Source organism: Eptesicus fuscus, chromosome 11 (assembly GCF_027574615.1).
Source record: "Eptesicus fuscus isolate TK198812 chromosome 11, DD_ASM_mEF_20220401, whole genome shotgun sequence".
NCBI lineage: Eukaryota > Metazoa > Chordata > Mammalia > Chiroptera > Vespertilionidae > Eptesicus > Eptesicus fuscus.
In genome coordinates, this window is record NC_072483.1 from 79,515,323 (window position 1) to 79,576,270 (window position 60,948).

The 60,948-nt window shown below is 40.7% G+C and overlaps 1 protein-coding gene and 1 pseudogene across 1 annotated transcript; one reads left to right on the plus strand and one right to left on the minus strand.

Annotated features, from left to right (window-relative positions):
• Positions 1 to 17,318: 17,318 nt before the first annotated feature.
• On the minus strand, positions 17,319 to 60,702 carry PTH2R (parathyroid hormone 2 receptor). Its single transcript, XM_008145221.3, has 13 exons — positions 60,576 to 60,702; positions 50,116 to 50,218; positions 40,542 to 40,652; positions 40,308 to 40,429; positions 38,197 to 38,294; positions 36,275 to 36,464; positions 34,626 to 34,779; positions 31,094 to 31,154; positions 29,838 to 29,904; positions 26,160 to 26,254; positions 20,313 to 20,451; positions 18,936 to 18,977; positions 17,319 to 17,727 (listed from the first exon to the last, which is right to left on the minus strand). The coding sequence occupies exons 1-13, from the start codon at positions 60,648 to 60,650 to the stop codon at positions 17,332 to 17,334; spliced, it is 1,653 nt and encodes a 550-aa protein (XP_008143443.2). The 5' UTR covers positions 60,651 to 60,702; the 3' UTR covers positions 17,319 to 17,331.
• LOC114232861 (U6 spliceosomal RNA) lies at positions 25,765 to 25,864 on the plus strand (annotated as a pseudogene).
• Positions 60,703 to 60,948: the final 246 nt, after the last annotated feature.

Sequence of the window (60,948 nt, forward strand, 5' to 3'; positions counted from 1 at the left end):
TATTCTCTCTTTGTCTTTTGCTCTTGGCATTTTAATTATGATGTGTCTTGGTGTGGTCTTCTTTGGGTTCCTCTTGTTTGAGACTCTATGTGCTTCCTGGACTTGTAAGTCTATTTCTTTCACCAAGTAGGGGAAGTTTTCTGTCATTATTTCTTCAAATAGGTTTTCAGTATCTTGCTCTTTCTCTTCTTCTGACACCCCCATAATTCAGATGTTGGTACACTTGAAGTTGTCCCAGAGGCTTCTTACACTATCTTCATATCTTTTGGATTCTTTTTTCTTTTTGCTTTTCCAGTTGGGTGTTTTTTGCTTCTTCGTATTTCAAATCTTTGACTTGATTCTTGCAATCCTCTAGTCTGCTGTTGGATCTCTGGATATTATTTTTTATTTCAGTCAGTATATGCTTAATTTCTAGTTGGTCCTTTTTCATATCCTCAAGGGTCTCACTAAATTTATCGGCCTTTTCAGGAAAATTCTTTAAAAACCTTATAACCATGGTTTTGAACTCTATATCCAGTAGTTTGCTTTTCCTCATTTGTGACCTGTTTGTCTCCGCATTTTGGCTGCTTCCCTGAGTTGATAGAGTTGCTTTGTGTGCTAGGTGTCCTATAGGGCCCAGTGGCTCAGTCTTCCCAATTATCTGAGGTGGACACTCTTGGTGCACCCCTTTGTGGGCTGTGTGCACAGTCTTGTTGTAGTTCAGCCTTGATTGTTGTTGGTATCACTGGGAAGAATTGACCTCCAGGTCAATTGGCTGTGAGGATCAGTTGTGTCTACGATGGGAGAACTTCTGTGCTGGAGACACCCTTATGGGCCAGGACTTGCTTCAGTGCAGCTTTGGTGCTCACTGAGTCTGCCACCTGAATATGTCCCTTATGTATCTGAGGAGTTGTAATCTGGATGGTCTCACTCTGACCACTGGGTACACTGGCTCTTGAATCTCCAAGGAGGTGCTAATTTAGCTCTGCCTGAGGCTATGGAGAGATCTGCAAGGAGGTACAAATTTAGCTCTGCAGGAGCTATGGAGAGATCTTCTTTGTTTGGGGTTTGGAGGTGCTCAGTTGAGGCCCAGCTGTGAAGCAATGCAAGCTGCTGTGGAGCCTTGGAAGTTCTGGGGCTCTCTGACCCAGCTGCAGTTTGTTAGGTAATTTTAGGTTGCAAAGGGCCAGGCCATTCATATGCAAAAGCCTCTGTGCACAGCTGGGGTGGGGTTGTAAATTGGGTGGGGTGGGGTCTCAGTGAATCAACAGGGCAGAACAAACAGCAATGGCTGACCTTCATCCTTGCCCTAAGAAGCCCTCAGGTCTCAGTGTCCCACGGTAACCGCTGCAAGCACCTCTGAGAAAAAGCCGCCCTCGTGTTCTGGCCCGATGCCAGACAGTCCAGTTTCCCCCCATATGAGACTGGGTCCCCAGAGTCTTGCCCAGAACTGGAGTTCAGAGCAGTCTGGAGCTTGTGTCTCCCTCCCAATTGAAAAAAGACAACCATGTCCTCAGTTGCCAGCCCTTTCTGCGTGCGCGCCTCCATACCTCCGCACTTTACTTCTGCACCTCCTCTGAGTCTCAGTGTGCTTTTCTCTTCCCTTCTAGTTGTAGAATTTCCATTCAGCCAGCCTTCCTGTGGTTCTGGATGATGTTCGTTTTGTCTTTTAGTTGTAGCTTTGAAGTGGTTGTGTGAAGCAGCAAATTTAGGTGTTTACCTATGCCGCCATCTTGGTTTCTCTCCCACACAGTTTTAATGAATGACCTTGACCAACACCCTTTATAAACAGCTAATAATATTTACTAGTAGAAATGGCTTTTAAACATGGCAATCCTGGATTTTTTCATTTAAATAAACGTAAAATTTATGAATTCATGGAGCATGTCTGGTTGAAAAATGTGTAAGTTGTATAAGCTGTGTGATTAATGAAGTAAGAAATAGATGCCCTGGCTGGTTTGGCTCAGTGGATAGAGTGTCCGCCCGTGGACTGAAGCATCCTGGGTTAGGTTCTGGTCAAGGGCACATGCCCGGGTTGTGGCCTGGATCCCCAGTAGGGGGCGTGCAGGAGGCAGCCGATCAATGATTTTCTCTCATCATTGATGTTTCTATCTCTCTCTCCCTCTCCCTTCCTCTCTGAAATCAATAAAAAATATATATATTTACATTGATCATTCTAGGGTTTGATGTCAAGTAAGCAAAAGTTTCATATAAATTTACTTTGAGAATTCAACATATTACAGTAACACCAAAAGGAATTTAAGAAATATAAAATAATTAAATATATTCATTCAGATTCTCTTAAAGTTGACATGAAAAGGGCTATACTTCTCCTGTCTCTTTGGGGGATGCGTCCAATTAAAGCTTTATCTTTCCAATTTTACATGATTTTCATTTCACATATCATGAAAATAATTAGTAACAAAAACCAAGGGGAAATATTCTACAAAGACACTTTTGCTAGAGGGTTGTCATAAGTTGTGTTTGATCAACACAGAATAAGGAAGTAAATACAGGGTGTTTTTTTTAATTTCTGTAGTTGAAGAGCATATAATTAATGTCAGCATTTGATTGCAATTTTATCGAATGCAAGTAACATCTGAAAGAGTGAGGTGCTTTATCAGCAAGAGAGGTCAATGGCAGCAATGGGAGCAAGATTTTGATTTTAAGATCTGTGAGAGAAATGAAAACATAGGGTATCTCCTAATAACGAAATGTCAACATGATCCAGTTGTGTGTTTTTTTACATTTTAATTACTGATAACTTATTTTGTGAAAATCAATAGTGTCTTAATCCTTTAAAGTATATTTTTCTTTAGAGAAAGACTAAGGGTCATGCAAAAATATCCCTAAATTGGTAATCAAGGGACCTAGGGATTTTATTCTTGTTCTCAGCTGCAAACAAGTGGTGTATTCTTGTCTTATTAGAGGTGATTCCAGGAAACATGTCAATGGGTGTGGGAACATGTGACAGAGAAGGTAGTGAAGTCAATAGAGGGTGAGCTATTAGCAGGTTATCACTTTGGCCCACTGAGCTCGATCCTTCTAGGAGACCGTACAACACACCTTTGAGCTATTCTACCAGAAGGGTGAAGGAGCTGGGTATATATTCATGAGCTCCTGTCTGTCTTTGGTTAAGTGCTGCTCCCTGGGTTAATTTACTTCCAGCAGCCAGAGAAAGTACGGGAGCAAGCAACTGCAGGTGCTGCCAGTTGGAAGCCATAGGTTGGGTGCACAGAGGAACGCTGACTCCAGAGCAGGTGCAGAGAGCCAGCAGCCTCCGCCGCAAGTTGTGCACCATTGTGGTCTCGGTTGGTATTTATTTTTTTAATATATTTTTTATTAATTTCAGAAAGGAAGGGAGAGGGCGAGAAACATCAATGATGAGAGAGAAGCACTGGTTGGCTGCCTCTTGCACGCCCTCCACTGGGGATCAAGCATGCAACCTGGGCATGTGCCCTGATAGGGAATCGAATTGTGACCTCCTGGTTCACAGGTCGATGCTTAACCACTGAGCAATGCCAGTCAGGCTCTGTTGATATTTAGAAATCATATTCTAAAACCTCAGACCTTTCAGTGTCATGAAGGCTACCTTAAAATATATGCTTGAGACAATGAACCCAGAATTCATACTGACTCAGATTTCTATTTTAAGACAAAAAAAAATACATTTTCCTTCCGCTTTAATTGGTAGAAGGCATATTCTAAAGAATCAATTCTCGCGTTTTTTTTGGTCCTCGGACACATTTACACTCTTAAAAATCAAGAACCCAAAAGAGCTTTTGTTTGTGTCAGTTATATCTATCAGTATTTACCATATGAAAAATTAATACTGTGGCATTTAAACATATGTATTTCTAAAGTCATTGTAAAATATAGTCTGTATTATATGTAAAATGCATAATAGTAAACATTTTTATGAAAAATGACTATCATTTCCAAAACAGTTAGAATAGCATTGTCTTACATTTTTGTGACATATAATTAAAGTCTGGTTTAACAGAACACAGTCCGATTTTCATAGCTACTTTTCATCCAATTTGCTGTGATATGTTGTTTTGGGTTGAAGTATATGAAGAAAACTCAGCCTCACCCAGACACTCAGCTGGAAAAAGATGCTCCTGGGCACTGAGGAAAGGTCTCAGGCCAGTGGTCCTCGGGACACACTTTGAGAATAGCCGCTCTAAAACGGATCAGCTGAAATGGAGGCATTGCCCTAGTTTTACAAAATAAAAGAATGTGTTTCATACCTGTAGTTCTGAATAACCATTTAAAATCCTTGCTTAGGTCTAGCCGGTTTGGCTCAGTGAATAGAGCGTCAGTCTGCGGACTGAAGGTTCCCGGGTTCAATTCCGGTCAAGGGCACATGCCCGGGTTGTGGGCTTGATCCCCAGTAGGGGGCATGCAGGAGGCAGCCGATCAATGATTCTCTCTCATCATTGATGTTTCTATCTCTCTCTCCTTCTCCCTTCCTCTCTGAAATCAATAAAAAATATATTTAATAAATAAAAAAATAAAATCCTTGCTTATAGGGCAAATTGTGTTGATTGAAAACTAGAAGGCCCTGTATTTGCCCGCATTGCAGTGTTAGTTGAGAGCAATTTTTGCATAATTCCTGGCCTTATATGCTTCTAGGTTCAATAACTTTCACAAGAATGGAAAGCAATGTTGATGCATGTGCATGGAGAGAAACTAAAGAGGAGGAAAGTGCATAGAAACAAAACAACCCATGGAAAAGGACAATATAATCTATAAATTGAGTTATTGGACAATTTTACTTGTCAGAGAATGTGCACTTAGGAGCATGATAAAATACTGCAGTAGTTTTATGCTAACATACATAGATATTTCCAGCCATCATAATATCACAATTTGCTCTTTGCAATGTAATTTCTGCTGAGTGATATAATGAACAGCATCATCCCTAAAGAGTCCTTCAGCTGATTCATAGTAAGAAAAAAATAAAAATATTGACATTTGCTCAGAAAAACAAACATTAAAAGCCCACACCCCTATGTCCTGATTTTATGAGATTGTCCATTTCCCTTACATTTTAAAATCAGTTTCTTCCTTGATTTGACATTTAGAATATCAAGTTCGTTTTTAAATGTGGGGTTTTTTAAAGATGTAGAATATACTTAGTCTTCCTTCATTTTTATAAAATATGAGTGAGGAGAGCAGTACCAAAATACAAATGAATTGATTTATAATGCAGGACACATATAATTACACACATGGACCATAGTCTTATTACTCCACCTAAAATATACTAAGCTTTTATTTACCAAGGACCAAATAAAATGCTGATTGGGGTTTTATTCAAACTGACAACAAAAATCAGGGAAACCAAGCGTATCTTAACCCTCCTGGACCCAGCATTAAACCTGACTACTTTGCTTCGAAATGGAATCTAGAAAATGTTGTCAGAGGTATTATCAGTGAATTTTTAAAAGGAGATCATTTTCTACATATTGGTTTCAAAAGAATAAATTCATTGCTTCAACAGAAAATGTATCAATTATATGTACTAATATTGCTTTCATGCTTTTTAAATTGCCATTTATTCTTTTATGAAGAAATGTTCTGATTAAATTTGTAATTAATATTGATTTAAGGAATTCAACTATTTCTGACAAAGTGTATAATTATTAACTCATCTATGGAGCACTGAGGTAATCTAAAAACTAGGTAGCCCTAGCCAGTGTGGCTCAGAGTGTTGGCCTGCGGATCAAAGGGTCCCGGGTTCAATTCCGGTCAAGGGCTCCTCCCAGGCCTGGGCCCAGGTAGGGGCTCATGCAGGAGGCAACCATTCGATGTGTTTCTTCTCTCACATCGCTGTTTCTCTCTGTCTTTCCCTCTCTCTTCTATTCTCTCTAAAAACCAATGAAAAAAATCCTCAGGTGAGGATTAACAAACAAATGAACAAACAAATAAAAACTAGATAAATGATGATATGGGAGCAAACCAAACATTGACAACCTGTGCAATGACCCCACTGCGTGGCAGGGCCCACAGGCCCTCAGTTGTCACCCAGGATGCACCAGATTGAGCTGCATGGGGACTCTGCTCTTAGCTCCTGCAGGACCCCTTTATTCTACCCTGCAGCTCCCCACCACAGTAACGGGAAGTGAAATTCGGGGCAGGAAGTGAGAATAGTCTCCCAGGAGTCATGATGTAACATGATAAGAAAGGGTAATGGAAAACATACCCTGCTAAATTTGGCAATTTTCTCAGATTGTTTTCCAAATGGGAAGATTAAGTATTATCTAGCTAGAATATGTTTAGTCATGAAGATTTCAGGTGGAAAGCTTGAATATTTGCCCACCTGTTTTAAAATAGAATACCTTGCAACCTACATATGGAGAGTAAAGTAATGCTCCTTGACATTTCCAAACTTATTGGGCCAGGGCTGAATCAGAACAAGCCCTCTAGTTCCCAGCCTGCGTAGCTTCCACTTAATGATGTTAGTTCCCTCATTTACTGTGAAACAAGAAATTAGCAATTACAACTAATCAATTATCAATGTGAACATTATTAATAATCTGTGGATAATGAATTTTAAATCCTGATTAGTTACATTCTAGGCATCAATTTCATCATGTGAGTAAGAATCCAATAAGGACTGATTAAAGCAAGATGATAAAAATATTGTTTTCCTCTCCATTTGGGTAAGCTGTCTGATTTAGGGACTTTCTGCAAATGGGCACTCATTAGTCAAATCTCTTATATTTAAATATAATTCATATTATATTCCTCATTCATGCTCAGGCCCTCCATTTCACCAAGGTTTCATCACTTTCTTGTGTGAAAGACAACGTGAAAAGAAGTAACTGACCAGTTCTCATTATTTCCTCATCATTCAGAAATGTCTTCATTAAATCCCATTACTCTTATTCAGGGTTAATGACTCCATTTCACATAGAGCCCTAATGTCGTTGTGTGTGAACATGCACATATATTCCAGTTTTCTGCTTTAATATCCTTTCTATATTTTAACAGCATTTCTCAGCATGCCAATAATTTAATGTTATGTATATTATCTGAGGAGAACATATCATTTCCCAATACAGTGTCATTGAAACATGTTTCAGGAGCTGCAGATTCTTAAGTTTATGCAAAAACTTTAAAAATAGTAAGTTACTGTGTAAATATTCTCACTGAGTGTGACAGCTCTTTAATGAATTTGGATGTATTTTTGTATTAATTAAGTTTTCTTTAGTTTTTGATTTTTAACAAAAAACTCTACATATTTACTTTATCTACCTGACAATGAATTTGATAAGTTACATACAACTTTATCTATACCCATAATTCTGCCACCAACTTCATCCAAATACAGACACACACACACACACACACACACACACACACACACACACACACACAAAAGGGAAATGGTTTATGTCTGCTTCTTTTGTATCTAAGTTTAGTTCGTACTAATGTAGGGTCATGGCTTCTTTCCATTACCATAATGATTACGTGCCCTTGTATATTACTCATAAATAAGTGCATGGGCTTTGAATATGAGATATCACTACATATGGAGAGTAAAGTAATGCTCCTTGACATTTCCAAAAGCTCTTATTCACCCAGGTTCCCAAATGATACTGAAATCACCATTTGGTTTTAATACATGATATACCTACTCCAATATGAATTATGCATCATATGTATATACATTGCATATCCAGGTTTATCCTCAAATTCTAAGTGCATTAGTACAAAGCTCAATTCTTCATTTTAATGTAGCTCAGAACACCTTCTAACTTACCACTAATCAATCACTGTAAGTGACAGTACATTAGAAGAAAAAAAGAAACCAAGCCTTATCTCAGCGTGCCTGCTACCCCTGAGTGAAGGCTGTGGGAGAGATTACTACAGGCAAACCATGTTGTAATATATTTTCTTGAGTTGCAATTCCATGCCTCACTACATTCAATTCCTCCCTTCAACTAGTTTTCATTTGGATGTTTAAAAGAGATATTTGATCAGTTACATAGTCATTTTTGCTATTTTCTTTTCAAGAAAATGTGCTTTTAAACAGGTTACCATGGCTACACATGGGTCACTATTCAGGTTGTTTTTAACTTGCTATAAACCAAATAACAATGGAACTAAAATGTACAAAGTGGATATATCCTTACACCTTAGAACTTTTAGATGATGACTGTTTCTCTACAAAATGGGTGTAACTGCTTGTTGCTCATTTAACTATTCCTATTCTCCAATGTCTACCCTAGGTCCTACTTTCAGAATGTTCTTCCCAGCTACTAGAAACCTAACATGTCTCTCCCTGGACCTGCTTTGGAATTTCTCCAAGTGTGAGCTACTGAATCATCTTCATAAAAAAGCAGCTGTAATTTATTTCTCTTTAAATTTCAGTGTGATCAGTAAGTATACATGGAACCACTTTTTACTCTTTTTAAATGTAATGAGACTTATTTCATGGAACATTATATGGCCTCTCTTTCTCAATGTTCCATACCCATTTAGAAAGAATGTTTATTCTTTTGTTGTTTAAAAGTTATAGTTAATATAGAGTTATACCAACATTTGTATGGTTAGCCACAGAATATCGTAATGTTTGTCATTGAGGTACACATTATTAACACAGTTGACGGGAGTTTTGAGGACCTAACATGAAATGCTTTTTAATCTTATGGTACACACATCATTAATAATCCATGTGGCTTTTCATCTGGAAATGGTTAAGGAACCAGGAGTGACAGAATTTGTGAAGAGCAGTATAGTCATACTTAATTTGTAGCCAAATCCACCACAGCTGCTAAAAATTATTCAGTTCTTAATTAAATTTTATTTTAAAAGGAAAAGTTTTTTTCTATCATCCAGGGAAAAGCTAAGGCCATATGCTTAGAAATTGGGCGTACCCTTTATTTTGGGTATCAATAGGAGAAATACTTTGTCAGTAACAACTGACTTAAGTCAATATAATACAAATCGAATCAGAACATTTATTTATAAAAGAATCAATGATAATTTTAAAGGTATGAATGTAATGTTATTAATACATATAACTGATACATTTTATGTTGAAGCAATGAATCTGTTCTTTTGGTATATTGGACAACCCTCCAACCAACTGAGACACACTGGCCAGGACTTGACACACATTTTTTTTAAATATCGAAATTATTTTTATTGCCAGACAGGCACAAAACAGAAAGGGAAGATGGTGGTGTAGGTAAATGCCTGTACTCGCCACCTCCCACAACCACATCAAAATTACAACTAAAATACAGAACAACCATCATCCAGAATTGCTAGAAAGCTGGCTGAATGGAAGTCCTACAACTAGAAAAGTAAAGAAGAAAGCACACTGAGACTGGTAGAAGGGGCGGAGGAGCAGAATGAGCTGGTCCAGCACCCACGTGGGCCGCTTTTTTAATTGGGAGGGAGATCATCTCTGCGGAGGCCAACTGGAGGAGCAAGGGGTCCCAGCCCCAAACCAGACCCCCAGCCCAGGGTCCCAGAGCTGGGTAAAGGAGTCCCTACAGGCTATAAAAACCAGTGTGGATTGGGATTCAGTGACACAGAGCTGTTCCTCTTAAAAGGCCAGCACCACAAACTGAACTTACAAGGTCCTGCTTCCTCTGAGCTCCAGCACTGGGGCAAGGCTCTGGGGAACACAGACACATACAAGAAGGAACTGGATTGTCTGGCATCAGGGCAGGAACTCAGGGACAGCTTTCTCCCAGATGGAGGTGCTCACAGGGATCACTGTTCCTATGCTGGGACCTCCCAGGTCATAGGGATGACTGGCAGCTATTTCTGTTTGTTCTGCCCCAGTTATTCCCTAGGACCCTGCCTCATCCAATTTACAACCCCACCCAAGCTGTGTGCAGCAGCTTTTGCATATAAATGGCCTGTCCTTGATCAAATAAGCTGCGGCTGGGTCAGAGAGCCCCAAGCCTATCATGTACAGCAGCTCTCCCACTGTAGTAGCAACTGGTCCCCACAGACAATTGGCCTGGAGGTCAATCCTCCCAGTGCCACCAACAGCAATCAAGTCTCAATTACAACAAGACTGTGCTCACAGCCCACAAAAGGGTGCACCTAGAGTGCCCAGCTCAGGTGACTAGGGAGGCTGAGCCACTGGGCCCTACAGGACACCCACCTCACAAGGCCACTCGACCAACTCAAGGAGACTTAGCAGCTCTACCCAATACATAGAAACAAACACAGGGAAGCAGCCAAAATGCTGAGACAAGGAAACATGAAAGAAATGGAAGAAAGAAAACTACTGGATACAGAGTTCAAAACCACAGTTATGAGGTTACTCAAGAATCTCCTAGAAACCTCCAAGGGACTTAGTGAGACTTTCAATGATCTTAGTGAGAATGCCAAAAAAAAAATGAAAAAGGATTAGTCAGAAATTAAGCATACACTGACTGAATAATATACAAGGAGTCAACAGTAAAGGATTCTGAGAATCAAATCAACGATTTGAAATATGAGGAAGCATAAAACACCCAACCAGAAGAGCAAAAAGAAAAAAGAACCCAAAAATATGAAGAGAGTGTAAGGAGCCTCTGGGACAACTTCAAGCATTACAGGGGTTCCAGAAGAAGAGAGAGAGCAAGATATTGAAAACCTGTTTGAAGAAATAATGACAGAAAACTTCCCCTACCTGGTGAAAGAAATAGACTTACAAGTCCAGGAAGCACAGAGAGTCTCAAACAAGAGGAACCCAAGGAGGACCACACCAAGACACATCATAATTAAAATGCCAAGGGTAAAGGCAAAGAGAGAAACTTAAAGGCAGCAAGAGAAAAGTAGTAGTTACCTACAAGGGAATGCCCATACGACTGTCAGCTGATTTCTCAACAGAAACTTTGCAGGCCAGAAGGCAGTGGCAAGAAATATTAAAAGTGATGAATAGCAAGGACCTACAACCAAGATTACTCTACCCAGCAAAGCTACCATTTAGAACTGAAGGTCAGATAAAGAGCTTCACAGACAAAAAAAAAAAAAAAAAAGCTAAAGGAGTTCATCATCACCAAACCAATATTATGTGAAATGTTGGAGGATATTCTTTAAGAAGAAGAAAAAGAAAAAGATAAAAAATATGAACAACAAAACGGCAACAAATACATACCTATCAACAATTGAATCTAAAAATCGAAATAAAGGAATAAGAAATCTAATGAACAGAATAAACTGGTGAATAAAACAGAATCAGAGGCATGGAAATGGAACAGACTGACGATTCTAAGAGGTAACAGGGGTCTGGGGGGGTGGGAAGAGATTAAACAAAGATCTTATATGCATATATGCATCACCTATGGACACAGATAATAGAGTGTCGAAGGGAGGGGGTGGGGCGGGATCTGGGTGGAAGGGGGCAATGGGGAAAAAAAGGGACATCTGTAATAATCTCAACAATAAAGTTTAAAAAGTAATAATAACAATAAATAATAAAAGAAATATTTCCATTTAAGACGATAAGGATGGGCCTCGAGAATATTATGCTAAGCAAAGTAAGTCAGTCACAAAAAAGCTAAGAACCATATGATTTCTCTCATATGTAGGATATAAAACTGAAACTCATAGCCACAGGCAACAGTATGGTGGTTACCAGAGGGAAGGGGTTGGGGCTAGCAAAGGGTAAAGGGGGCCAAATATATGGTGACCAAAGATTATTTGACTTTGGGTGGTGGGCATATAACCCAATATATGATTATGTATCATAGAAATGTACACTTGGAACCTATATGATCTTATTAACCTATATCACCCCAATAAATTTAATTTAAAAATAAAAAATTTTTAAATATTACACAAACACACAGCTTCATGTACTAAATTTGTTTTCCTATTTAGCCATTTAGCTCATTAAGCAAATGAGCCACATAAGCTCCCCAAATGAAATGTGGTTTTGAAAGAGATTAGGGATCTAAGTAGGAGCTGAATTAAAACACTAAGAGCACTAAATTAAGAGACAGGACAGATAAGAATGTTTACCATTTTGCCTGGTTCTGTACCATTTATAGATACTTCCATTGCTCTGAGTGGTTTTTGTAATAGTGGATAAGTGGAAACATACATAAAAGCTATCTTCAAATGCCATAAAGATGAGTAATCTAAAAATAAAGTTGTTCGAAGTCATTTTTGCTACAATATGTGGGCAAATTTTCAATGAGAGGCAGCTTAAGAACAGGATTTAGATCTTTATATCTCTAATTAGATATTTGGGGTAGTATTAAAAAGAAGAGTTTAGATTCAAAAGTTATTTTTTATTGTGACAGTCATGAAATACTGAGAGATCAAAAATACTTTAATCCAAAATTATAATCATATTATTATACTTTACATTCCCATAACTACTGCTAATTCTACTATCAAAATAGTTGATCCCTTGTTGGGGTGTTTATGGGAGGCAACCGATCCATGTTTGTCAGTCAAATTGATATCTCTCTCTCTCTCTCTCTCCCTCTCTCTCTCTCTCTCAAAATCAATAAAAACATATCCTTGGGTGAGGATTAAAAAAAATTGTGGAAACTAATTCTTTTTTTTTTTCTCATTGACTTAGCAAACTATTAGGTAATCAGAAATTAGATGATTTGTCCCAGATCAAAGTGGCTAAGCCAGGATTTGAACCCCGTTCAATTTGACTCCAAGGCCCCTGATTATGGCCCTTTTTACTTTGTCATAGTGTGCTATAAAGATTTTTTATATGATAAGATACTGAAAATACTGAGCTCAATTCCTAAAACAAAGTGGGTGTACATCAGTTAATTACCTATGTTATTCCTAAACAACCCACAAGGAGGCCACCTTTTCAGCCTAGAATGTCCCAGAATGAGCAGGTACGAGCTTTCCTGAGCAACTGATCACGTGTGTATCTTAGGAAGAGGGTCTGAGAATGGAGGACATAGGCAGAGCAGACTTAATGAGAGAAAAAGATTAAAATCCAACTCATAAAACAAGATATTTAATAACACTTTAGAAAACATGAAAATGCCCTTCACAGATTTTGAATAAACTCAACCATGTAAATATTAGCATTTTTAAAAGGAAACAACTTCAGGTAAGAGTATGAATTATAGTTCAATGGCAAGCTAGACAACACTCCTTCCTGTAAATGCAGCATATAAAATACCATAAACACTGGCACAAGAATTGATCTCCATGCAGCAATCAGACAAAAACAATTACATAGACTAATCAACCGTTACAATTCTTTCCATATAGGTAATCAATATAAATCTGATAGATTTCTATGGATGTCATAACAAATTAGCACAAACTCAGTGGCTTAAAAAACACTAATGTATTATTGTACATTTCTGTGTGTTAGAAGTCCAACAAGGGTCTCAGTCCATAGGGCTGTATTCCTTTCTTGGAGCTCTAGGAATGTCTTTTCCTAGCTTTGGGAGCCTGCCTACATTCCTTGGCTTGTGGCCCTTTCCTCTACCTTCAAAGCCAGCAACAGTGGCAGCCCTGATACACATCATTCTGAATTCCTCTTCTGCCTCCCTCTTCTCCTTCTCAGGACCTTTGTTACTACTACACTGGGCCCACCCAGATAACCCAGAATAATCTCCCTGATTAGTCATCTTCAATTCCAGTTAAACTCTCCTCTTTGCCAATTACCTAATATAGTCACAGGTTCTAAGGGAGTGAGGTGGGGTGTGTTATTCTTCCTACCATAATCTCTAAGGGAGATTACCTCTGAGTTATATAACATTAACCTCTGGGTGTAAATAATACACTGCAACTCATACATACCTTATTCATTTTCTTCCAACGATTCAAAAATAGAGGAGGTGTTTGAGGGTTTTTTTGACAACTTTAGAACCTGCAAAGCAAAGGTGTTCCATGTTATTGAACAAGAGCAGAAAGAGACAACGCTATGACAGTAAGAGCTATGGGACCTGTTTACACTAGGTGGTGAAAATTGATTACCACTGATGTCAGGCTTTCTGTCGCTTCCAGGAAAAATAGGTATCAAGATGGAATACCCATGTCAACAAGCCACATAAGGCTGTCTTCACACACCCCTGGAACCTAGCATACCATTTCATCCTTTTGCATCTGAAAATTGCTGTATTTCCAAAGGGAGAAAAAAAAAATATCTGTTGTATTAGCAATAAGTACCTCAGAGTGATGACTTAGAAAGTGAAGCTTGGAATAGTGTGGGTGGGATCTGAAAGCACAGACATTGTGGAATGACTTTTTCTCTGAATAGGCTCATCTACACAGCATATTTGTTATTATATCAAACTTAAGTCAAATTCTACTACATATAAAAATACTTGGGTGCTTAACTTATTAGAAAAAAATTATATGGGATGTCACACACCCCAAGAATATTTTAAAGAAAAATTTGTTCAAGTTCTATGTAAGTGCGTTGTCTAGATCAGGGGATGGAGCCAGGAAGGTAACAGAAATAATTGGATGTGGCTAGGAAGGCGCTGAGCATACTAGAGCCCGTTGGTCCCATATGAAGAGGCCAGGCACCAGCCACCACTGATGGTTGTCACATAAGGTCCTCTGATATTTCCATAATTAAGAAAATAACATTTTTATGTGGAATCATTTAAATTTCCCATGTTGGCAACTAAATAATATACTGCAACCCAAAGACAGACCAATGAAACACAGTAAAGGACCAAACTTAGCTTATCAGCCAACAGTTTGCACCTTCAGATCTACATCAGCCAATCCTTGAGAACCGCCTGATATTTTACTTGACAAATCAATAGACTAGTGTAACTTATTACCCTAAACTGTCTAATTGGATGCAAACATTATCAAAGCCTAGAAGGACAAAAAAAAAATGTGTATACACGATGAGATCAAGAGTCCTAGCAACTGAGGGGTTCTTTGTTTCTTGAGGGAACAGATTGTGTCTTATTTTTTGTTGTGGCCCCAGCACGTAGCATAATGTCTGTCACATAGTGGGCTCGAAGTAAATGTTTGTTGAATTAATGAATGACTAAACTTTAAGGGAAATCTTGGTAACTCTGAGGGGCTTATTTGTACTTGTTAATGTAGAGAGGTAGTGGTCTAGTCTTAGAATTTGGTGTTGGCTTAGAAAGTAAAAACCCTTTGCCCTGGCCAGTGTAGCTCAGTTGGTTGGGCATCGTCCCATACACCGAAAGATTGCTGGTTCGATTCTCGGTCAGGGCACATGCCCAGGTTGTGGGCTCGATTCCCAGTGGGGGGCATGTAGAGGGCATGCAGGAGGTAGCCAATCAATGTTCTACTCTCATATCAATGATTCTCTCTCTCTCTTAAAAAAATCAATAAAATTATTAAAGAAAAAAGTAAAAACCCTTCATATTTTCCATATTATCCAATATACACATACTTATTCTAACGATTATTATACATGCCAACAATTTTTATGTTGCAATTACCAATGAGGCCTTTTATAATATAATGGGGCAAAAGGAATTTAACTGAAAACAATACTGTAACAACAACCCAAACCAAATATTTGTGTGTAATAATTCTCATGTTACAAAGTCCTTTCAATATGTGATTTCTCTTATCATCAGATCATCTCTCTAAGGCAGACGGATATAATTCCACTTTAAAGAACTTGAACTACAAGGGAAGTTAACTGATTTTACAAAGCCTTGCACAAAATTAGCAATGGGGCTGCACTTCATCCCTGGCTCAGACCAGGATGGCTCTCTCCTAACAGGGAAGCAACGTGGAAGTGTGACAATACAGAAGTGAATCGAATTAATTAAATAGGCACAATGGCACCTTCGTAAACAGGAAGGGTAGAGAAGGCCAACACTGGGACGGAGGAGGAAGGAAAGTAAGAGCATGGAGAGTGTAATGTTTGTCAAGAGGGTGGGCACACAAGTACCAGTTTACTCATCATGACACCATTAGCATGCTGGTTGAATCAGTCAGCAAAGTGAGACAGATCAGCTGGACCTGTGTCATTTCACTGGAGAATGCGTTGCTCTGTGAAATTTTCATTCCCCATGTGTGTCTGTCTCCCTCACGAGAGTGAAAACTTCATGAGGGTCAGAGACTAAAACATTTTGCAAGAAGAGCTCCTGAAGCACCCTCTACGCAGAATTCATTCAAGTTTCTTGGGTGGTTAATGGGTGACATTATATTGGTGACAGTATGACAGGGCTAAGAACAAAGGGCTTGAAGTCGGTGTTCTGAAACCATGCTGCCAGTGACTAGCTGTGTGACTCTGGGCAAGCTATGCCGCTTCCGTGAGTCCCAGTATCACTTGTGAAAAAGGGTGACGGTGATAAGGCTTACTCCCTAAGTTTGTCGTGAGGACTAAATAAGTTAATGCTTGTTAATACCCCTCAGGACGCTGGGCACCTGACATGCACTCAGTAAATGTTTTGCTGCTGCAACATACTGAAATGTCAACTTCAGCCGAGTCCTGGAGCCACATGCCTGTGTCCACAGAGGCAGAGAAGGGGCATTTATTTGCTTGGTTTCCCAAAACAAACTGAGACTCTGAGAGAAAACTTTAGAAAGTGACCCACCATGTATTTTTACAACAAACTTTTAATTTATCCCACATGCCATTTAGAATATAGGAATAGAACAAAGAGGAAAAAAGCATAGGAGCAGTGTGACTCGCGATCAACAGAAATGATTACAAACAAAAGTAGTTTTCAGACACAAGCTCACCGACAGAAAACCTTGTGGCAGGTCAAGGTTTACAAAGGAGTGAAGACCTGAGAAGTGGCTGGTCACAGAGGGGGGCATTCAAAAGGAGGACTATGTGCAATATTCTTTTCTTTTAAGTAATTTCCTTTCTTCCCAGAAAGTTTAACTGTCATCAGCGTATAATCTTATCAAAGTGCAGCTAACTTACTTTCCAGTGCGTACTTGTTCTTAGATTGTTAATCTTTCAACATACATTTTCAGATCCTAATTGCTCCTAACACAGAGACAAAAAGAAGGCAGTGATAGAAATACATCCAGGGGAGAAAGAGAAAAAGAGAGTGTTAATTTCCTAAACGGAAATGACACATACTAAATGATCTCTATCATTCTTAGAGTGGTATTTGTAAGAGAAAACTAAAGGCAAGCAATTAAAACGTTTTCTACCCAAAAGTAGCAGATAGAGGAACAATCACAGAGCAAGTATCACACATCAATTTAGAAGAGAATCTGATGTCAAAACAAGGTCATAAACCACATCAATGACACTTCTCCTTTTTGTGTCTTTAGTATGTATAGGAGCCAATTCATGGCGCCTGACCATTTTTGTCAAGTGACACTCTAAGCCTGAATTTTCAGCTCTGAGGCTCAAGCAGAGGGATGATGGCCAAGCTCTTGGAGCATCAGCTCTTGGGCAACCAGATGGACCAGCTCTTTCAAGCCATAGATGTTGATTCAGAGAACATCCTCTATTTCTCCTTTGATTCCTTCAGGGGCTGGGGTACCTTCCACTGGCCTGGAAGACACCTCCATTGGAGTTTCTTCTCCCAGCCTCCCATTACCTTCCTTGGTCTCCTCATGGATCAAGTGTTGCTGGCAGTCCTGCTCTGAGTTACTCCGGACATAGCCGGGTAAAGTCACGTGGCTGTCGGGCTGTTGGCCGGCCGTCTTGGTCGCTTTGCCGGAGAGGAGGACCATGCGAGTGCTGGCCGCCATCTGTGAGTGGCTGCTGGTGCTGGGCGTCATGGTGGTGAGCACGGAGCCGTACCTGTGGCCGCCGCATGGGGGCGTCCTTTTCCAGTCGATGGAGAGATTCCACCGACTCCACATCTTCTTCACCTCAGACTGAACCTAAACCACAAGAACCATATTGTGCATCAGAGAGCATCAGGGAGACCCTGCAGCTTGCTTAGACGAATGTTTGCCCTGATTTCAATGACAGTAATAATCATCCATTAATTAAGGGGCCACTGTGTGCCAGGGATTGGCATATATATTCCCTCCGGGTCTCAAAAAACCTTGAAGGCAGGTGTTACTCCTGGAGATGAGCCAACTGAGGCTTACAGAGAGGTAAAAGGACTTGTCCAAGTTTAGTATTTTTTTTAGTATATTTTTATTGATTTCAGAGAGGAAGGGAGAGGGAGAGAGAGAGAGAAACATCCATGATGAGAGAGAATCATTGATTGGCTGCCTCCTGCACACCCCCTCCTGGGAAGTGAGCCTGCAACCTGGGCATGTGCCCTTGACTGGAATTGAACCCAGAACCCTTCAGTCTACAGGCTAACGCTCTATCCATTGAGCCAAACCAGCTAGGGCCAAGGTTAGTACTTTAATGGAGACTGAAATATAACCGATAGAAATATCTGACTTGTGGGAGAGAAAAAGAGGGGGTTGGAGAAGAAAGAGAGATAAATAGTAGCAGCTGTGGCTGAGGAATGGCATGAAACGGACTCAACATGAAACATGCCCTCCACCCATCACCTTACGGAGGCAGGCGGACTGAAGGAGGAAAAGGAAAGAGGGTTGCACACTGAAATGCAGGCCCTGCTAATGCATTCTAAATAGGGTGGGGCTCGTTTCTGATCCTTCAGCTGGAGAGTCAATGCCATTGCTAGCACCCCTTTCCAGGGGAAGTTTATTGGGAATTCCCAGGGAGAATGGAAACCTGGGGGGCCGATGTCCCCTAAAAGAACAGCTCAACTCCTGGACGAACGGAAACTGTCCCACCACCACCTTGTGACATTAAAAAAATGTCAAAATGTTCTAATCGGTTTGTCCCAAGAATACATATTTGAGTTTCTGATAGACCTTGAAATTGATTAATAAGTTTAAGCATTAATTGGAATACAAAGCTCGCCGTCCTTCCAGGTCTCAATATGCATTCCAGGGAGTTGGTTTTTGATATCAGGGTTTATAACTGAATTGACCTTAGTTTACTGAAGTGAATTCTTGCTTTCTCAAAATAATTTATGATTAAAACACCTCTCCTCTCTTGGCCCACTTTGTCCTGTAACTCCCGGGGATCCTGAAGTGCTTGACTCGGCTCCCTCCTCACCTACCTCTCCATTGCAATAGCAGTAGATGATTGACACGAAGAAACCCTGGAGAACAAAACGCACGTTAGGTGCTGAGCGTTCGTGAAGATCACAGCACTAGTGCCATCAAATGATTCCTTCAGAAAATTCTATACATTATTCCCTCCTGATGCTTCCAAATCCTTACATTTACATTAAATTTGTCTGAGATCTTCCCTTGGGGTCAGCTGAACCAAGCAAGTAACTGAAGAGAACATGCAAAGATACACAAAGAACTGATTTCTGTTACATTAGTTTCATTTATGTCGCCACTCAAGATGCCCGGATATCCCTGGTTGGCAGGAGATATTTATACACTGTGAATGCTGGGAACTGCAAACAAAGGGTATGATATGGTAAAAAGACAAACTCTTTTTTCGTTCCTTCAAAAATATTCATGGAGCTTATACAATGCGAAGTGCTCGGCGTGCCAAGGATAAACAGTTTAATCAAAACAGACAAGGTCCCTGTTCTCCGAGGCCTTGCATTCTAGAAGGAAATGCAGAGGGGCGAAACATAAACAAATAGCCACACGAGAAAAATGGAAGGTGATAAGGGCTGTGCATGCATAATAAGTGGTGCTGACAGAGGAGAATGAAGCTGAATCAGACAAGGAGCTCCTATCTGAGGAGGTGACATTGAAGCTGCCTGGAGTGACAAGAAGAAGCCAGGCCTCATGAATAGTAAGGGGAAGAACATTCCAGGCAAGTGCGAACCCCTGGGGCAGGAATGGGCTGGAGGAACCCTGCCCCCGTAGGGCTGTGCACCCCAGGCAATGGCATTTGGATTTTATTCTGGGTGCAACAGGAAGCCTCTGGATACTCCCGCCAGATAAGCGACATGATCAATTTATTTTTAAAGTTCTTCAGACTACGGAGACACGACGGAAGGCGGCAGGCGGTGGCAGCCGGTGCACATGCAGGAAGAAGGGTCAGGGGGCGTCTGCAGTAATCCATGTGACGGATGAGGCTATTATTTTCAAACAAGACAGAGAAAATGTGCGGAAGCCACCTCTTTCTCTTTTTTTGTCTTTTTTCCCCTCTTCCCTCTTTCTCCTTCTTGTGCTTTCATTCCTTGTCCCTACACATGCGGAGGTCCCTGTTCTGTAGGTGGTGCACAGTTTACAGCCACACCCTTTCTACACTGGCCACCAGGCCTGTGTGTGAGGAACAGCTCCTCCTCTGGCCCCAGGGTAACCTGGCCTCCGCAGGATGGAAAAGCACAGGCGCCAGAGAATAGCGCCCTCTCATGGCCCTCGGGAGACAGGGGCCAGAAAGCCAGAGGGGCAGAGAAAGAGGTTGCGAGGGGTGCGGGGATGGGGGAGCAAAATATTAAGAACCAAGTTGCTGGAAGGCCCTCTACCTGAAAGGAGTTGAAGAAGAGCTCACAGTGCATCCGGATCTCCCACCCGAGCCCCGAGAAGGAGTGGGGCAGGCACACGAACACGATGTAGTGCACCCCGAAGACCAGCACCAGAACCAGCGTGGATTTGGCGAGTTTCCTGAAAGAGAGTGCGAAGCCTTTGGGTTATTCAATTTAGAGTGCCTTTCCGTGGAGGCGGCTCGCTGGGAAAATGTCAAGCTTAGAGAGCTCGCAGGGGTTGACTTTTCCCATCTCGTTGGAGCCCACGGCTTCTGCTAGCTTTCCCCCTCGCTCCTCACCCTGTCACTTTTATACTAAACTAGCGTTCCCGTTGCAGGAAGAATCCTGCAATAGGGTTTCCTGCTGTACTCTACCCTGCCCCGCCTGCTCTCCTCCCTTCTCCCCTGCCCCGCCTTCTCTGCCAGCCTGCCTGCTCTCCTTCCTTCTCCCCCCGGCCCCGCCTCTGCTCCTCCCTTCTCCTCCCCCCAGCTTGCTTGCTTCTCCACAGCTTTGCTCCCGTCTGCAGCTCTTGGCTTCTTTCTACGCTATCTTGATATGCAAATTAACCACCATCTTGGTTGGGGTAATTTGTATACTCGTCCTGATTGGTTGGTGGGCATGGCTTGGCTGGTGGGCGTGACTTGGGTGTAGCAAAGGTGCGGTCAATTTGCATATTTGTCTATTATTAGGTAGGATCAGATAGTTTGTTCTCAACCCCCATGATTATTATCCCCCAAGTCTCTCTAATCTCATTCTTCTTGCTTAAAGGACACTATCTTCAGAAACCAGTTGAAATGTCTTCCCCACGTCCTCGTATCTCGTACCTGAGTCACCTACAGTCCACTTACTCAGGAAATTCTGCCCTAAGTCCATTTTATGCAAGGCGGCATTCCTCATAAGATGATGGGTTTCTCTGACCTAACTAATCCTTTCAACGTTCAGAGGCTCCTTGGGATGTGCTTGTCCCCCTGAATCCTGACTAGCGAGTACCCTCTTTCCATCGCTGCATATACCCGCAGGAGACACCGAATACCTTCATGGCATTCTAATGTGGTCTAATCAGATAAAGGGGACCTGCAGAACCTTGGGAGTCCGGTCTAAAATCAATCTGAAAGGAAAACTGTGCTTCCTCCTTTCACACGGATGGGTAAATCCCCCTGGAAACTATTTTCCAACCACGCTCACTTTGTTCCTCCTGTGTATGCCTAAGAGCCAAAAGCTAGGTTCAAACAAAAAATAAAGAGGAGCTGTGAAACCATCACAAATGAAAAAGTTTAGGAACAGTTTGGTTCTTGCAGAGGAAGAAAACGTCCAAGACTAAATTTAGTGGCGATCCTGCTAGCTCAGCCATCTGGGTTTTCTCTCTTTTCTATGACCAGGCTCATCTACATCTCTCTAGAGATAAAAGCCAATTTGTAGAAAAACGATAGGCTTGAAATTCATTTTCTACTGCTATGGAACAAATTACCATAAATTTAGTAGCTTAATCCATTTCTTCTCTCTCAGTTTCTCTGCCACAGGCCAGGCACAATGGAGTTGGGTCCTCTGCTCAGGGTGTGATGAAGCTGGAGGTAAGGTGTTGGCCAGGACTGCATTCCCACCTGGACCTCAGGGTTCTCTCCCAAGTTCATTCAGATTTCGAGCAGAGCTCAGTTCCTTGCAGCTGGAGGAATGCTGGTGGAGTTACTTGGTTCCTACAGACTTCCTTCAGGCTGTCCTCAGGTGCTAGCCATGGGTCCTCACAACATGTCAGACCGAGAGAATCTCTCTCCAGGATGCCAGGATGGAGTCTTATATAAAGTGTCCTAATCACAGGACCCATCACCTTTGCCATACAATGTAATCTAATCAAGGGAGAAACCATCCAATCACAGGTCTTGCCCACACTCAAGGAAGAGCATGGGAGAGGGGATTGTACAGGGCATGTAAACCAGGGGAGGCAGGAGTCTTGAGGGCTATCTAAGAAATCTCCTTACCATAGCAGTTCAAATAATTCCTACCCAGAGAAATGCAAATTGTGTCCAATGGAATGCCACTAACGATAGCCCTACGGATGTGCACAAGTTTTGCTAATTTGCATCCATTTGTAAATTCATTTTGGCATTCATTATTCTCTTTAAAACATATGTGCTATCTTACCATTTCTTCATTAATAAGTTAAATAAAATCTTTGAAATGTATTCACTTATATTTGTATAAGAGTTATGATTACATCCTCTGAGTTAGAGCAGTGGTGTATCCCAGGCCAGTGCATGCATGGGTCATCCATCTGCCTATCCTATATAATAAAAGCATAGTATGCAAATTGTCCCCTCAACCAGGAGTTCGACCAGGAAGTGGGGCCATCCAAGGAAATGGAGGGAGGCCCTGGCCAGTGGTGGCAGCAGCAGTAGGTGACTGGGGGGAGAGAGGGAGGCACCGGCAGTGGCAGGCAACTGGGGGAAGGGAGGGAGGCCCCAGCAGTGGCAAGTCGCCGGGGAAAGGGAGGGAGTACCCAGACGGCAGCCACTAGGGACCCTACCAGTGCACGAATTTTGTGCACTGGCCTCTAGTTCACTTATAAAGATGGACTTTTCCACACATCAAATCACTCAGCAGTCCTGGGCACTGATTTGTTTCAGGGTCCATCTGGTCACCGATTTACACTGTACATCTTTGCAGCCCAGCTCTCTGAAAAGGCACAGCTGTCTAATGAGGTGACTCACAGATGAAAAACTGAAAGTGGCCTCTGGCTTGCCAGAAACATGGTGGTGACTCTGGGTCCAAAGGGCAAGGCAAAAAAGTGTAATGGTTTGTTGGATTCGGTGTCCTATGTAGAAAACAAATACCCAATTCTTACAATATCTCTTCCAAGTTGATCCTTCCCCAGGTGAAAAATCTCTACTTGTCTTTTAACACATTGTGGACCAGTAGTTTTATTGCTAGCTTTACCCAGTGGCTAGATAAGTTTCTATTGAACGAGTACAAAAAACTACATAAATGTTAAAGGCACGCTTTAAAATTAAATACCCATTGCATTTTGAAGTTATTTATTACATGTTCTTACAAGCTAATATCTTTCTAAAGTATGATACTTTGTAAAACAGTGTAATAACAGAAAACACGAGAATTCTCATAATCTGTCCTCAATGTGTTAAGAGTGAACTTAACTATTTCTTCCTTTTTGAACCCTTCTTGGCCTTGAATTAATCTTTCTTTCTTTTCTACACATATAACTCTCTCTCTCTCTCTCTCTCTCTCTCTCTCTCTCTCTCTCTCTCTCTCCTCTATCTCTCTCTCTCTCCCTCTATCTCTCTCTCTAAATCTCCCTCTCCCTCTCTCCTGATAAAAGCCGTATGAGAGCCCTATCTGGTTTGCTCAGTGGATAGTGTCAGCCTGTGGACCGAAGGTTGCATACCTTGGTTGCAGGCTCCTCCCAGGCCCGGGACCTGGTCAGGATGCAACCAATAGATGTGTTTCTCTCACATTGATGTTTCTCTCTGTCTTTCCCTCTCTCTTCCACTCTCTCTAAAAGATCAACGGAAAAATATCCTCAGGTGAGGATTAACAAAACAAAAAAAGAAAAAATATATATGAGAGAGCATTTATGATCCCTTGTTCAAGTGAAGAAAGAGGCTCAGAAAAGGAACGTATTCACCCAAAGTTACACAGTTAGTAGTAGATTCAGCCTTAAAATCTGTCCCTTTTTTCTATCATGCTACGTAATAAATACTGGTTGAATGTATTCCAAAAATAACAAATATTAAATATGATTTTTGTGTAATATTGCATGGAAAGTCAAATTAGCCAAAACATTCAACTATTCCTTTCCACTGAATCTTGCATTTTTCTTATCTCTCCTGTTCTTCCAATCCTGGCAATCTTTACTTACTTTGCAAAAGAATTGAGTTATAATTTAAAAAAGAAAAATTGTATTAGCTCTGTTGTTAAATCTGATTGATTTTCTTCACATCAATCTTGTTTTAAAATAAGTTATAGTAAATTGCTGTTATGCAAGATGTCATATTCAGGAAAAACTGAGTAAAGGGTATATGAGATCTCTCTGCATTATTTTTATAACTGCATGTAATTCCACAATTATCTCAAAGTAAAAAAGTTTTTTAAAGGTGATTGTATTAACATATTAACTCCTTTCAATTTCAAGCCACTATAGCCACAAAGTGATATCATTTACTTTTCAGAAGTCTTTCCTTGTGTGTGCAAGCTCACCTGGAGACTCACAGCTCTGAAATATATTTAAAAATGTTTAAAGCTGTTTTAGACACCATGATTTTTCACTGCTTTATTTTAACATGAATATTTGAATGTATGTTTGACAAAAGTAATAACCAAAAGAGATATAAGTTTAAAGGCACAAAAATGAATGGGTAAAAAACGTAAAGACTCAATTAAGCCTCCTGGGAGGAATATCATTGGGACAGACACAGGTTACATTTTCTTCAGTGTCTCTGTTTAAAAGTGAGAAGCTATTTAAACCTGATAGTCTAAGGCCTCAGAAACTGAATTCCCAAATCCATGCCAAGTAGGTCCCCACATTTTTCTCTCCAAAAAAGAAAGTCATTTCCCACTACATTTTTTTCTGTAGCTCAACTTTGAACATTATTAAAAATAAATATGTTTCGTCTATGAGTAACATGTATTTTGGCTGAAAAATACTTCCCTGACAACTGTTAGTCTAGACCATGTTCTAATTAATGACTTCAAACTTAAGAAACTTCGCACCAGATTACTTTAAATCAATTCTGCATTCTTAATAGTAGATGATTTCAGTCCTTGATACATTATTCTCTTCAATTATTCTGAGAAATAATCTCCATGAATAAACTCAAAATATTGTTTGCCTTATTTTTAAGATAATCCACCCTTTGTCCTCTCCAGAATTGCTCAAATCTCTTAGGCAGCTTTTCACTAAAAATACAAGTTCACATCATTCAGAACTACAGAAATAAGTTGCTTTTATTCAGAACTAGAGAAATAAGCAGCTTCCCAACACCATTGCACTGTTTCGATTTCTGAAGAAGAATGAAAGGCTACTTATAGTTTCCATTGTTCTATCATTGGGAGAAATGGACACACCCTTAAACAGAGTTTGATAATGATCATAAACACTCAATTTGCCCATTTCTTCATGAAAGATGGAATAATGGACATGCTCAAACAGTCCATATGAAAGTTAAAAATTTATATTTGGTAGGTGCAAATTTGATGGAAAGACTAAAAACACTACAGCAATCTTCTTTCTTTTTCTTTTTTTCAGTTAGACACAGTATTTTAAGAATGAAATAAGAGCCAGGTCTCTGAGCATGAGCTACCTGTGACTCTGGGCATAGCGCCATCTCCTTAATAAATCCTTACTTTTTTGGCTGCAAAAACAAAACAAAAGAATGCAAATAAAATTGTCGGCCAAGATCATCAACAAGAGATTTTCGGGGGGGGGGGGGGGGGAGGTGCTGTGCTCGCTTCGGCAGCACATATACTAAAATTGGAACAAAACAGAAAAGATTAGCATGGCCCCTGCGCAAGGAAAAAGAAAAAAAGAAACAAATATATTTGTGGGGGGAGGAGTAGGAAGGGGTGGGTCACTTAATTTATAGGAAAATCCCAATATGCCAATAATAAAATATATATATATATATATATATATATATATATATATACTCTGAATTAAACATATTGGGCAAGTTTTAGGTTATTTATTTATTTTTTTCTGAAAAACCACAAATTGAACCAAACAAAAATACACATTCATAAATTTATCTTTAGAGACATTTCAGATCAATTGTTATCTTTTCTTTATACTAAATTGTAACCAAAATATTTCTTCTGATGGATGCATCCCAGAATTACCTGTATTGCTTTCCTGTGTCATGCCCAACTGCATTGGTCTCCCGAATTTTGGTAGCCAGAACTCTAACCGTATTCAGAAACAGAATAAAATTCAGCTGAAAGAGAAGGTAAGATTACAAAGAATTATTACGTTTGTCTTCAAGCTGTTTATAAAATTTACATAAATTGAACTTCTTTGTGTTCAAAGTCTGAAAATTACAATGGATGAAAGGATGGAGCCAATGAGCACGGGATGAAGGAAACAATTCAGAGTTACTCTTTCTCTTTTCCTTAACTGATGAATTCAAGATCTCATATTTCTGCAAGTCCCAAAACCTTTCTCCACCCCTTATTATTGGCATTTTTTGAGGCCATCTCCTAAGTACTCATGAGCATGTCTGATCAGTTTCTGCGATTTCATTTTTATTCCATTGTTTCAGTCTCTCTTAGCTGACACCAGTGTAAATGCAGGGCCTCACGTCTCAGGGGGCAGTGCCCTGCTGGGCCAGGATTCACCACATCTGTCAATTTCACCGTTACCGCTTCTAGACCATGCTCCTCCTGCTCTTCCTGGAAGGCCCAGGACCAAAACACAGCTTCGTGTTCTGTTGTCAATTAGCAAAGATTCCTCTCATGTTTTGATGTTATATAAAAGAATTTTAAAATCATCCTCAAATCAACATCAAGATGTTGCAGGTGAATAACAGTTGTATTTGAGAGATTTATTTTCAGAACAAAAAAAAATGTTTTCTAATGACTAATTCTCATTAACATAATTTTAACATAATGTGAGCAAAACACAGAAAACAACAGTGCTGTAAGTTTAGATTCTAGGATTCCAAAATCAAGTGGTTCCTTCCATATTTATACTAACGTCTGTGATTATCTCTAAAATTCAATTATTAGGACTTATTCCAATTAGAACCTATAAATATTCATCCTTTACAAACTCCTTGATTCTTAAATTCATTTTGCTTCATATATTGCTCAGAAATTCTGACCACATTTTATCAGATTTTACTCTCAGGTATACAAGAATCCAATTAATTAACATGCTATTATAATTTCCAAAGCCAGAATTAAGTGAGGGATCCAACTTACATTTAAAATCCCTGGCATATCTGGAGGCTATATATTTACATAAAACCATGCTATAAGTATGTAACACTGAAAAACAAACCATTGATCCTAAAGTTAACATATAAAAACACTATAAATATTGCTATAAAGACTGAAAGATAATTTTCCATAAATTCAATAAACAATATTTATTTATTTGTTTATTTATTGACATTGAATCTATTGGGCAAGAAACAATCTTGACATGTTTTGGAATGCAAGTGAAAAGAACACGATCAATAATATATATTATAGCCCGGTTTGGCTCAGTGGATAGAGTGTCAGCCTGCAGACCAAAGGGTCCCGGGTTCGATTCCAGTCAAGGGCACATACCTTGGTTGCAGGCTCCTCCCCGGCCCAGGCCCTGGTCTGGGCGTACAGGAGGCAACCAATTGATGTGTTTCTTTCACACTGATGTTTCTCTCTGTCTTTCCCTCTCTCTTCCACTCTCTCTAAAAGATCAATGGAAAAATATACTTGGGTGAGGATTTTTTAAAATTACATACTGTATATATATATTATAGTCTTTGTTTTGTCACACTAGCCAGGTGACCAGTATCTGTGTGGACTTCAGTTCCCTTCTCCAGGAAAATGAAAAGGTTGCATGAAATGGACTCAGAAGTTCTGTAATTATACTTGCTTTCTGCAGTTTTTTCCCGCCTTCCCTCTTACATTCCCCAGGATATCTAACTTGCATGCCTGTTTTATTTTTTCGACAAGTATTTACTGAGTGACCACTGTTGTCAGGAAACTTGCTAGGCACTAGGAATACAGTTTAGAAAAAAATATGGTTTTTGTTCACTTAACCTTGCAATGTGATGGCCATGCAACAAACAACCAGAAGCTGCCCTAACTGGTTTGGCTCAGTGGATAGAGCGTTGGCCTGCGGACTCAAGGGTCCCAGGTTCGATTCCAGTCAAGGGCATGTACCTTGGTTGCGGGCACATATCCAGTGGGGAGTGTGCAGGAGGCAGCTGATTGATGTTTCTAGCTCTCTGTCCCTCTCCCTTCCTCTCTGTAAAAAAATCAATAAAACATATTAAAAAAAAAAAAAAAAAAACAACCAGAAGCATTATACACTGTGATAATCTTGAGAAGGGAAAACCTGATTGCACTCTGCAGGTTATGCTAGGTGGCTCAGTGGTTGAGCATTGACCTATGAACCAGGAGGTCACGGTTCAATTCCCAGTCAGGCCACGTGCCTGAGTTGTGGGCTTGATCCCCAGTGTGGGGCGTGCAGGAAGCAGCTGATCAGTTATTCTCTCTCATGGTTGATGTTTCTATCTCTCCCTCTCCCTTCCTCTCTGAAATCAATAAAAATATTAAAAATAAATAAGTAAAGAAGTAGAGAAGGAAGCTCATCTCAGCCTTGTAGGGGTACAGTGTAGAATGAAATGGACAGAGTGGACAAGTCCAAGGAACTGAGAGGAAGACAGGGTCGCTAAGGCACAGCTGCAGAGGGCTGCAGGCAGGAGTGACAGGATATCCATTCCTAGAGTCTTAGGGATTTAGATTGTATTATAAGTACAGGAGCCCTAACCAGTTTGGCCCAGTGGATAGAGTGTCGGCCTGCGGACTGAAAGGTCACAGGTTCGATTCTGGTCAAGGGCATGTACCTTGCTTGCAGGCACATCCCCAATAGGGGATGTGCAGGAGGCAGCTGATCAGTGTTTCTCTCTCATTGATGTTTCTAACTCTCTATCCCTCTCCCTTCCTCTCTGTAAAAAATCAATAAAATATATATATAAAAAAAATAAGTACAGGAGCTCACTGGGTAGAGACAGTGACCCTGAAGTCAGAATCCCAGCTCTACCACTTACTAGCTGCATGACCTTGGGCAGTTTCCTCATTTGGAGTGATGGGAAGGATTAGAAAAATTGGCACAGCAAAGCACTGAAAACAGTGCCCAGCAGTGGTAGGCACTATGCAGTGTTTTTTAGCATCAGCATCATCCTTCCTGGCTTCGGGACAAGAGCCGCTCCGAGGGAGGCGCACCGGCGTCAGAGTGCTGAGATGGGGTCCTGGGCTCGTCTCCCCCGTTACAGGCTGGTTCTACAGTAAAATGAAGGAACCAAAGGAAACTGTGATAACCCTGACCTGTAATAATGCAACAGAAAGGTAACCCTCAGTGAGCAGAAAGGTGCTCTGAAATCTCTTCTCTGCTTTTTGAGATTAAATGGATTTTGTAATATTGGAAAGAGACTTAAGAATTCTTGCATTAGAGCTGTCATAATTATAGTTCAAGAAGATGCAAATGGCATTTTCTACCTAAATGTCCTTCCAGAATTCTTGAGTGTACCATCGTCTGTACTTGTTCTTCACCAATGGAGAATCTTTTAGACCCTCTATCATCACCTTACTGTTTCACTTTGCAAGTTAGAAATCTCAGCACATAAATTTCTCAGTGTCAGCCACGAATAAGGGTCTGAGCCCCAGCCCAGACTCTCCCAACAGCGACCACTGTACTGTGACAGTTTCCTTAATCTTCCTAGAACAGCGACAAACTTTCTCTGGGTTTTAGCAGCAGCTTAATTCTGCATCCTTTTTTTTTTTTTTTTAAATCCAGGCTTTTAAACTTACTCCGATAGCTGCTAAGATAGGGGCTTGATAAATCCATTTCATGTCTCCAGCACTAAGTTCCCAGCACCTGAGACAGGAAAAAAAAAGCTTTCGTAAACAAATTTGCAAACAAATAGGCATTGAGAATTAAGTAGTATTTTAAGTTTTACAAAGAACTCCAGTCCCGAGCATTGAAGACAAAAAGAAAAAAATCTCATAAAACACCCAAACCAGTGGGGAAAAAAAAAAGTGTAATGTGTCCTGGTTTCCACACCATTAGCTATAGAGTATTATAAATATTGATGAATTTGTTAATAATATTTAAAAATTATAGTAACAAGAGTCAAAACCACGTTTCCAGAGCCACACAAAAATTAGTCTTCTACATGTGGTGCAACTGGTACTTTATTTTTATTATTGTTATTGGAACTGATACTTTTATTTTGCAAGCGATTCAATTTTATAACTTCACAACTTGTAGAATACTGATAATAATGAAAATCATCCTTATCCATAGGAATGCAGTAGAAAACCTACAATAATACGCATGATTCTTATTGATAGGAATGTAATAAAAAACTGAATACAAATACTTTTTTGTCCACAGAAATGAAAATTTTAGCTATGTTCAGTGAAATATAATTGATTAGTGTCCTGATCTGGCCTTTCAAAGCCAGAACTTTGAATTTCTCTGCATCTTGGCCATCTGGAGAAAAACTGATCAGGCTTCGTTTTAGAAGATACTCTATACTCTATTGAATATACAAAGGAAGACTTTTTCAGTTCTAAAACTCTATCAGAAGTGTCATTTAATCATCTTTTCATGTAATAGAAGTGCATGAGTCGGCTCGAGCTGCCATTACATCGTACACACTGGGTGGTTTCAACCACAGACATTTATTTCCTTCCAGTCCAAAGGCTGGAAATCCCAGGTCCAGGTGCCAGCAGGATCTGTTTCTGCGGAGGCCTCTCTCCTGTCCTGTTGCTGCGCTCCTAAGGCCTACATTCCATATGCACACGGAGAGGCAGGGAGCTCTCTGGTACCCCTTCCTATAAGGGCACCAATCCTCTCATCTCAGATCCTACCCTTACGACCTCATTCAGTCTGAATTACATCCTTTGGACCCCACCTCCAAATACAGTCACACCAGGGGTTAGAGCTTCCACAAATAAATTTGGGGGAGACACAGTTCCGTCAATAACAGTAAGCTTGACCGTGAGAACAGACAGCAGGCACCTGAATGCTTTTCTACATTTACCTCTTCTTTTCCACTCACCTGGCATCAGCCACGGTTGCTCGTGCCACAGCCCAGCCTGCAACAAATACTGCGGGGAACCCTGCAATCAGAAAAGAACTCAGAGACCATGTTGTTGTTGTTGTTTTAAGATTAAGAGATTTTTTTTTCTTATATTCACCACACATAAAAATATACTATTAAAGTGGAGAGAGGAAAACCAGACATGGAAACATGTTACTACGTGAACAAGGTAAGTTCTCATTTTCATGTTGTCCATTTGAGAAGTGAGCCGACACAGGGATGTTACTTGGTCCCAAAAGTCTGAAGATGAAGGTTGGCCCAATTTTCATTGGAGAGATGTGAGGTCAAGCTCTACTGGGAGTGGACTGAAGTTCCTGGGGCCAGAAGCAGGCCATGGTTGGTGCATTTTGAATATAACACATATTATCTGAACAGGCAAACAAAAAACAAAATAACCTAAAGGGTCACACTGCATGCTTCTTATGTGTGGTATCTCTACACATATCTCCGTATTTCAATTGTATTTACTGCCAAATGGATGATCAAATAACACTTACTGGATTGAAGTCACTTTGCACAGAAATAATAAAACTGGAGATGTAGTGCCTTCTCTTGATTGTTTTCAGAGAATACAGAACATGAAAATATTCTACATACAAGCTTGGCAATGGGAACATGTCTACATAGTATAACCGGAAAAGGTGCTTTTACATGATAATATGTGCATTCTGACATTTCATCTTGACAGTTGAAAATTAAGAATGGCTGCTGATATAGAGGTAAATTACATTTAATAAGGATAAGGAAACAAGACTAATACCTTTTAAGTATAGAACTAACTATATTTTTTAAATATGTGGTTGAAAGAACAAAATGGAACCAAGAATAAAGTGCCACATTTATGAGGAAACTGAGTCAGAGGTGGAAAAATGAAGAATGAGCTTGGCTGAAAGAAAAAAAAAACATAGTCATCATCAGTATTTGCCTTTACTCCTCTATATACCTTGTTTTGTAATAAAGATGTGTAAAAACAGTCATTTTAAATATTTGTCTTTTATTTACTAAAGGTCAGATGTGGCATCTGCTCCTCTTTAGATTGTCACTTCCTTCCCTCCCAAATGATTGTTAAAAATCAGCAAAATGGATATAAGTAATGTAACTCCACACCCAGCTGAGGAGAGCTGAAAGCTATAATGATTGGTTCCAAATGAATAACAAAGGAATCCAAGCAAGCTCTCTTCCCCAGTGAAGCCAACAAATCACCTCATTGAAAGAAAGTAGGAAGCTGGATTCACTGTGAATTATTCTAGCAAATGATCCTGACAAGGCAGCTGCAATGTTTTTGATCATTATTTTCCTCATAGGAATTTGGAAAAAGGAATAAGAAATAAAAATGTTTTAAAATCAGATTCTCGGTGTTGAAATGAGGGGAAAATAGTCTACTAACCAAATAGCTATTTACTTCGATAAATAGTAACTATGTTTGAGTAGTAGAGAGATATTTTTCAAAGAATATCACTGTTCTTTTAACTGTATATGCCCTAAGCTAGAGCATTTACTTGTTTAAAAAGTAGAGTTTAAAAGAGAGGGAGTCAGAAGGTAGACCAACTCTAGAATAATAATGCTATAAAGATTGGTTATTAGTGTTTTAGATTATGGTTAATTGAGTGAGCACATATTTCACATAAAAATGCTTTTTCACAGTGGCTTTTCATATAAATTCTACTTGCTGTCATGTAAGTTTTTAAATGAATTGATAAAACAAGTTCAAGGAATGATGCTTATCTACTGTAGTTATCATTCCTATGCCAAAATTTTTGTGGGCAAATTAATTAAAGTTGTAAAAAAAAAAAAGGTAAGAAACTCATACTCACATAGAAGCTCACTGAAAATTCTCTTTTTCATAGAAAGATTTAACTCGTTTCCTGGGTTTCAGTGAGACAAAGTCCTGACTATAAGAAAGGACAGACTTGACTGATATAGCCCAAATAAGACTTGATGGGGAAGTTAGCTATCAAACCAATAAGTAAATAGAGGAAAAAGAATTTATTACAAGTGTGACCGGTGCTGTAGAAATCCAAAAAGAAAAAGAAACTAATTCAAACAAATGTCTACATTTATTGTTAAATTTTCTATTAACACTTTTGCCAATGTCTAGTAATTATGTTGGTACACAGATATAATTTTGACTTGAAGTCAAACTACCAAAAGCTGTCCAAAAAAATTTCAAAGTACCCTGAAAAATGCAATGTATCTTTTTTTTTTTTTTTTCAGTAACTGCTAGTTAAAGAGATGGGAGAGCCTTAAAGCTGACAAGCTCCCTTCCGAAATAAAACTTTATTCACGACAATCATTATTTCAGAATAAATGAAGTGTTATAGTAAGTTGACCCTTTGTCTTCTTTTTTTAAATATATTTTTATTGATTTCAGAGAGAAAGGGAGAGGGAGAGATAGAAAGGAAGAGATAGAGATGATTTGCTGCCTCCTGCACACCCCACACTAGGGATTGAGCCCAAAACCCTGGCATGTGCCCTGACCGGGAATAGAACTGTGACCTACTGGTTCATAGGTCTATGCTCAACCACTGAACCACACTGGCCAGGTGACCCTTTGTCTTCTTAAAGGTTATTAATTAACTAGAAGGAAATTCAATATTCCTCACTTCGCATTTTCTAATGTTAAAACAATTTTAAGGCAAAATGGGCCAAGAAATATTCTAATTTTGGAAGGGGAAAAAAAAAAAAACTTCAAATTTGATCTTGAGCCACCTAGTTCATTTTTTTCCTATGCTGAGCAATTCATAATTTAAATGTTAAAATAGCAATTGCAATATACAATTGTTAATCTTGAAACTTAATTTTAACCACAGATGAGTTTTAAGTTCTCTTTAATTTTAACAAACAACATCCTTTTCTCCAGTCGTGTTGCGTTAGGCCCTCGTCCAATAATCCCTCTAGTCCTGATGAGGCAGTTTTGAGATGTGAGCTGAATATATATATTTTTTTTAGATTACTTATCCCATAAGTAATTTGAATTATTTCCATCTAAAAGATATGGTCAGTCTACATAATTAGTTTGTAGTTTACATTGTTAGATGCAGTCAAGATAATCTTATAAATTCCTTTCTGGCATTTTCATCATACAACCTAGAAACACAAGTCAATGATGAGCCCTTATAGCTTAAAATTAAAAAATTAAAAAATTTAGGATGAAATCATTACTAACTCAGGACACTGAATAAGCTATGAACGAAGCAGTTCTCAATGTGTATGGCTAACAATGTGGTTCTCTTATGTTTCCTCCAAAAAATCCTCTCAAGAATGTGGCCTAAGAACACCAGCCATGCGCTAAGGTTGTTACCACTGGGAGGATTACAGACCTGCTCTTACACTTTTCCTAGATGAACAATGAAAGAGAAAGGAGGAGGGAGAGAGATAAGATAAAGAGGCTTTATTTCAGGAAAATCGCTGAAAGAATGTTAATGATAAGCATGACAGAAAGTCCTAAAATCCATAATACAGTTTAAAAGAAAAAGAGTAATTTCCTTACCCCAGCCTATCAAGGTGAAGCCCCACAGGTATTTGGTGTCGGAAAAGAAAGCCACAAAGATTAGACTATGCAGGTAGAGACCTTCCACCAAGATCCAATAGTAGTTTGTAGCCAAGAAGTAAATAAACATCACAACAGCAATCTTGCACCCAATCTGTCACAAATAAACCAGAATTGCATCATATTAGAACTCCTAATTGTACTGAATGCCAGTATTAGATGACTGAAAAGCAATTATTCATTTTTCTTTTTATAATCTACTAGAGGCCTGGTGTATGAGATTCATGAACTGGGGTGGGGGGAGGGCGTCCCTCAGCCCGGCCTGCACCCCAAGCTGGCAATCGGACATCCTTAGCACTGCCCCTGAGGCGGGAGAGGCTCCCACCACCGCCACTGCGCTTGCCATGAGCCCAGCTTCTGGCTGAGTGGCGCTCCCCCTATGGGAGCGCACTGACCACCAGGGGCAGCTTCTGCATTGAGCGTCTGCCCCCTGGTGGTCAATGCTTGTCATAGCGACCGGTCGGTCCACTATTGGGTTGATTTGCATATTAGCCTTTTATTATGTAGGATGTCTCTTCTACATAGGAAGGCCAAGGCTTTTGAAAGAGACTGGAAAAAAATTATTTTAACAAAGCATTTTTAAGACTATAGGTTTGATTCTATTTTTTAAAAATGATTTTCTTTAGAAACTAGAAAAAAATAACTTTTCCTTAATTGTTCCTGTTTGTTAAAAACATCCAGGATCATCAGAGAAAATTAGGCAAGTATAGAAAAGTATAAAGAAAAAAATATTATCTATTATTCTACCATAACTTTATTGGTCTTTTTTTTTTTTTATGCCCCAAAAGTTAATGACTTAAAACAGTAAACATTTAAAACATCTTATGAATCTAGGTGATTCTGCTGATCTGTGCCATGCTCAGCTGATCTTGATTGGCTAGGCTTGTGCATACAGGTCTGCCCTCAGATGACACACTATCACTTCTACTTCCTTCTATTGTGTAAAACAAGTCACAAAGCCAGTCTAGAATCAGAATCAGCATGGAATACAAAGCTACAAGGCAAAGAGCAAAGACACAAATAGGGCATTAATTCACATCAATTAACTATACTTCATTTCCAAATATGTTGCTTTAAGGATCTAATTAACTGAAATATTGGGTGATTATATTTAATAAGTAACACCAGGATATTTAACAGCAGAATCAAGTGCCATGGAAGTCTGTTTGAGTCTACAATTAAGGAACTGAATGTCATGGGCTTTTAAGTTCCAAGCTTCTGGGTTTGCAAGTGGGTTTTTTATTTTTGCAAGTGGTGACAGCTGCTATGGGTCACACATTAAATGCCATTCCGATCATGTGTTTTTTGCACTTTCTGTTCCGAAACACTCTTGAATGAATAATTAGGCATGAGAGTTGAGGACAGAATTGAGACAGGAAGCATCAGTATACAAACTGGTCATCTATTACTTTTCCTTAATTTTTCCTATCATTTTCATCATACAACCTAGAAACACAAGTCAATGATGAGCCCTTATAGCTTAAAATTCAGGAAGTGCACAGATAAGACAAGCCAAAACAATATGACACATATTTAATGAACTGTAGTATTTTACTTACGTAATGAGAGAAAATGGTGAAAACACTTACATATTGTGATTTGTCCATAGAAGGCGCATCTATGAAATTCTGTAGGTCATCCTGCATCATCAGGGACTGCAGCTCCTCGACCTCTATGTGAGCATGGACCACTCTGTCCTTGATGAAGATGCTTGCAGCTCTCAGCATGAAAGATGCAAATAAGTGCAGGTGGATATAGTTCCTAGTGCAATGCAATCGTCTATGGAGAGAAAATAATCAGTTATAGATTTGGATAAGAACAGAAAAGGGCAAAGAAAATACATAAGTGCGCCCAAACTCCTCCCCTTAACAGAGGAAAATATAATAAACCTGAACAAAGACAGAAACCCATTCTCATATATTTCCAATAGAAACAACTGGGATCAAAAACTAAAATGTAACTTTTTGGGAATTAATTTCAAATTTATCCTTATCTGCTACCATGCTCATCCAGATTTTGCAGTGTTAAATATCATACTAAATTATACTAGAGAATTCTATCATACTGTATATTGAAGTAATAAATGGTTAATGGAGAACCACTGAACAGATAAACATTATCAAAACTGGAACTTTCACATTTCCAATACCTTCTCCGTAAGAAAATGTAAGATTGTGATAGCGTTCCACAATTATATTTTCTAGGCATGTTGGAGAGGAAACAAGCTCATTTTAACATAAAAAGCTTTGGGATTATAAAAAAATCACAGACACAAATTAGTAGCATGCTTAGTATGTTAGATATTATCACACTAATTTCCAGTGCAGAAAGCTAACTCCAAAAAGAGTTTTTCTTCAAGTTTGATGAAAAAAAACCTCAGGAAAACTGTGGTATGATCTGGTCAAAAAGGCTCAGCTCTCCATTGCTTGACGGTAAGAAAACACAGCTTTCCTGTGTAATATAATACTACTTTTCTTCCAGAGACAAAATACCCAAGTGTAAGAGGGTAAGAACATTTTTAATCCAATGATCTCTTTTTCTGTTTCTTAACATAGGATGGGAAGGTCAAATAAGAACAAGCCAAATTTAGCCCAGCCAACACGGCTCAGTGGCTGAGCGTCGACCTATGAACCAGGAGGTCAGAGTTCAATTTCCAGTCAGGGCACATGCCTGGGTTCTGGACTCGATCCCCAGTAGGGGGCATGCAGGAGGCAGCCGATAATGATTCTCTTTCATCATTGATGTTTCTCTCTCTCTCTCTCTCTCTCTCTCTCTCTCTCCCTTCCTCTCTGAAACCAATAAAAATGTATTTAAAGAAAAAGGAATAAGCTAAATTTAGATATTACAATGTTAATGTGCTATTTATGTTCATTGTGCCCACATGGTCCTCTCAAATTGACTCTCTCTTGGGAGTGTCTTCACAGGTGAGCAGTATTTGGCCAAGGGTACATGGCAACCATTTCCATCCCAGTATATAAGTAGGTTTTGATTATTGAGAGACTCAACACTATTTGGTCTCCTAATAAAGGAGTATTTTGTTTTGTGAAACAGAAGAGTTTTTGAAATTTGTATACAACATTTTCTGTACAGTATAGCAATCTAAAATAATAAGAGCATAATATGCTAATTAGACCAGACGTCCTTCCAGATGACCTTCCGGATGAAGCTGAGGCTGCGAGGGAAGCCTGGGTCCTAGCTGCCTGCCAGCGGCTAGAGGGAAACCCAGGTCCCAGGTGCCAGAGGGAAGCCGGTAGCCGGAGGAAGGAAGGCCTACTCTTGCACAAATTTTGTCCATCGGGCCTCTAGTTATATATAAAGTAATTATATAGAAAGAATCCGCTGTTAAACAAAACCCTGAATTTCTCATAAAAAATAAATAAATTGTCAGAGTCAAGTCATATAATAACACTAGGCTGAATTCAGAAACTTGTGTTAGGAAAAATATTTGGGGACACAAATTGTGAGACCTCTGTGTCTGTGATGGGCAATAATGAGAATGGGAATCACTCACCTGAAGTAACCAATAATGAGAATAGCCACAACCAGGGAGCCAAAGGAGATGGAATACCCAACAGTGTACATGACATACAGGCGTTCAAAGAATTCTTGCTGCAGAGGAAGAGATTTAATTAGAAAAGTAGGTTGGAACAAATTGGTCGACATAGATAACCTAAAAAACCATGCTTTCACCAGTTTAGAGAGAGCCAATGTGTTATCAAATTCCTAAAATACTATAGATTATCCTTCTGGTCCCCTCTTATTTCCTAAATTCAAGTCAGGGTTAAAGATGTCAGAACAATATTTGGCATTTCTTATTGCTTAAGTGAGGTCAAACTGAATGTTGCAATATTTACTTCTTATATTTTTGTACTGTTCATTTTCACTAACTGGAAATGTATATCTGACATGATATAGGAAGTAAACAAAACACAATGTTACAAGACCATTTTAAGAGGAAACTGGTAAAAAGAATACATAATTTTTTGGAATATTATTTCTAGCTTTAACACTCTTATTGAGCTGTAATTTACATAAACTAAAATGTACAAGCCCTTAAAAAAGCATGATGGGTTTTGACAAACCAAGTTCATTGTGACCCTTGCAAGTCAAAAACCACCCACCATCAACCCCCAGCTAACTCCTGTTCCAATTTCTGGCACCATAAATTGCTTATCTATTCATGTATTTCACATACTTTTTGACTGCTTATGGAGTTCTTAGAATTATATAGTATATACCCTTTTCGTCAACATACTGTTTAGATACCCAGTGATATTGCATGAATCAATGATTCATTCCTTTTTAATTTTTTATTTAAAAAAAATTATAAATTCAAAAGAAGTGGAAACAATAGTAAGAAAGGTCAAATATACCTTTCACCCAGGATCCTCCAGGGGTTACATCTAACATAATTAGACGAAAATATCAACACCAGGAATTTGACCTTGGTGCAACTTGTGTGTATATGGTTCTATGTCATTTTAACACATATGTAAATTTTAATAACCATCAGTGCAATCACGACAGGAAACTATTCCATCACCACAAAGATCTCCCTCGTGCTGTCCCTTTACAGTCAGACCTACCCTCCTCCTCCTCACCATCCCAAACACCTGGCAACCATTAATCTATTTTCTAGCTCTATAATTTTGTCATCACGCATTTTACACGTGAGGTCTGAGTAATAGGAGTTTAAGCATGACTTTTTTAAAAATATTTTTTCATTTATTTTAGAGAGAGGGAAGAGAGAGGGATAGAAAGATAGAAACATTGATTAGAGAGAACATCAATTTGCTGCCTCCTGCACGCCCCCTAGTGGGGATCGAGTCTGCAACCCAGGCATGTGCGCCCAGACCAGGAATCAAACCATGACCTCCTGGTTCATGGGTCCACGCTCAACCACTGAGCCACCCCGGTTGGTCTGAGCATGACTTGTAAAGCATCATGTATCACTTAAAAGTAACGACCTACAAGTTTCAAAGTTTACATACAATTACTATCATAGAAACAGCACTGATGAGGGATTTGTAGATCAGGGCTCTGCTTTAGGCCTGCCATCAGCGAGCTGTGTCACTCTGACCAACACTTCATGTCCGGTTCTGTGTAAAATTTGGTATATGCTGGAAGACTTATAGGATGCCCCAGGCCTCTTTAATTCTACAACTCTAATCTTTCACATACTAATGAATCAAACACTGGCAAATCTTAGGAAATGGAAAATACAGCTCTAAAATACAAAGCTCCTCCTGGAATATAGAATGAGATGAGACGCAGCCATTTACAGGTAATCAAGAGAAAGTATGCATCGTGTCACTGATTACCTCTTTAAATCTTTATACATAATATAATGTAATGTAAGTATAATGTAATGCAACAATACACACCGAGACACGTATTTATAAGTATCTGTATATGTCTCAGCCAAGTAGCTCTAACCTAAAGAAAATACCTTTCCTTAACCAGGTATCTGAAAAGATGACAACCTCGTTTTTATCTTTTATGACCTTTTTTGTCTTAGGAATAAAAGGGTTTTTCCATATAATGGTTGACAATCAAGAACTGCATAAAAATCATTATTCTGCTTTCCCTTAAGGGTTCACAAAAAAACGAAATTACCACTACCTTCCCTAGGCTGACATCTGGCTGAAGAAAGCGAAGGCAATCTGAATAATTAGCCCAGGTTTTATTTAAACTGTGTATAAAATCCCACGTTCCATTGGGGTTACAGCGTCGCAAAGCCACTCCTGTAAAGACACGAAGAAAAACAAAGTGCTCAGGTCTCTTTGAGTCCATTACAAAAAAAAAAAAAAATGGTAAATTTTGTTCCAAACTACCCATTTCAGAAAAACCCAATACCTTTATGATTGAAGTCATAAATATAAGGAGGGCAGGGGACAGCCAATATTTTCCCCACTGTTCCTCTGGGCCAACAAATGAGTCCATCCCATTCTGGAAAACAATTTCCCTCTGATGAAAAAAGAAATTAAAAATCACATATACAAAAATGCAGTGAGAACCAGAGAGTAAATGCATTCAAAACACAAAATTCCAAGCCACTGCCTGAGCAAAATGTAAAACAAACTGGTAATTTTGGAAACTAGAATGAGGTAGATAGGGTGCAAATATCCCAAAATTCATCCACTTAGTCTCATCGAGGGGCCATTGATAGAAACATTTAATTTGCATATATTAAAAAGATTTTAGTTATGCCAATATTAATGAGTTATAGCATCTACACTAATAAAAGAGAAAGATGCAAATTGACCATACCTTTGTGACACCCACCAGCCAATCAGGAGTGAGTATGCAAATTAACTCAACAAAGATGGCAGGTTAATTTGCATACGCAGGCGCCAAGCAGCCGGGGGCGGGGCGGGATGCTTGCGTTGTCGCCATGGCGACAACACAGGCTTTCCGCACTGCCCCAGCCGCTCAGGGCCTCTGGGCAGCGTGGGAAGGCAGGGCCGGAGCAGAAAGAGGCAGCTCCGGGGCGGAGCGGAATGGCGGTGCCGGCAGCAAGGGAAAGGAAGGCCCATTCTTTTTTTTTTTTTAATATATTTTATTGATTTTTTACAGAGAGGAAGGGAGAGGGATAGAGAGTTAGAAACATGGATGAGAGAGAAACATCGATCAGCTGCCTCCTGCACACCCCCAACTGGGGATATGCCCGCAACCAAGGTACATGCTCTTGACCGGAATCAAACCTGGGACCTTTCAGTCCACAGGCCACCGCTCTATCCACTGAGCCAAACCAGTTAGGGCAGAAGGCCCATTCTTGCACAAATCTTCGTGCATTGGGCTTCTAGTATAATATATGAGGAACATTAGAATTCATTGTGAACTTCGGTAGTAAAATTCTTCCAACTAGCATAGTTGTAGCTATATTTTTTACCCTAGATATTTTTTAATTGCTATTAAAAATATAACATATGAAATAGATTGAGCTTCAGAGGTAAGCTCCAAGATTTGGGTTTGCCTTTACCAATGAGTGCCTTTACACTCATCTCAAACAAAATCCTCATAAGCTCTACTCTTCCCAAGATGCATCCAGGACCCTCTCACTTCTCAAACCTCCATGGCCACCAGCATGGCCAAGCCCTTCGTCTCCAGCCTGAATTACTGCAATAACCTCCAGCTGGCCTTCCTGACTCTGTTCTTGCTCCCCTCCGTTTATTCTTTAATTACAGTTGACATTCAATACTATATTAGTTTCAGGTGTGCAGCATGGTGGTCAGACATTTATATAATTTACAAAGTGGTCCATAAGTCTAGTACCTACCTGGCACCATACATAGTTATCACAATATTATTGACTATTACATTCCGTGACTATTTTGTAACTGCTAATTTATACGTCTTAATCCCTTCACCTTTTTCCCCCAGTCCTCCAACCCCCCATATCTGGCCACCATCAGTCTGTTCTCTGTTTCTGAGTTGGTTCTGTTTAGTTTGTTTAGTTTGTTTTTCAGATTCCACATATAAGTGAAATCATATGGTATTTGTCTTTCTGTCTGACTTATTTCAAAAAGATACATGCAACCCTATGTTCATTGCAGCATTATTTACAGTAACCAAGATATGGAAGCAACCTAAGTGCCCATCAACGATTAGATAAGTAAAGAAGATGTGGTACATATATACAATGGAATATTACTTGGCCATAAAACAGAATGAAATCTTACTGTTTGCAACAGCATGGATGGACCTAGGGGGCATTATGCTAAGTGAAATAATAAGCCCTTTCATTTATTCTTAACACAATAGCCCCAAGTCCTCCAAAGGCTTCCCTTCTCACTCTGAGCAAAAGCCAAGTCTTTACAATATCTGAAGGCCCCGGCAGGATCTGCCCTCTCCTCTAGATTATCTCCCCGACCTCAATTCCCGCTAAAGGCCTCCTTTCTCTTCCAGGAACTCAACCCAATTCCCCCAAAGAGCCACAAGGCTCATTCCCTCACCTACAGCCTTTTACCCAAACTTCAACTTCGGAGTAAACGTTCCCATTTGAAATTACTTCCCAACACACTCCTTGTCGCCTTTCCTGGTGTATTTTTCACCTTCCAGTGTTGTTCTTTGATTATTGTTTTCTTGAACCGCAGGGTAGATGATTTTGTCTGTGTTGTTTCATGCATTAACCACCCAGCATTTGACAGGGGCTGAGCAAACATTCAGTCAGGGTCAACACTGTTCTGCGGGGCCTCTCCTCACTGTGCGTTGAGCTGCTAAGAAGAGAGCCTATCAGCCATGTCAGACCCCGACTTCCCCAACACAGACCATTTTAACGAGTGCTGTTTTCATTTTCTATCGCCACCTTCACAAATTACCACATCTTTAGTGTGTTCAAATAACCCAGGTTTGTTATCTCACTATTTCTATGCCTCGGGCGTCCAGCAAGCTTGGCTGGATCTCTGCTTTATATTCACAAGGCCAAAATCAAGGTCTGGGCAGGGCCGCATGCCTTTCTGGGGGCTCCGTGGGAGAAGCTGTCTCCTAGCTCACTTCCACTGTCGGCAGAATTCAGATCCTTGCCGTTGGAGGACTGAGGTCCCCGTTTCCTTGCTGGCTGTCAGCGGAGGGCTGTCCCCAGTTTTGAGCAGCCACTTGCATTTCTTAGCTCATGATCCCCTTCCTCCATCTTCAAAGTGAGCAAAGCAGGCTGGGTCCTCGTCACAGTTCAGGTCTCTCCTCCACTCTCCTCTTCTGTGACTCTCCTGCCTTCCTTGGCCACTTTTAAGGTCTCCTGTGATGACAGTGGGCCCATCCAAACAATCCAGGATAATCTGCCTATTTTAAGGCCCAAAATCTTAATTCCACCTGCGATGCCCCTTTATCATATACCATGACAGATACAGGCCTAACACCAGATACTGGGGAGTGGCCATCTTTGGAGGGCCGTTATTCTGTTACCACAGGGGCTATCCATGAGAGCTCTCCATGTTTTAGTCATCAATTACACTAACGCTAGCTGAGGATGTTTGTTCTCACTAACATTCAATGACGTCAAGTCGTTTGTTCGGGTTTGAACGGTCAGCATTAGAGAACCTCACACAAACGTCTGATCTCTACATGAAGGATTCCAGCATAAACCTGAAATTAACGTCTAGTGCCGACCACATCACACGGGAACAAATATCTGACTTGCTTTGTGAGTTGCTGAAGCAATGAAAAAAATAAAACGTCCTCGCTCGCCCCCACGGTTCCCATAGAAGAGAGGCTTTTCCTGGAAGCAGCCTCCCTTTGTCCACATGATAAAAAGCCTGGGCTTTCAATATCACACGCCACCCGGGAGCTCAGCACGCTGGCTCCGGCTTCTGAGGCCCCGCTGACCTGCCTCTTCCCACCACTGCCTGCTGTTTGTTTGTTTTCTCATTTACACCCGGCAGCTCCGCCCTAAACGCTCTTCGTTATCTTGATAGCATCCACTTGGCTTCCCATCCCTTCACTGTGTTTAACAAACCATGCCTCCTTATTCATCTGCACTGTCCAACCCTTTACCAGGAAGGTATCTATCCTGCAATCTACGAAAATTGAAGCTGAAAATACACTCTTGTGTTCTTGTAACTAGTGGTCCCTCTAAAACAGGCGTCCTCAATGCAGGTATTTTTGCCGTTTTGTTTTTTTACTTCAAAATAAGATATGTGCAGTGTGCATAGGAATTTGTTCATAGTTTTTTTTAAACTATAGTCCGGCCCTCCAATGGTCTGAGGGACAGTGAACTGGCCCCCTGTTTAAAAAGTCGGAGGACCCCTGCTCTAAAATGTATGCAGCAATGTCATATGTTTCACATCTTCACCAATTTTAGATGTTGTATAAGTTTAAATCCAGAGTATTTACTCTTTTTATGTGTCACTCCTGTAGTGTGTGACTGATTCACACTTGCTTGCCTTTAACTGTCCTCTTCCCTCGGCCAGGAATGTCTTTTACTTCCTCCTCTACACATCTAATTCCTGTTCCTTTCATTTTAAGATAAGATGACTATTCCTTCAATCCCTCCCCAATGCATTAAGCTGCCTTTCCAGGGATTCCAAGTTTTATTGCCTCTGTGGTTAATAACACCATACTGAACAGTATCACTGTCTCCAGGGGTAGGGACAGAATCTGATTCACTTTTTTAGTGCTTAGTATAGAAGCAACAAACTGTGGACACATAATGTATTTGTCGAACTGTTAAAGGGACACTGAAGATGATAAAGTTGGATTGAGATATCTTCCGGCTCAAAATTTCACGAGACTTCAGAGCAAATAGTTCCTTCAGCCCTCAAAGGTTCCTTATACATTCCTTCCCGGTGTGTTGCTGCTTCAGTGTTCTTCAGAGGAAGGATGCGTGATTCTCCTTTTTGACATTATTGGTCTGGCCCTTCAGACAACTGCTTCCTAGTGCAACACCCCTACAAAGGCTGAATTAATATAAACAACTTCTTTCTTAAAACGTGGCTTAGCTCAGCTGGCTGTAAATTAAAAGAATAAATCTGAGGCCAGAAAGTATTCCATAGGGTCAGCAAGCACTGCATGTGAGGCTTTGTTAGGTTAATCACTAAAATAATTAAATATAATATATATCTTCCAAACTAGTAGAGGAAGGATGGATGAAATAAGGAAAACAGTCTCAATCAATTCAAAAGAAGGTGGGGATGAGGAGTGGAAGGGAGGAAAGGCTGGTGAAATGAAAAGCTCAAATAAGGTGAATTAAATAAGTATAATTAGGGGGAAAAGGAAGATGGTGGCGTAGGTAAACGCCTGTACTCACTGCCTCCCACAACCACATCAAAATTACAACTAAAATACAGAACAATCATCATCCAGAACCACTGGAAAGCTGGCTGAATGGAAGTCCTACAACTAGAGAAGTAAAGAAGAAAGCACACTGAGACTGGTATGAGGGGCAGAGGAGTAGAATGGGCTGGGCTGGCACCCACGTGGGCCGCTTTTTAAATTGGGAGGGAGATCATCTCTGTGGAGGCCGACTGGAGGAGCAAGGAGTCCCAGCCCCAAACCAGACCCCCAGCCCAGGGTCCCAGAGCTGGGAAGAGAAGTCCCCGTAACTACGGGCTGTAAAAACCAGTGCGGATTGGGGCTCAGTGACACACAGGCTGCTGGAGATCCAGCTGTTCCTCTTAAAAGGCCAGCACCACAAACTGAACTTACAAGGTCCTGCTTCCTCTGAGCTCCAGTGCCAGGGCAAGGTTGTGGGGAACACAGACACATATGAGAAGGAATTGGATTGTCCAGCATCAGGGCAGGAACTCGGGGCCAGCTTTCTCCCAGATGGAGGTGCTCACAGGGATCATTGTTCCTATGCTGGGACCTCCCCGGTCCTAGGGCTGACTGGCAGCCATTTCTGTTTGCTCTGCCCTGAAGAATTCCTAAGACCACGCCTCATCCAATTTACAAATCCACCCAAGCTGAGTGCAGCATCTTTTGCATAGGAATGGCCTGTCCTTGCTCAGGATAAAACCTCTCAAACAAGCTGCAGCTGGGTCAGGGAAGTCAAAACCTATCAATAAAAAGCCCAAAACCCAGCACCAGCACCAGCCTGCCTTACTTCACAACTGGGCCTCATCCGGGCACTCCCAAACCCCATACAAAGAGGAGGAATCTGCAGATCTCTCTGTAGCTCCTGCTGGGTGGCCCCAGGCAGTGGCTGACTTTGCACCTCCCTGGAAACCCAAGAGCCAGTGTACCCAGTGGTCAGTGTCAGACCATACTAAATTATAACTCTACACATCCATAAGCAACAGACCCAGGGGGAAGACTCAGTGAGCACCAAAGCCCCACTGCAGCAAGTCCTGCTCCATAGGGGTGTTTCCTGCACAGAAGCTCTCCCTCTGGTGTCGCAGCTGGTCCTCACAGACAATCGGTCTGCAGGTCAATTCCTCCCAGTGACACCAACAGCTATCAAGTCTCAACTACAACAAGACTGTGCTCACAGCCCACAAAGGGGTGCACCTAGAGTGCCCAGCTCAGGTGACGAGGGAGGCTGAGCCACTGGGCACTATAGGACTCCCACTACACAAGGCCACTCTACCAACTCAAGGAGACATAGCAGCTCTACCCAAGACATGGAAACAAACACAGGGAAGCAGCCAAAATGCTGAGACAAAGAAACATGTCACAAATGAAAGAAATGGAAGAAAGCAAACTACTGGATATAGAGTTCAAAACCACAGTTAAAAGGTTACTCAAGAATCTGCTAGAAACCTCCAAAAAAAATTGAAAAGGATCAATCATAAATTAAGCATACACTGACTGAAATAAAGAATAATATACAGGGATTCAACAGTAGAGTAAAGGATTCTGAGAATCAAATCAACAATTTAAAATATGAGGAAGCAAAAAACACCCAACCAGAAGAGCAAAAAGAAAAAAGAATCCAAAAATATGAAAATAGTGTAAAGAGCCTCTGAGAAACTTCAAGAGTATCAACATCTGAATTATGGGGATGCCAGAAGAAGAGAGAGAGCAAGATATTGAAAACCTATTAGAAGAAATAATGACAGAAAACTTCCCCTACCTGGTAAAAGAAATAGACTTACAAGTCCAGGAAGCACAGAGAGTCCCAAACAAGAGGAATCCCAAAAGGACCACACCAAGATACATCATAATTAAAATGTCAAAAGCTAAAGACAAAGAGAGAATCTTAAAAGCAGCAAGAGAAAAAGAAATTAGTTACCTACAAGGGAATGCCCATATGATTGTCAGCTGATTTCTCAACAGAAATTTTGCAGGCCAGAAGGGAGTGGCAAAAAATATTCAAAGTGATGAATAGCAAGGACCTACAACCAAGATTACACTACCCAGCAAAGCTACCATTTAGTATTAAAGGTCAGATAAAGAGCGTCACAGGCAAGAAAAAGCTAAAGGAGTTCATCACCACCAAACCAGTGTTATATGAAATGTTGAAGGGTATTCTTTAAGAGGAAGAAGAAGAGAAAAAAAAAAAAAGATAAAAAATATGAACAACAAAATGGCAACAAATACATATCTATCAACAATTGAATCTAAAAATCAAAATAAATGAATAAAAATCTAATGAACAGAATAAATTGGTGAATATAATAGAATCAGAGGCATGGAAATGGAACAGACTGATGATTCTCAAAGGAAAGGGGGGTACGGGGCGTGAAGAGATTAAACAAAGATCTTATATGCATACTAGAGGCCCGGTGCATGAATTCATGCATGTGGGGTCCGGCCAGCCCACCCCAATTGGGGCCAATTGGGCTGGTCCGGCTGGGGGGAGGGGCTGCAGGTGGTTGGCTGGCTGACCACACCCTCTGGTCAAACTGTCAGCTGAACTCCCAGTCAAGGGGACAATTTGCATATTAGGCTTTTATTATATAGGATATGCATTACCTATGGACATAGACAATAGCATGGTGAAGGCCTGGGGTGGGATTGGAACCAGGTGGAGGGGAGTTTTGGGGTGACATCTGTAATAATTTCAAAAATAAAGATTTTTAAAAAATAAGTATAATTAAATTCAATATTATATATTAATAATCACAATTAATGTAATTGGGCTAAATGCTTCAGTTAATAGACAACGATCACCAGAATAGATAACAAAAAGCCCACATGTGTCTGGTTTTTAAAAGATACCACCAAACATAAGTACACAGAGAAGTTTAACAAAAGAATGGGAAAAGAGAGGGAGTTGTTTAATTGACATATTTTTGCAAGATGATTGGTTGCACAACTGTGTGAATGTGCTTAATACTACTGAACTGTGTACTTAAAAATGTTTAAGATGGTAAATTTAATGTTATGTGTATTTTATAATCAAAGACATTTATAATGGATGGAAAAAGATATGCCAGGCAAATACCTACCAAGAGAGAAAGAAACAAATGTTCTTTATTAAATATTGTTACTTTTAATATAATGATTTCATATTATATATATTTTTTAATCCTCAACAAGGATATTTTTTTTATTTGAGAAACAGAAAAACGTTGATGTGAGAAACATCAACCAGTTGCCTCCTGTATGCGCTCCACCCAACCAAGATAGAACCCGCAACCTGGGTATGTGCCCTGACCAGGAATTGAACCCACAACCCTTTGGTTTACGGGAGGACACTCCAACCAACTGAGCCACACTGGCCAGGGCTATATTACATATTATTTTATATTTAAAGCAAAAGTACCCTAGTGGTAAAGAGGGCTGCTTCATACTGATAAAAGGTTTTACTTGCCAGGAAATATAACATTTCTTAACTTGTATACACCGAATAACATTTTCAAAATATATGAAGCATGCCGAAACTGGTTTGGCTCAGTGGATAGAGCGTCGGCCTGCGGACTGAAAGGTCTCAGGTTCGATTCCGGTCAAGGGCATGTACATTGGTTGCGGGCACATCCCCGGTAGGGGGTGTGCAAGAGGCAACTGGTCGATGTTTCTCTCTCATCGATGTTTCTAGCTCTCTGTCCCTCTCCTTTCCTTTCTGTAAAAAATCAATAAAATATATTTTAAATATATAAATATATGAAGCAAAAAATTTCCCATCATAGTAAGAGATTTTAATATATAAACCTCAGACAAGCATAGGTCAAGCAGTTGAAAAATCATGGACACAGAATCCATGAACAATACAACCGATAACTTAACCTCCTGGACACTGTGAAACAATGTGCTCATATGGAGAACCCCATGCCTCTGAAGACCACACGGAACATTTGTCAAAATTGACCACGTTATCAGCCATCAAGTCGCAACACGTTTCTAAAAATCAGTATCGCGCAGACCACGTTCTTTGATAATAACCAACTAAAAAAATCAATCACAAAACTTTGTTAATATTTGGAGACTAGAATGAAGCAGATATCAAACTACATGTTTTATTAGGGGGCATAGCTTTAAGGACATTATCTGCTGTGTTCAGATTGTTGGGAAATTCAGGGAGCTCAGTAAATAGTAGTTCCCTTCCCAGTTGAATTCGGAACTACTAGTATTTGAGAAACTACATAAGGAGTCAGGCAGATGGAGCTCACACAATCACTTTATTATGCAAAAAGGCTTTTTGGAGAACATAACCTAGGTACATATAAATGGGCTTGCTCACTGGCTCCTCTGAATTTTACAGACTACCAAAAACTGCAGGTAATACCCACAGAGCCTACTCCTTGAAGCTTACTGCATGATCATGGATAAACCAGCACGCATGCTCTCTAGGCAGACAGATCCCAGAGAGGCCAGAGGAACAGGCTGATGTGCAGTCGATATTCCCAAACTCACCTATCAGTTACTCCTCCCATAGGGAGGGAAAAGCTAGTGGGTTAAAGAGGTGAAAAGAGCCTTATCCTGCCACACAATCCTCCACATGGGAACAGAATGGCTAATGAGGGTCTCCTAATATTAAGTAAGGGAAATTTGCAATCTTGGTGAGGACTGGGGTAGGGGCAGGAGGAGGACACAGTTTTCTTAGCATCGTTACCTCCTTCCTGCAGCTGAGCTGTGATGTTGAGTTCACACTCTACTTTAGCTTTCAGCACAAGGACAATCTGCTCTTCCATAGTAACGGTGCCACCAGAATTCAGCTGCAGAAATGAACAAAACATAAACAGTGAAAAACATTCCCATAATCTTTTTTGAAGCCATGGTACAAACTTGCACTATTTTACCTTCTAATATAATTGAAAATGAAAGGTTTGATATCAAGCTATTTGAAATAGTCCTTTATCTGAATCAAAAACCAATATCCACCAACGTATAAGATTTTAGGATAATCTTACTTTTACCTGATTTGCCTAAGGAAAAACATCCCATAATAGAACATTTCAATATAACTAGGTAATATGTATAATATAATTAGAAAAAAATAATAAACAGATGGTAAATTTCCTAGAGTATTTTATTAATTCTCCTGCAATGTGTCAGTAATGGCACACAGAAAGACAATGGGTTCAACTGGCATGGCTCATGGTTGAGCATCGACCTATGAACCAAGAGGTCAGGGTTTGATTCCCAGTCAGGGCACATGCCTAGGTTGCAGGCTAGATCCCCAGTGCAGGAGGCAGCCGATCAATAATTCTCTCTCATCATTGATGTTTCTATCTCTCTCTCCCTCTCCCTTCCTCTCTGAAATCAATAAAAAAAATAGGAAAGACAATGGACTAGATGACTAAATTTAGTCTACTGAAAAATTACTGGGTAATCACTGGCTCAGAACAGAGCCTCTTAGGAGACTGCAGTGAAGACATCAGCCATAGATGTTGTCACCTGAAGATGTCACTGGGACTACAGGATCCACTTCCAAGATGGCCCACTCACATGGTATTGGCAGGGGCCTCAGTTTCTCAATGGCTGATGGGAGGACTCCTCAGCTCCTCACCAGAGGGCTCTCTCCATACGGGTGCTTGAGTGTCTTCACAGCATGTCAACTGGCTTCCCAAAGAGTGAGTGATTCCAGGAAGAAAGCCAGGGGGAAACCACAATGCCTTCTATGATCTAGTCTCAGGTGTCACTCATGATCAGTCCCATCATATTCTGTTTGTTAAAAGCAAGTCACCAACTCTCACTCAAGGAGAGACAAATTAATCTCTACCTCTTTAAGGGAGGTATCAAAAATTTCTAAGTATATTTTAAGCAACCACAATTTTCTGCAAGTGATCACCTATTTTCTAGAAAAAGAATACTGAGCACTATGTGTTCTGTAGGTTTATTAACAATAATGTGGTCCAGAGCTTTGCAGTTCAGTTTTCAGTTAGAGACTTAGATATTCTTAAATCAAATGAGATAATGAAACTTATCAGTTTATCTAAGTGGCAAACTCCCTATAACACAACCCTTTGTAAATTTAAAATCATTTCCATCTGCAAATTCTCTAGAATGCTTATTTAAGAAAAATGGAAAATAAGCCTTTTCATATTTTATTTACATTATGCACTAAACATTAAAAATTAAAAGATGTTTATATTATTATCCATAGGAAGTACAATTAGAGATTATTAATAATTATGGTTTTAAATGACACAAAAATGACAGACTGGCAGGTTAAACTGAAATGAAGGGTATCTATCATAAGAACTAATTTTAGTGAAAAAATGTGTATTAATCCTGAAAATTATGAGTTTATTATTTTCTAACATATTTATAATATAAAGGGTATCTCAATAATTAGATGAATATAGTTTTGGAGGTTGTTGGATATTATTCATAGCTCAATGCCCACATTTATTTTAATAATTTGTTTTCATGAAAAAAGAGAATAACAAAAAAACTAATTGTGGGGGGTGGCATACACAACAGAATTTAACTATAAGGTTAACACAGTGCAGATTCGGAGTTAAAAGTAGCCAAACTAAAAGTGAGCCATAAAGTCTCACATATCATCAAAGGAGAATGAAATGAAAACAGATGAATCATCTGAGTGAGATGGAAAACTGACTTCTCCATTCATTCTCCAGAAAGTCAGGCAACATTCAAGTTGCTTGGGTGTTGTTTCTTTCTGGCTGTGTTTTCAGTTGAATAGTTACTTTCTTTGACTTAAATCCTAGAAAATATGGGGCAAGCTGTAAGCACTTTTCAGAACTATAAATTTGATTCAGAGAAATTTGATTTAAATATCAAAGAGGAACATTTCAAATCACTCTTTTTACCATTTTTACTTGAACAAATACATTTTTGTTTTCTTCTATGCATATGTGGCCCTTTTACTGAGATAGCCTTTTCAAGAACATAAGCATTATGTAAACTACAGCTTCTGAAGATATTTTATTCTAAAAATATGGCCAGTTTAATCTAGTCACAAATTTGATTAGTATCCTATATAATAAAAGCCTAATATGCTAAGTGTCCAGTCATCCAGTCGACCGTTCAACCAATTGAAGCATAATATGCTAATGATATGCTAAGGCCACTCAACTGCTTGCTATGACGTGCACTGACCACCAGAGGGCAGACACTCCGACTGGTAGGTTAGCTTGCTGCTGGGGTCCAGCCAATTGGGACTGAGTGAGATAGGCTGGACACACCCTGGAGCCCTCCCACAATCCCTCCCAGGCTGGCCAACCTCCACGTCCCTCCCCAGTCCCAATCGTGCACCAGTAGGGTTCCTCAGCCTGGCCTGCACCCTCTCACTATCCAGGACCCCTCAGGGGATGTCAGAGAGCCGGTTTCGGCCCAATCCCACAAGCCAGGCCGAGAGACTCCACTGGTGCACAAATTCGTGCACTGGTCCTCTAGTGAATATATATACATACATTTTTTTTTTTTTTGAGAGAGAGAGAGAGAAACATCATTGTGAGAGGAAAAACATCAATCCGTTGCCTCCCACATGCACCCCTACTGGGGATCAGGCCTGCAACCTGGGCATGTGCCCTGACTGCAAATGGAACCCGAGACCTTTTGGTGCATGGTCTGATGCTCAACCAACTGAACCACACCATCCAGGGCAGGGTGTACTAATTCACAGTCTGTTAAATTGATCTTTAGTCATTTGAAGTGAGAGTAAGAAAATGTTTAACATATTTTATAATGCTTTTTCTTCCTCCTTTGTTACAGATACAAGTGCTCATCATCATAGGCATTAAAATCATAATTTAAAACAGAAGAGCATTTTTCATACTCAATGATTTATATTCAATGTTACTAAAAGCAATAATTGCATTCAAAACAGAATGGCACTTTTAGAAAAATAGATGTTAGTAATTTTTCCTGGACAAGCAATCATTTACAATTTGAAATAAAATGTTGAATTTTACCACATACTTGATAGCTAAAAGAAGCCCTAATTTGATCATGTGTATCCTACTGAAAGTACCTAAAGTTGTCATTATAGATATTAATTGTTAATGTCAGAGTATATGAATCCTCATAATTACAATAATCACATTTATTCTGTTTTAAAGTCAACATTACTTCATAAATTAGATATATTTAAAAAGAAGCATTGTGGAACTTCGACTTCTGTTGTGATGGAGTAGGCATATTTCCTCTGTTCCTCCTAGTAAGAACAACTAAAAACTCTGGACAGCCTATATAATAAAAGGCTAATATGTAAATCAACCGAACGGTAGAACGACCGGTTGCTATGACACACACTGACCCACCAGGGGGCAGACGCTCAATGCAGGAGCTGCCTCCTGGTGGTCAGTGTGCTCCCACTGGGGAGCGCTGCTCAGCCAGAAGCCCTGAGCCAGGCTCATGGCTGGTGAGCCCAGCGGCAGTGGCGGGAGCCTCTCCCTCCTCCACAGCAGCACTAAGGATGTCCGACTGACACTCCCCACAGGCCTAAGCCATCAGTCAGGCATCCCCTGAGGGCTCCCGGACTGTGAGAGGGTGCAGGCCGGGCTGAGGGACCCACTCCCCCTGCCCAGCCCCATGCACAAGTTTTGTGCACCAGGCCTCTAGTTATATATAAAATGAACATAAGATGATTCCAAAAGTGGAGAGCAGAAAACAGACCAAGTAAGAACCTCAGATCCTGAAGAACAATACAGTGGAAAATTCTTTGAGTTTTCTTTTTGTCTCATGTGTTCCTGACTTGGATTTATACAAACTGGCAACTCTAAAACACCAACAGGCACTGACCACAAAAAAAAAAAGTCTCATAAAAACTCTGCTCTCTATAGCAAAGAAAGGAAAGAGGTAGCCTGACAAGAGAGAAAACTTTTAGAGAATAATGACTCAAACCAAACACCACAGAAGAAAGCCACAGTCCAACCCCAATCCTCACCAGCAAAAGCTAACTAGACAAAGGTTTAAGGAGATGCTGTAAGGAGGTGCCCCTACATCCTCCCCACGGTGGTTTCACAGCAAAGTAGAGAGCTGGGACTTCCACCTACACGGGTCTGTAACAAGGCTACTCACGGTCCCCCCAACCTCAGGTGTCAGTGGAGACCAGGCTGGGCTCCTGGACTTCCACCCCAACCTGGCAGTCTCAAGGTGTCCCTCCACCTCCCCTCTGGAGCAGTGTCAGAGAAGACCTAGAGGGGAGTCAATCCAGCAGCAATGAGTCCCCCCCATTGTGGTGGGGGTGAGACCACGTGCAAGCAGAACTCACACCCCCACCCATCAGTAATAAGGAGCTCTGCCCCTGGGGTGTCAACAGTAGCTGGCTGGGGCACCTCAACTTCTACCTCCACTGAGAAGTAACAAGGTCAAATTTCTTGGCACATGTATGCGAACCCCCAGGCCAAGTGGGCTTCGGGAGAACGAGAGAACGTAAAATTCATGAGAGCAGAGATTTGCAGTTTTGCATTTTTTTCAGTGTATCCTTATTCTACCACCTACCAGTACTTGTCTTTGCCACACAATTAGTGATGAACAGAATAGGATGTTGGAGAGGCATAAATATGCTCATTGCCTTCTTCCTAAGGTGGTTGTGAGGATTAAAGAAAATAACCCATATGGAGTACCTAATTAAGTGCCTTTATAGTGAACACTGTATAAACGGTAACTATTGCCACTGCTGGTATCACCAAGTCTATACTTCTACCACTTTCTAAATATCTTTGACCAGAATAAATTTACTGAAGCAAAAAGAAAGAAAATGCTGAACATGAGAAACCTAGGGCAGAGATCCGGCAGGCCTTTCCCATCCCAAGTGAGGATCTACCATTTACACTGCACATTATAGGGAAGCCAAGGCAGACTGGATACAGAAACAAGGAAAATGAATAGATACTGCCGGAGGGGAGATGAAAGTCAAGATCAGAGGCATTATTGGCAATCTGTCTCCCGAGTGAAAGCTTCTTGGAAGGTGGGGCCATGTCTTAATCACTTTGAGAGCCACATGCAGTTTTACTGAACTGAAAATGAAGAGACCTGGGGAGGGAGAATGTTAATTGAGGGATACCTCCTTATGTTCATAGAAAAGGCTTCTTTCGACTTATTCTACACTGTTTGTGCCGGTTTAGCAACAAGGACTGTTGAGCATATTTATTCTACAAGTATTTGGAGACCAGCCATGGGGAAGATACTATGCACAGACACAATGGCAGAAGATAGATACAAAAAAAAAATCCAAGTCATGGATCTGACTCTGGGGGAGGTCGGGAGGTAGGGAGGTCAGGAGGTCAGGAGGAACAATATGGCTCTCAGGTACTTAGTACACATTCACATTGAGTGATAGAAAAAAATGCAATAGACTCACAAACAAAATGCATTACTATTATGTTACCAATCTGGTGGAACTAGAAGTCGGCTATATCTTTCGGATTGATTTCAAAAGGCATTTTTGAGGCTCCAAGAAAGGCACATGGGTTTACTCCAGGTTTCATCTAGTTCTTAGATGTCTCTAAGATATCTCTAAGTTCAATTAATCAACATGAAAATTGTGCTTAAGTTTTTTGTGAGGGTTTTTTTTTGTTTGTTTATTTGTTTGTTTTTAAAACATCAATGTGAGAGAGAACTTTTATTGGTAGCCTTCCATATGTGCCCCGACTGGGCATCGAACCCCCAACCTAGGCATGTGCCCTGACCAGGAATCAAACCCACAACCAACTGAGCCACACTGGCCAGGGCTGTGCTTAAGTTTTGCTCAAACGTGTCTACAGCCACACCACACGGAACGCGCCTAGTCTCGTCTGATCTCAGAAGTGTTGCTGACAAGACTACCAGAAGCTTCTGGCTGTTGTGTCTTCCAGATGTCAGTCATCTAGAAGGCACGATGCCACATTCCACGCTGAGAGGAGAAGCTGAGGCTTGGTACTTATTACAGGCATGAGTGCCTTTCTGAAGGCAGAGTCTCCTGGGGTGTGGGCAGAATGTGCACGCTTCAACGCCTCATGCCCACAGTCTTGGTTCCAATGCATTGTTAAACACAGACTGACTCTCAAAAATGTCTTTACAAAATAACTGAAAAACGTTTCCTCATAGAACACAGAAGCTGGCCTGATTACATAAGTGGGAAAGTGACAAGGAGTATAAATTATTCTCATTTAGGAAATTTCAGCCAGTTTGCAATCTGATGTCAACGGTTTCATGAAGAAGAGGCAGAAGTCTGCCTTCAGGAACTTTCATTATCCATATAAGTCTGTTCCAATTTTGTCACAAAAATATCTGGCCAATATATTTTTATTGCTTCATGGGTTGACACTCAACCACTGAGCCACACCACCTGGGCTACAGTTTGTGTTTTTTTTTTGGTTTTGTTTGTTTGTTTGTTTTAAATATATTTTATTGATTTTTTACAGAGAGGAAGGGAGAGGGAAAGAGAGTTAGAAACATCGATCAGCTGCCTCCTGCACACCTCCAACTGGGGATGTGCCCGCAACCAAGGTACATGCCCTTGACCAGAATCGAACCTGGGACCTTTCAATCTGCAGGCCGACGCTCTATCCACTGAGCCAAACCGGCCAGGGCTACAGTTTGTTTTTATAGTGTTTTTAAATTCAATGCTCTCTCACATCCTATGAGATAAATGGCATTATTGTCCCTAGTTTAGAATGGAGGAAATGGAGACTCAAAGAGGTGAAACGGACTGCCTAAAGTCACACTGCCATTGAAAGGTTTAAAGGATAACTCAGAGAAAGAACAAAAACTAAACAGAAAGGAAAGAAAGGAGATGGTTTCTAGTAGACGACAAAACCAATTGAAGCTCAAGACAGGAAATTAAATGGAATGTAAGCATGTGAGTTGAAAATGCTCTATTCTTCTTCACAATGAATTGAGGAACTAAAGCTTCTCCTCAGTGCACAGTAGAGAGATCAAGTTTAATGCCCAGGGAGGTTGCATGCTAGCAGAAGAAGAATTTGAAATCAGCTCTCTGGGTTCCCAGGCTAGGGCTCCTCCCCCTGCACAAGCATGTCCATGGCACTGTTGGGATTCCACTCAAGCAAAACCAAGCGGTAACTCGAAAAAAAATAAAACACCCACTTGCATCTGTTCACACCTGGGATTCTACAGAACTTATGTACTTCCACTCAGTATGTCATTGGCATCTGGGAATTTTTTCTAGTTGTGCTGATGGATTTGTACTCACTTCCCCCGCCCCCCACCCCCCCACAACACACACACACACACACACACACACACACACGGGGCCTGGAGAAGGTGACTAAATCATGTGGGCTCAGGCCAGCAAAGCCTATGTTGTTCCCTGACAGTTCTGTAAGGGAGGCAGCCATGGAGGTGCGCCACTGAGACAGTCCTTCAATAAAGACCCAGCCATTGACCTGTAAGGAGGGCACTTGGCTGCCAGCCTCCAGCTGCACTGCTTTCAAGCATCTGTCTCAGTCCTACAGCCAAGCCCATGATCTTCTCCACAACCCCAGCCAATGACAGCACAATGGGAGTGCTGGGACCCGGCCACCTGGTCACCACATGGGACGCCTCTGATGGGCATCCTTTGTCCCACAGCTCCCCATGGGACTGGCCAAGACTTTGTCAGATTTGCATCCTGGTCTGAGGCTGTCCCTATCCAATCCTGCCTCCTCACCCTTTTATCTTTCAAAGGCATTAACCTCTCCCAATAAACCTAATACCATCTCAGTCTCTTTCCAGGAGAACCCACTGACACAGTAAAGAAAATGCTTCACATATTCATACAGTGGTCCTCATCACCATATGATAATCTGACTTTAAGAAATATATTGCTGGGCTCTGCAATACCACCTAATGCATGAATCAATTAGTTTTGAACTGTGCACTGAGTCAAAGGCGGCATCTTTTGTAAAAAATATGTATTTTTTTAATTGATTTAAGAAAGGAAGGGAGAGGGAGAGAGATAGAAATATCAATGATGAGGGAGAATCATTTATCAGCTGCCTCCTGCATGCCCCCCACTGAGGATTGAGCCCAAAACCTGGGCATGTGCCCTGACCAGGAATAGAACCATGACCTCCTGGTTCATAAGTCAATGCTCAACCACTGAACCATGCCGGCCAGGCAAAGGCAGCATCTTTGCCAACAAAAACCACAGAGATTTTTTAGTCTACATTATCTATTTTGTGATGTGATCCAATGTCTATTGAATATTAAAGAATTATTCTACACAAGCTAATTCTGCTTAGATGAGTTCTCTTTATTTTTCTATCTGTTAACATTTTGTATTAGTTGGGAAGGAAGAAGAAACTGAAGATCAGAAAAGGTGTCGATGTAAATCACTTTAACTTTCAGATTTTGTTTAAAGTGCTAAAAATGCAATACATTATCACAAACTGTCATTTCATAGAATTCCTAATCTATAAATATAAGTGGAAGTCTGTTTAAAGCAATGGGTCTCAGCCAGGGGCAATTTTGCCTAAAAGGAACATTTGGCAATATCTAGAGACTCTTTTGGTGTCACAAGGGGGCAGGGGCAGGGGATGCTACTGGAATCTAGTGGAAAGGGATGCTGCTCATTAACCCACAATGTATAAGACAACCCGGCAACAAAGGATTATAAGGCCCCAAATGTCAACAGTGCCAAGGTTGAGAAACGTTGGCTTAAGTTACAGAAAAGAATGTTTAATGTCCTGGTTGTTTTCTTGAAATCTGAAAGTAAGAAATTTATTCTGTCCATAATTCCTTAGTGATATTTTGTTGTTGTACTAATCAGTATCTTCCCATTTCCTCAGAAAAAGTAATCTAGAACACTAAGTAAAATCAATGGTTAGAGTTCACTCGCCCCTTAAATGGGGAAACAGTATTTTTAAGTATATTATTCAAATAGCGTATGAGACAGAAATGCAGGAAATACATTACAGATCACCAGAGTTCTGTGTCACCAAATTCATGGGGTTTTTTTTCCCTCTCAGTCATATTACTACTGTGGGTGAAAATTTACAAGTTAAAGCAAACCCTGCTCTTAAGCATACATTGCTAATCTTATTAGCAACTATGTAACACACATATTGTTTGATTTTTATTTTTTTTAAGAGAACAAGCTTACGGGAACATCCTGGTCATGTTAGGTAAGGCCCAGTGTTTAGCAGGCACCGAGTCCTTTAATTTATGTGGTTATGTACCTAAAAAACAATTGCACTTTTAGAATAATTGAAGTTTACATTGGTCATCTGAAAGCCAATAACCTAGTGTTACGTTTATGTGTTAATCAATAATAAATCAATGCCTAATTTTCTCACAGTGAAAGAATTTAAGAGGGGGAAAAAAACACAAAACTTGGGGTTTCATTTGATGGTCAAGATGCGCCCCCTACCGAACAGAAGGGAGAAGTAACGTTGATTCCGTTTAAATTCACAGGACTCTCAGACTGCTTTTTACACGCGCATTTCTTCCTGGCTCATTTCTCTCTCCCCGTGTCCACCTGTACATTTCTTTCTCGCTCCTCTGAAGAGCTGAGCGCCAACTCTAGGTTTTATTTGGCACAAGCAGCGAGTGCGGATGAAACGTGCGCTCCACCCTGGAGAGGCCCCGCTGTTCCGAAAGCCCCCCCAGAGCATCTCCAAACGGTGTGTGCAATCCCACTTATTCTCCACAGTAACCACTGAGCTCGACTTCACACGGAATGCTTTCCTATCTCGTCTCTTTGCTTCGATAATAACGTGGTTCTGTCTCATGGAGAGCACTCATCTTTTCAGACAGCGGTCGCAATCGATCATAGAAGTTTAAGTTCTCAAAAGGGACGGCAAATGGCCAGCAGACAAAAAAAATAATAATAATTTGGATTCATTCCAGGGGGACGGAGGAGACTACGCGTAAGAAAAGTTCCTTCCCTCCCGGCCTGGCCCTCCTGGCCCAGAACCCCACTGCTCCTTACACCCCGCTCCTTCGCAGATGCCCAGGTGATGCAGGTCTGACTGCGCCCGCCCCGGGACATCACTCACCTAAAGCGTGCATCTTCTCAGCTCCCCCAAATGCGTGTGTGTGTGTGTGTGCGTATGTGTGTGTGTGTGTGTGTGTGTGTGTGTGTGTGTGTGTGTCAGCGTGAGCCCTGGGTCTCGCTCGGGGTCTCCCCGAGTCCAGCCGGAGGCTCGGGGAAGCAGGTGCCAAAGGGTCCCTGGCTCTTACCTGGGCTCCAGCGAGGAGACCACCGCCGAGCAGCAGGCACCCCAAGAGGTGGCGCGACGCCCCGGGTCCGGCCATGCCCGGACCAGCCGAGCCCGACGCGGGCCGCTCAGCCCGGAGCCCGGGGAAAGCTCCGCGCTCGCAACTTGGCGGGCGCGGGTCCAACTCGTGGCCAGGAGCGAAGCGCGGCTGGGGGGGCCGGCCCGGGGCCACCTGCCGGGGACGCCCGGGCCGGGCTGCGACGCCCGCGTCTCGGGTCTGGGTCCTGCGGCGCGGCGGCTCGCGGCTCGGTCTGGTCTTCCCGGGAGAGCGGATCGCGCCCCCGCCTCCACTCCCGCCCCAGGTGGCGCGGGGCGGCCCAGGTGGGCAGGGGCGG

Coding starts and splice junctions, on each gene's coding strand:
- PTH2R (XM_008145221.3), bottom strand. CDS start 60,650: ATGGCCGGACCCGGGGCGTCGCGCCACCTCTTGGGGTGCCTGCTGCTC. Junction 36,465..38,196: donor CTCATTATTGGTTACTTCAG/GTGAGTGATTCC, acceptor TTCTCTCCATAG/ACGATTGCATTGCACTAGGA. Junction 18,978..20,312: donor TCTTCTTCAACTCCTTTCAG/GTAGAGGGCCTT, acceptor TTTGTTCTCCAG/GGTTTCTTCGTGTCAATCAT.